The sequence below is a fragment of the Nomascus leucogenys genome, chromosome 4 (genome assembly GCF_006542625.1).
Source record: "Nomascus leucogenys isolate Asia chromosome 4, Asia_NLE_v1, whole genome shotgun sequence".
Taxonomy (NCBI): domain Eukaryota; kingdom Metazoa; phylum Chordata; class Mammalia; order Primates; family Hylobatidae; genus Nomascus; species Nomascus leucogenys.
In genome coordinates, this window is record NC_044384.1 from 76,359,851 (window position 1) to 76,431,939 (window position 72,089).

A 72,089-nucleotide genomic window follows, 5' to 3' on the forward strand; every position below is an offset into this window, starting at 1 on the left:
TCCCAGTGCATATAAAAGTTTACACTATACTGTAGTCTATTAAATGTGCAATAGCATTATGTCTTAAAAAAGTATATGGCTTAATTAAAAAATACTTTATTGCTAAAAATGCTGACACAGCAACACTAAATGGGCTCATGCTGCTGGAAAATGGTGCTAATAGACTTGCTTAATGCAGGATTACCACAACCTTTAATCTATTTAAAAAATACAATATATGTAAAGCAAAATAAAACAAGGTATGCCCATATAATGCAACACCTAGAGAAGCCACTAAAAATGCTATAAAAAGATATCTAATAAAAACAGTATACAAAAAAAATCACTATAGGTGCACCAAAATGGGATTATAAGAAAAAGTTCAAGTGACCCACAGAAATGCAGGAAAAAGAAAAGAGAGAAACAAGAAAGAAAAACAACAGTTAATTTTAAAAATGGCAGACAACGGTATATATATATAAAAATATATATTATATATTTATATAAATATATAATATAAATATATATAATATATAAACACATAAATTGTACATTGTTTTCTTCATTTTTAGAACAATAAAAATGTAAAAGTGAAAGTAAAAGCTCAGAAGTTTATAAGTTTGGAAAATAATGTTCTTTTTCAACTAATCCCACATCCATGAATAACTGTACTTGAATTTGCTGTGCACACTTTCTGGCAATTATCCATGAATAAATAAAGACAATGGAAGCAAAAGACAGTAGGAGTGAGAGTTTGGTTTTTCAAAGAATCCACAAGCTACATATTTTTTGGTGGCGGGGTGGGGGGAGTATTTATTTTCCTTTGAATTGTTATTTTAAGTTCAGGGATATATGTTCACAATGTGCAGGTTTGTTAGACAGTTCCATGTGTGCCATGGTGGTTTCCTACGCAGATCATCCCATCACCTTGGTATTAAGCCCAACATCCATTAGCTAGTCTTCCTGATGCTCTCCCTACACCCACACCCAACGACAGGCCCCAATCTGTGTTGTTCCCTGACATGTGTTTATGTGTTCTCATTATTCAGCTCCCACTTATAACTGAGAACATGTGGTGTTTGGTTTTCTGTTCCTGTGTTAATTTGCTGAGGATAATGGCGTCCAACTCCATCCATGTTTCTGCAAAGGACAAAATCTTGTTCCTTGTCCACTAGTATGTCATGGTGTGAATTACCACATTTTCTTTATCGGGTCTATCATTGATGGGCATTTGGGTTGATCCATGTCTTTGCTATTGTGATTAGTGCTGCAATGAACTTAGGTGTGCAGCTATGTTTATAATAGAATGATTTATATTCCTCTGGGTATATACTCAGTAATGGGATTGCTGGGTCAAATGGTATTTCTGCCTCTAGGTCTTTGAGTGATCATCACACTAACTTCCACAATAGTTAAACTGATTCACACTCCCACCAACAGTATAAAAGCATTCCTTTTTCTCTGCAACCTCACCAACATCTGTTGTTTTTTGACTTTTTAATAATTGCCATTCTGATTGGCATAAAATGCTATCTCAATGTGGTTTTGATTTGCATTTTGTTAGTGATCAGTGATATTGAGCTGTTTTTCATGTTTATTGGCCGCATGTATGTCTTTTTTTGAGAAGTGTCTGTTCATGTCCTTTGCCCACTTTTTAATGGGGTTTTTTTTTTTTTTGCTTGTAAATTTAAGTTCCTTGTAGACTGGATGTTAGATCTTTGTCAGATGTATAGACTGCAAAAATTTTCTCCAATTCTTTCGATTGTCTGTTCACTCTGATGATAGTTTCTTTTGCTGTACAAAAGCTCTTTAGTTTAACTGGATTCCACTTGTCAATTTTTGCTTTTGCTGAAATTGGTTTTGCTTTTGGTGTTTTCTTCATGAAATAGTTGCCCATGCTTATCTCCTGAATGGTACTCTCTAGATTTTCTTCTAGAGTTTTTGGTAGTTTGGGGTTTTACATTTAAGTCTTTAATCCATCTTGAGTTTATTTTTGTATAGGGTGTAAGGAAGGGGTCCAGTTTCAATTTTCTGCATATGGCTATTTATGCTTGTTTTTGTCAGGTTTGTCAAAAATCAGACGGTTGTATAGGTGTGCAGTCTTATTTCTGAGTTCTCTATTTTGTTCCATTGGTCTATGTGCCTGGTTTTTTGTTTGTTTGTTTGTTTGTTTGTTTTTACCAATACCATGATGTTTGGGTTACTAGAGCCTTGTAGTATAGATTAAAGTCAGGTAGGGTGATGCCTCCAGCTTTGTTCTGTTTGCTTAGCATTGTCTTGGCTATTCTGGCTCTTTTTTGGTTCCATATGAATTTTAAAACGGTTTCTTCTAATTCTGTGAAGAGTTTCAATGGTAGTGTAATGGTAATAGCATTGAATATATAAATTGGGCAGTATGACCATTTTCATAATATTGATTCTTCCTACCCATGAGCGTAGAATATTCTTCCATCTGTTTGTATTCTCTTTGATTTCCTTGAGCAGTGGTTCCTAGTTCTCCTTGAAGAGTTCCTTCACTTCCTTTATTACCTGTGTTCCTAGGTATTTTGTTATCTTTGTAGCAATTGTGAATGGGACTTTATTCATGATTTGGCTCTCTGCTTGCCTTTTGTTGGTGTATAGGAATGCTTGTGACTTTTGCACATTGATTTAGTATCCTGAGACTTTGCTGAAGTTGCTTATCAGAATAAGAAACTTCTGGGCTGAGACGATGGGGTTTTTTAGATGTAGAATAATGTCATCTGCAAACAAAGACAATTTGACTTCCTCTCTTCCTATTTGAATACACTTTATTATTTTTTTCTTGACTGATTGCCCTGGCCAGAACTTCCAATACTATATTAAATAGGAGTGGTGAGAGAGGGCATCCTTTTCTTGTGCCAGTTTTCAGGAACATTTCTAGCTTTTGCCCATTCAGTATAATACTGGCTATAGATTTGTTACATATGACTTTATTATTTTGAGGTATGCTCCTTCAATACCTAGTTTATTGAGAGCTTCTAACATGAAGAGATGTTGATTATTGAAGGCCTTTTCTGCATCTATTGAAATAATTATGCAGTTTTTGTCTTTAGTTCTGTTTATGTAATGAATTACATTTATTGATTTGCATACGTTAAACCAACCTTGCATCCCAGGGATGAAGCCTACTTGATTGTGGTGGATAAGGTTTTTGATGTGCTGCTGGATTCAGTTTGCCAGTATTTTATTGAGGATTTTTGCATTAATGTTCATCAGGGCTATTGGCCTGAAGTTTTCTTTTGTTGTTGTATCTCTGCCAGGTTTTGATATCAGGATGATGCTGGCTTTATAAAATGAGTTATGGAGGAATCTCTCTTTTCAATTGTTTGGAATAGTTTCAGTAGAAATGGTACCAGCTCCTCTTTGTACCTCTGGGAGAATTCATCTGTAAATCTGTTTGGTCCTGGGTTTTGTTGTTGCTGTTGTTGTTGGTAGGCTATTTATACTGCCTCAATTTCAGAACTTCTTATTGGTCTATTCAGGGATTCAATTTCTTCCTGGTTCAGTCTCAGGAGGGTGTTACATGTCCAGGAATTTGTCCATTTCTTCTAGATTTTCTAGTTTATGTGCATAGAGGTGTTTATAGTATTCTTTGATGGTTGTTTGTATCCCTGTGGGGTCAGTGGTGATATCCCCTTTATCATTTCTGAGTGTGTCTATTTTATTCTTCATTCTTTTCTTCCTTATTAGTCTAGCTAGTGGTCTACCTATTTTATCAATTTTTTTTCAAAGAACCAGGTCCTGGATTCACTGATTTTTTGAAGGCTTTTTTTAATGTCTCCATCTCCTTCAGTTCTGCTCTGATCTTGGTTATTGCTTGTCTTCTGCTAGCTTTGGGGTTTGTTTCCTTTTAGTTCTCTAGTTTGTTTAATCACGATGTTAGGTTGTACATTTGAGATCTTTCTAGCCTTTTGATATGGTCATTTAGTGCCATAAATTTCCCTTTTAACACCACTTTAGCTGCATCTCAGAGATTCTGGTACATCATCTTTTTGTTCTCATTAGATTCAAAGAACTTCCTGATTTCTGCCTTGATTTCATTACTTACCCAGGAGTCATTCAGGAGCAGGTTGTTCAATTTCCATGTAGTTGTGTGATTTTGAGTGAATTTCTTAGTCCTTGATTCTAATTTGATTGCACTGTCGTCTGAGAGACTGTTATGATTTCAGTTATTTTGCATTTGCTGAGGAGTGTTTTGCTTCTGATTATGTGATCAATTTCAGCATAAGTGCCATGTGGCAATTAGAAGAATGTAGGTCTCTAAGAACTCGCTTTATGAATCTGGATGCCCCTGTGTTGGGTGCATATATATTTAGGATAGTTAGCTCTTTTTCTTTAATTGAACCCTTTACCATTATCTAATGCTGTTCTTTGTCTTTTTTTTTTTCCTGGGTTGGCTTAAAGTCTGTGTTTTCAGAAACTAGGATTGTGGCCCCTGCTTTTTTCTGTTTTACATTTGCTTGGTAAATTTTCCTCCATCCCTTTATTTTGAGCCTATGTGTGTCTTTGCATATGAGATGGGTCTCTGAAAGATAGCATATCGGTGGGCCTTGACCTTATCCAGCTTTCCATTCTGTGTCTTTTAATTGGGACATTTAGCCCATTTACATTTAAGGTTAATATTGTTATGTATGAATTTGATCCTGTCATCATGATGTTAATTGGTCATTTTCCAGATTTGTCTATGTGGTTACTTCATAGTGTCACTGGTTAGTGTACTTCAGTGTGTTTTCATAGTGGCTAGTAACAGTTTTTCCTTTCCATATTTAGTGCTTCCTTCTGGAGCTCTTGTAAGGCAAGCCTGGTGGTGATGAATTCCCTCAGCATTTGCTTGTCTAAAAAGGATCTTTTTAGGCCAGGCATAATGGCTCATGCCTGTAAACCCATCACTTTGGGAGGCCAAGGTGGATAGATCACCTGAGATCAGGAGTTTGAGAACAGCCTGGCCAAAATGGAGAAACCCCGTCTCTACTAAAACTACAAAAATTAGCCGGACATGGTGATGTTTGCCTGCAATCCCAGCTACCCAGGAGGCTGAGACAGGAGAATAGTTGGAACCAGAGAGGCACAGGCTGCAGTGAGCTGAGATTGTACCACTGCACTCCAGCCTGGGTGACACAGCAAGACTGTGTCTCAAAAAAAAACAACAATAACAAAAAAAAACACCTTTTTTTTTTTTACTTTAAGTTCTGGGCCAAAAATCATCTTATTTCTCCTTCACTTATGAAGCTTAGTTTAGCTGGATTTGAAATTCTGGGTTGGAAATTGTTTTCTCTGAGAATGTTGAATATTGGCCACCAATCTCTTCTGGCTTGTAGGGTTTCTGCTGAGAGATCCACTGTTAGTTTGATTGGCTTCCCTTTGTAGGTGACCTTCCTTTCTCTCTGGCTGCCTTGAACATTTTTTCCTTCATTTCATCCTAAGAGAATCTGAAAATTATGTGTCTTGGGATTGGTCTTCTTGTGGAGTATCTCAGTGGCATTCTCTGAATTTCCTGAATTTGAATGTTGGCCTGTCTTGCTAGGTTGGGGAAGTTCTCCTGGATGATATCATGAAGTATGTTTTCCAAATTGGTTTTGTTCTCCTCATCTCTTTCAGGTACCCCAACTAGTCATAGGTTTGGTCTTTTCACATAATCCCATATTTCTTGGAGGTTTCCTTTGCTCCTTTTCCTTCTTGTTTCTCTATTTTTGTCTGTCTGTCTTATTTTAGAAAGATAGTCTTCATACTCTGAGATTCTTTCCTCCAATTAGTCTATTCTACTATTAATACTTGTTATTGCATTATGAAGTTCTCATGTTGTGCTTTTCAGCTCCATCAGGTCAGTTATGTTCCTCTCTAAACTGGCTATTCTGGTTATCACCTCCTGTATTGTTTTATTGAGTTCTTCATTTCTTTGCATTGGGTTACAGCATGCTCCTTTAGCTCAACAAAGTTTGTTATTACTCATCTTCTGAAGCCTACTTCTGTCAGTTCAACCATCTCAGCCTCAGCCCAGTTCTGGGCCCTTGTTGGAGAGGTATTGCAGGCATTGGGAGGAGAAGAGGCACTCTGGTTTTTTTGAATTTTCAGTGTTTTTGAGTTAATTATTTCTCATCTTTGTGGGCTTATTTACTTTCAATGTTTGAGGCTGCTGATCTTTCATTGGGATTTTTTGTGGGGTCTTTTTTGTTGATGTTGATGTTGTTGTTTTCTGTTTGTTTTACCTTTAACAACCAGGCCACTTGTCTGTAAGGCTGCTGCAGTTTGCTGGGGGTATGTTCCAGATCCCAGTTGCCTCCGTTTTTCCCAAACCTGTAGGTATCACCAATGAGGACTGTGAGAAAGCAAAGATGGTAGCCTGCTCCTTCCTCTGGAAGGTCCATCCCAGGGGGGTACTGACCTGTTGTTGGCCCAAGTGCTTTTGTAGGGGGTGTCTGGAGACCCCTGTTGGGAGGTCTCACCCAGTCAGAAGGGACAGGCTCAGGGACCCACATAAAGAAGCAGTCTGACTGTTTTTTGCTAAAGCAGGTGTGTTGTGTTGGGGGGACCCTTCCTTGTCTGGACCACCTGGACTCTCTAAAGCCAGCAGGGTGGGAAGGCTGAGTCGAACAAACTACAGAGATGATGGCCAGCCCTCCACGTGGGTGCTCTATCTCAGGGAGAGATCAGAGTTCTGTTCATGTAACTCCGGCTGGAGTTGCTGAAACTCCCACAGGGAAGCCCTGCCCAGCAAGGAGGGACAGATCAAGGTTCCACTCAAAGAAGCAGTCTGGCCACAATCTGGCAACAGCTCTGCTATGTTATGGGAGACCCCTCCTTGACCAGACCACATGTACTCTCCAGAGCCGACAGGCTGGAACAGCAGAGCTGACCAAACTGCAGAGATGGTGGCTACCCCTCCCTGCCTCCAGGAACTCCATCCTATCTCAGGCAGTCTCCAGCCTGTTTCCTTTGGCTTGCTGGAATTCTAAGCCAGTGGGCCTTAACTTGTGAGGTGCTACAAAATGGCACTGCTTGGCTCCCTAGATTCAGCTGCCTTCTTAAGGGAATGTTCAAACATGTCTTTCATATTGCCAGAATTCCTGGGACCTGAGTATGTAAAATTCCCCGGTCTCTGCATGCGCCTGAGTGGCTGGTCTGCTGTGATGACTCCACACAGCTTTGTGGATTAGACCCAAGACCATGGTGGCATGGGCTCCTGAGGGGATCTCCTGATCTGTGGGATGCAGAGATCCGTGAGAGAAGCATGGTTTTCCAGGTGGGGTTGCAAAATCACTCACCACTTCCCTTAGCTGGAGATGGGGATTCTCTTGGCTCCATGCTGCTCCAGGGTGGGCCATCACCCCACCCCACATTTTTTCATACTCCATGGGTCAGGTTGTTTGCCTAGTCAGCCCCAGTATGAGAACCTGGATATTTCAGTTGAGGGTGTTGAATTCATTTGCCGCTTTCCTTCCTCTCCGTGAGTGCTACAGACCACAGCTCCTTCTAATTGGCCATCTTTTTTTTCCCCACAATCTACATATTTTTCTACAACTTGCTTTTCTTTTCTGACTCCAGAGAGTATATATTTATTTCACTGCTTTAGACTATGTATTAATAAATAATACGAATCTACTAAAATTTATACAATTCTATCTTCCAATTTTGCTATTAGAAAGTTGTTCTTAATTAAAAATACAAGTTACATAACATTATATTGTACATGATATGCATATTATTTATACTATAAACAATCTAATGAACATTAATTAACTTCTAGGTAAGTTCTGTGATCCCCATTGTACAAAGAAAGTAAGTGGGGCTAAAGGGAGTTCTATCCTTTTTTCTATTAATTGGTGAGACAATAATTCAAAACCAGGGCTACTTATTTCCTTTCTACTGCAAAATGTTGCATCTAAATGAAGCCTGAGAAACCCAGCACTACCCACTCGTTAGGCATGTTTGAAATGCTTGAGTAGTTGGCCATTTTCCTTGTAGCATTTATTTGATCAGAAAACACCTTCAACGTAGATGAAACAAAATATTTTATACTAAACCAACCTACCATTAGCTCAACATAAACCCAGAAATGTACAGATTCTGTATGAAGGGGTAGGTGGTGGGGCTTGTATTAGTTTCCTTAGTCCTTGAAAAGAATCCTCATAATTTCATATTATTTTATTTCAATCCAGATAACTAAAGTCAAAAATGATATAATAAATGTCATTACTCTGTCAAAATTCTAGCTTAAATGGACCTCTGGCCTATTCTAGCAAGTGTTTATCACAATGAAAGAAAGACTCCTTGAAAGGGCTGCATTTCTTTCATTTTACAGTAAATTTACCCTAGGAAAAAGCTTATACCAACTTATTATATCTCAGACCTCACTAAATGTTTAATTGAAGAGAATTATTTCTTGTTTCTTGTTCCTCCACTACATAATTTTTGTAATAAGCAATAGAAAATGTAAGGCCATTTCTCAGACATCCATTATATAACAGGGTTATTATACTTGTAAAGAATATCACCTAGATGGAAGTTGCATTCTAAGAATACTAGTAGAAAGACACTTTGAAGCCTTCAAACATATGTGAACATGAACATATTTTGGGAAATTGCTCTCTAATTGATTCTACTAATTTCAAGAACTAGAAAGAGAAATAAAATGATAAGTGGCTGTGAATAATTATGGTTCTAAAAAGGTATAAAATTACATTTTAACGTTATTTAAAATAAATACGAATACCTGTTTAAAATAGTGAAAAAAAATGCTTATCTATGTTTCTAAGAACCACGCACATTAGACGTCAGTCTTCTTCTAAGAAAATCTTCTTCATTTCAAAGATAAATCTGTTTCATCTTTCATCGAGTAACTCTCTCTTTACTTGATGATTATAAATTTTTTTTAATTTGGAAATAACACTATTGTATTATGAAAAGTCAAATTGAAAAAAGAGACTTAAAATATACAGCCATTTTATTGCAAAAAGTCACAAGGATTTTCTTTCTTTTCTGGGTCCTTCTCTTGGTCCTTTCTAGACTTTTGGTAGTCATGGCTCGAGGAAACAGCACTGAAGTGACTGAATTCCATCTTCTGGGATTTGGTGTCCAACACGAATTTCGGCATGTCCTTTTCATTGTACTTCTTCTTATCTATGTGACCTCCCTGATAGGAAATATTGGAATGATCTTACTCATCAAGACCGATTCCAGACTTCAAACACCCATGTACTTTTTTCTACAACATTTGGCTTTTGTTGATATCTGTTATACTTCTGCTATCACTCCCAAGATGCTCCAAAGCTTCACAAAAGAAAATAATTTGATATCATTTCAGGGCTGTGTGATACAATTCTTAGTTTATGCAACATTTGCAACCAGTGACTGTTACCTCCTGGCTATTATGGCAATGGATCGTTATGTTGCCATCTGTAAGCCCCTTCGCTATCCCATGATCATGTCCCAAACAGTCTACATCCAATTGGTAGCTGGTTCATATATTATGGGCTCAATAAATGCCTCTGTACATACAGGTTTTACGTTTTCACTGTCCTTCTGCAAGTCCAATAAAATCAATCACTTTTTCTGTGATGGTCCCCCAATTCTTGCCCTTTCATGCTCCAACATTGACATCAACATCATTCTAGATGTTGTCTTTGTGGGATTTAACTTGATGTTCACTGGGTTGGTCATCATCTTTTCCTACTTCTACATTATGGTTACCATCCTGAAGATGTCTTCTACTGCTGGGAGGAAAAAATCCTTCTCCACATGTGCCTCACACCTGACAGCAGTAACCATTTTCTATGGGACACTCTCTTACATGTACTTACAGCCTCAGTCTAATAATTCTCAGGAGAATATGAAAGTAGCCTCTATATTTTATGGCACTGTTATTCCCATGTTGAATCCTTTAATCTACAGCTTGAGAAATAAGGAAGTAAAAGAAGCTTTAAAAGTGATAGGAAAAAAGTTTTGTTAAATTAGACACAGTTGTTAAAATTCAGCACAGCAAAGCATCCAGCACAGCTAATCTGCCAAAATTTGATATTTCTAAAATAGGGAGCATGTAGGAAAATCTCAAATTAACCATCTAACATCACACCTAGAGCAATTAGAAAAATAAAAACCAACCAATCTCAAGCCTAGCAGAAGGAAAGAAATAACTAAAATCAGAACAAAACTGAACAAAATTGAGACCCAAAAATCCATACGAAGAATCAATGAAACCAAAACTTGTCTTCTATTTTGAAATAATCAATAAGATTGGTAGGCTTCTACCTAGATTCACAAAGAAAAAAAGGAAAGATCCAAATAAGCACAAGCAGAAAGGACAAAGGTGACATTATAACCAATCCCACAGAAATACAAAAGATCCTCAGAGACTATTATGAATACTTCTATGCAAATAAACTAGAAAATCTAGAGGAAATAGATAAATTCCCAGGAACACACAACCTCCCAAGATTTAATCAGGAAGAAATTGAAACCCTGAATGAATCAATATCAAGTTCTGAAGTGGAAGCTAAGTGCCATCCAAAAGGGGGCCCAGGCAAGACAAATTTGCAGTCAAATTCTACTAGATGTAAAAAGAAGAGCTGATACCAATGCTATTGAAACTATTTCAAAATATTGAAGAGGAGGAACTCTTTTGTAACTCATTCTACGAAGCCACAATTACCCTGACACCAAAACTTAGCAAAGACAAAACAAAAACAAAATAAAACTACAGGCAAATATCCCTGATGAACATAGATGCAAAGCCAACAATGAAATACTAGCAAATCGAATTGAACAGCACATCCAAAGTTAATTTACCATGATCAAGTAGGCTTCATTCTTGGGATGCAAGTTTGGCTCAAAATATGCAAATTATTAAATCTAATTCACCACATCAATAGGATTTAAAACAAAAACCATATGATCATCTCAATAGATGCAGGAAAATTCTTCAATAAAATCCTACACCCCTTTATAATAAAAAACCCTCAACAAACTAGGCATCAAAGCAACATATCTCAAAATAAGTGCCATCTATGACAAATTCACAGCCAACATTATAATGAATGAGCAAAAACTGGAAGCATTCCCCCTTGAGAACTAGAACAAGACAGGGATGCTCACTCTCACCATTCCTATTAAGTGTAGCACTGGAAGGTTTAAGTAGAGTAACCAGACAAGAGAAAGAAACAAAAGGCATCCAAATAGAAAAAGAATCAAACTATCTCTCTTTGTGGACAACATGATTCTATATCTAGAAAACTCCAGACTCTGCCAAAAGGCTCCTGAAACTGATAAATGACATTAGTAAAGTTTTAAGTTACAAAATCAATATACAAAAATTAGTAGCATTTTCATACACCAATAAAGTTCAAGCTGAAAGCCAAATTTAAGAACGCAATCCCATTTACAATAGCCACCAAAAAAAAAATAAAATACCTAGGAATACATCTAACCAAGGAGATGAAATATCTCTACAAAGAGAATTACAAAATATTGCCCAAAGAAATCAGAATGGCCCAAAGAAATCAGAATGACCCAAACAAATGAAAAAGCAGTCCATGCTCATGGATAAGAATAATCAATATTATTAAAATGGCCATACTATCCCAAATAATCTACAAATTCAACACTATTTCTCTCAAACTACCAATACCATTTTTTTTTACAGAATTAGAAAAACTATTCTAAAATTTAAGTGAAACCACAAAAGAGCCCAAATAGCCAAAGCAATTCTTAGCAAAAAGAACAAAACTGGAGACATCACATTACCCACTTCAAAACATACTATAAGGCTACAGTAACCAAAACAGCATGATACTAGTACAAAAACAGAAATATAGACCCCGTGGAACAGACTAGAGAACCTAGAAACAAAGCCATCCACATACAGCCATCTGATCTGTGATGAAGTCAACAGAAGTAAGCAATGGAGAAAGGACTTCCTATTTAATAAATTGTGCTGGGATAACTGGCTAGCTAGCCATATGCCAAAAAATGAAACCGGACCCTACCTTTCACCAGACACAAAAGCTAATTCAAGATAGGTTAAAGATTTAAATGTAAGACCTCAAACTATAGAAATCTTAGAAGAAAACCAGGGAAATGTCATTCTGGACATCAGCCTTGGGAAAGAATTTATGACTAAGTCCTCAAAAGCAATTGCAAAAAAAACAAAATTTGACAAGTAGGACCTAATTAAATTAAAGAGCTTCTGCACAGTTTAAAATATATATATATATATATATATATATATATATCAACAGAGTAAGCAGACAACCTACAAAATGGAAGAAAATATTCACAAACTATGCATCTAACGAAAGTCTAATATCCAGAATTTTATAAGGAACTTAAACAACTCAACAAGCAAAAAAAAACCCTATTAAAAAGTGGACAAAGGACACGAACAAACACTTCTCAAAAGATATACAAGCAGCCAACAAACATATGAAAACAATGCTTAACATCACTAATCACCAAAAAAATGCAAATCAAAACCACAATGAGACAGCCACCACACACCAGTCAGAATGGCTATTATTAAAAAAGTCAAGAATAAAACCAATAGATGCTAGTGAGGCTGCAAAGAAAAGATAATACTTATACACTGTTGTTGGGAATCTAAATTAGTTTACTAAATTAGCCACTGTGGAAAGCAATATGTAGATTTCTGAAAGTACTTAAAACTGTCATTCAACCAAGTAATCCCATTACTGGATATATATTGAAAAGAAAATAAATTTTTCTACCAAAAAGACACAGGTGCTGGCATGTTCATCACAGCACTATTCACAATAGCAACAATACAATCAACCTAAGTGCCCATCAGTAGTGGATTGGGTAAAGAAAATGTGGTACATATACACCATGAAATACCACACAGCCATAAAAATGAACAAATTCATATCCTTTGCAGCCACATGAATATAGCTAGAGACCATCATCCTAAGTGAATTAATGCAGGAACAGGAGAGCAAATATCGAATGTGCTTACTTATGAGTGGGAGCTAAACATTGAGTACACAAGGACACAAAAATGGGAACAATAAACACTAGGGATTACTAGGGTGCAAGGAAGCAAGTGGGGCAAGGATTTAAAAACCAACTGTTGGGTACTATACTCACTACCTGGGTGACAGGATTGTCCATATCCCAAACTTCAGCGTCATGCAATATACAAACTTGTGCATGAACTTCTGAATCTAAAATAAAAGTTGAAATTATAAAAAAACAAAATAATGAACATGTCTACATCATAAACCAATGCCCTTCTTTCCATAGATAAGCTCTTACATTTTGGAAAATATAACATAAATATTTCCGGAAGCTGAAAAATGCTTCACAGGAAATATTGACAATACACAGTTTTAAAGTTTCTGACTTCACCAGTACAGCAAAAAGAAACTAAATGAAAACACTCTCTCTGTTAAGATAGTTTAGGGAGATGCCTAATTAAACAGGAAATGTTGTAACATCCTTCTTGCTATCTGATGGTTAATTCTTTTCTTTATTGGCTCTGAAAGATGGTGTGATCCATCCTGCCACGAGGACAGATGAACATTCCCACCAACACAGAACATAAAGGTGAGCAATCCAACTTTCTCAGCATTGGATCCCCAACATCCAGCATATTTAGCACACTGTAGTTGATCAATAAACATTTGTTGGCTGGACATGGTGGCTCACACTTGTAATGCCAGCATTTTGGGAGGTTGAGGTGGGTGAATCGCCTGAGGTCAGGAGTTTGAGACCAGCCTAGCCAATATGGCAAAAACCTGTCTCTACTAAAAATACAAAAATTTAGCCAGGCATGGTGGTGTGTGCCTGTAGTCCCAGCTACTCAGGAGTCTGAGGCAGGAGGATCACTTGAGCCAGGGAGGCAGAGGTTGCAGTGAGCCAAGATTGTCACTGCACTCCAGCCTGGACCACAGAGTGAGACTCTGTCTAAGTGAACTCGGGAGGCAGAGCTTGCAGTGAGCCGAGATCGCGCCACTGCACTCCAACCTGGGTACTCCGTCTCAAAAAAAAAAAAAAGAATAAATAAATAAATTAAATAAATAAAGAAACAAACAAACATATGTTGAAGGAATAAATGGACAAAAGAAAGCAGAAAGGAAAGACCAGAAATCTAGACAGAGCACTCTCAGTGGCGTTGAGAGGAGTCAGCTGCAGTCCAGTGCAGCTGTTTCTGGGTTGAAAAGTGAAGCAGCAACAAGAGCTTTGCCAAGCTTACCGGGTGATGCAACTACTTGTAACAACATCGAAGAATGTTGTTGTAAATAAACACACAGAAAGTACATGTCTGTCATTTTATATGCAGAAGTGTAGAATAAAAGAGCAACAGGATACAGGTGACCAAGTCAATTCCCTCAGTTTCTCAGTGTCTTAGCATTATTGGTTTTTCAATACACAGTTTATGGAATAAAACATGTGAAACCAGCTTGGTAGCTTGAGCAAGCTATCAGGGATCTCCAAGAACTGCTGGGTTTTTATTAATAATGTTTTCTTTTTATTTGTATGTATGTGTCACAGAAGACACAAAGGCAGAATATCTAATGGTACACAGGAATTATAGACACCAAGGAGAATGCGGGCAGAGCTATCACTTAACCCAAAGTAGTAGTGGGCAATTTTGTCAGTAGATGCATGTGTGGTATCTCCATCATTCCCCACCAAGGAAACTACACATATTATGAATTAATCCTTAACATCTGGCGTGATTCTTTGCATAAATAACTTATTAGCACAGTTAAGAAAGAAGTCACACTGCTTTCAAGGATATTGGAGCTGTAATATCCTACTGCCAATATCCTACTGCCAAGGATATTGATGCTCGATCTTCTATGAGGCAGAAGATAATGGTCATCTACCACTACAGTAAAAGGGAAAGTGATTTTGGGGAATAGTAAACATAATAGTAAATCAGAATTATGCCAGGTGGTGTGGAATGGAGTTGAATAGTGCAATTCTCTAAGACTTAAATTTTTGGATGAATTATAAGGTTACTTTACTCCTGTCTAACCTGAAAGGAATGCTTTCCACATTACATTTTTAAGCATGATATTTGCTGTAGTTTTAATTGATGACATTTATTGAGGTTAAATAAATTCCTGTCTATTCTTAGTTTGCTAAGAGCTTTGCATAATAAATTTATGTTGACTTTTAGTAAATCCTTTTCTGTATCTGCTGGAACAAACATATGGTTTTCATCCCTTGATATGGTAATAATTAACCATATGTCAATGTATGTAATTGTTTTTCTGGAATTAAAGCAATCTTATGTTCTCAGAGTAAAAATAAATAAATAAATAAATAAATAAGGTGGCTGTACTCATCATATCCTCATTTAACTCATGAGTCCAGGACATACAAAATCCAAACAGATACTGGCAGAAAATTGACTACCACAATCTTAGCCAAATGGAAGCACCAATCTCAGTCACTTTACCAGATGTGCAATTGCTACTGGAACAAACAGCCTCTAGTACTATGCACTGGCACTAAATTGGAAATGCATTCTTTTCCACATGTATCAGGAAGGAAGTTCAGAAGCAAGATATATTCTCTTAGCATAGTTATCACAAAACATCCCCAATCATTCCCAGGGCTATCTGAACTCTCCTAAGCCACAGTGTAGCCTATTGGACCTTGACCATTAAAAAAACCTGTAGAACATCACTCTGCTTCACTTTAGTGATGACATGATTGGACCTAAGAAAGAGGAAGTAGCAAGTACTCTGTGCTAGTTTGTTACAGAAGCAATAGAAACAGAAAACTAGTGCAAACTTCATGAAAAATAATTGTACCAAGTAACATGTACAATAAAATGTATAGCAATATTGTGTATAGTAGCAAAATCTGGGAACTACCCAAACATCCATTGGTAGAATGTTTTCGTCTAAATCCTCTAAGAAGCAGACACCAAGATGGGATTACACATGCAAACACTTTGTTAAGGGGATGGCTATGTAAAAGGAAATAGGGAGGACAATGGGAAAAGCTAAGAGTGATGCAAGTCTGACTCCAAATCAAGAAGAGAGGGACAGAAGATTGGGCAGAAGCACGTGAGAATGTCATGAAGCAGAAAGATGATTTGGCAAACTTATTGAGAAATCCTTGAGCCAAAATGGGCTGACAAAGGAGTCTCGTGTTTCTCAGGTATGGGTGTACCTTAGAATCCAAACTGAACACAGTCATTTTCACATTCCCTTGAAAAACTACTACAAAGGAATTCAAAGTAAGAAGCTGAGATCCTTGGTGATTTATAACTAGTTGAAAGAGGTATACGAATTTATTAACACAGCTGCTACACTGGTGAAGGGATAAATTTAATTAAATTTTAATCAAATGATGGAATATTACACAGCAGGGAAAATAAATGAGCCACTGCTACTACGACACAACAGATAAGTTTTAGTACTGTTGAGTAAAAACAAACATCACAGAATAAAATAGAAGGAAATTTTTTATTAACTTCGATAACAGGCAAACTAGAAAGCATATGCTTTGCGTGTCTGTGTGTGTGTGTGTGTGTGTGTGTGTGTGTGTGTAAAGCTATAAATCAAAAAATAAAAGAATACAAAGAAACATTTTGTGAATGTTGCCATTTGCAGATAAGGATGAGGCTAAGCAGGTGCACAATACAGGGAAGGAGTACCTTGGTTAGGTATATCTTACAGATAATTTTTGAGTCATTGGACTGGATTATCTACTTAATAAATTATTATGTAATTAATATTAAATAGGGTTGTGCATGGACTAATGGCAACAGTGTGTCATGAAACAGGGTGATGACTAATCGAATTCTCTGCATATTGTTATGGTATGTTTAATTAAAATAAAATTTCAAAATATTCAGAAAGCTGAGTGCTTTCTAAGAAACTGTTCTTTTTGTATAAAACAGGCTGTGACTTTACATTGAACATCCTCAGGGAGACTGTGTACTAACCCAACCACTGCTGTCACCCCCAGAATCAGGTCATTCAGGAGACGATAATATGAAAGAGAACTTCTTTAAGAGACTAGCCCTACTCCAAAGCAAAAGAAATGACAGATTGCCCCTTCAGTGAATTCAATAAAATTCCATTTTCAGTGGTACAGTGTGGATTAGAAAGATTAGCTAGAACAGCTACCACTTATAATTAAATTTCGTAGCTAAATTCCATCAGTCTTAATTTCTGAAATGCTCAGTTAAAAAAAAAAAACCCTCAAGTTTTGTATGTCTTTCTGGGGAAAATTTTGGGCCTGGGGAAGAGGAAGTGGCAATTACCCTGTAGTAGTTTGTTACAGAAATAATAAGAGGAGGAAACTAGTGCAATATTCATGAAAAATAATTGTACCTAGTAACATGTACAATAAAGTTTATAGCAATATTGTGTATAGTAGAAAATAGTGTCTCATTCTTTTTAATGAGGCAAAAAGGGCAGTTCAAAATATCAATTTTAAAACAAAACACTTTTTCAGAGGGCAACATATATAACAGATAATTCACATGAAATGAAAAATTGATTGTGCTGAGAAATATGGAGATACTCAACCCAGCTCATATGAAAAAAGGGCAAACAAAATATATTATTTTTCACCTGTACAAATAGCAAATTTTAGCCGGTCACAGTGGCTCATGCCTGTAACCCCAGCAGTTTGGGAGGCTGAGGCAAGTGGATCGCTTGAGGTTAGGAGTTCAGGACCAGCCTGGCTGGTTGGAACCCAGTCCCTACTAAAAACACAAATATTAGCCAGACACGGAGGCACGTGCCTGTAGTCCCAGCTATTTGGGGGGCTGAGCCAGGAGAATCCCTTGAACCCAGGAGGCAGAGGCTGCTGTGAGCAGAGATTACGCCACTGAACTCAAGCCTGGGCTCAGAGCTAGACTTTGTCTCAAAAAAAAAAGCAAATTTTGATAAGGTTTTGGCACAGTCTGTTAGAATTTAGAGAAATAGTCACTAGATTTGGTAGAAGTGGTATAAATTGGAAGAGCCTCTGGAGGGTAGCTGGGCAATAGGTATCAAAAGTTATCATTATTATACCCTTTACTCAGTATTCTCTCCAAAATACCTATTAATCCTACAGATGTATTCACAATAATATTTACAGTAACATTGTTTATATTAGTAAAAGATTGAAAACAACCTGAATGTCAATCAATGGGTGGAGGAAAGAGTCTGATTAAACAGAATAATGAATGCAACTGTTCAGTAAAATATAATACAACCATTAAAAAGAGTGAGGCTTCTCTTTTTGTACCGATGGAGACAAATCACCCAAAAATATTAGGAAAAATGAAAGCTGAGCAATGTGAATAATACATTGTCTTTTGTTGCAGGGGAAAACAAAGAATATGAATTTAATATGTTTTCAAATGCAATGCAAGGCTTGTATATCTGGAAGAATAATGAGAGCTTGTAACAGTGGTGATCTCCAGGGAAGGAAACTGAAGATTAGAAATTAATAGTCTGGGTGCAGTGGCTCATGCCTGTAATCCCAGCACTTTGGGAGACCGAGGCGGGCAGATCACCTGAAGTCGGGAGTTCGAGACCAGCCTGACCAACATGGAAAAACCCCATCTCTACTAAAAATAAAAAATTAGCCAGGCATGGTGGCACATGCCTGTAATCCAAGCTACTTGGGAGGCTGAGGCAGGAGAACCACTTGAACCCAGAAGGCAGAGGTTGAGGTGAACCAATATCATGCCATTGCACTGCAGCCTGGGCAACAAGAGTGAAACTCCATCTCAAAAAAAAAAAAAAAAAGAGAGAAAGAAAAAAAAGAAATTAATAGATGGATGGGGATGGGGACATGGTTTGTACTCTATACACTTTCATACTTCTGAATTTTTTTACCATATAGATGTTCCGTTATTCATCCCTCACCCCTGAAGAAAAGAGAAAGTGAGTGTAAGAAGAAATAAAAGCAGGAAGAAACAGAAAAAAACGGGAGAAAAGAGGAAGAATAAAAGGGAGAGAGGGAAGAAGTTTAAAAGCAAAGTGTCAATAGCAGGGCAATTCTCAAAAATGAAAGCAAACAGTCCCTGATGGCATTAAAACAAGAATTTTCTTCCCCCTGGAGAGCTTAACTTCGCTTCAGCAGAAAATAACTAGCAAACATTGTTTTTCCCATTACGTCTGAGCCCCTGGAAGCTCAGGTTCTCCAGGGAGTGGGTATTGATCTCTTATGCCCCAGCTATATGCTCGCTGTTGAGGAGGAACTGAAAAGAGAGACCTTGGTCAGCAATCAGTGCCAGTTGCAGAAAGAGAACGTGTAGGCAACCTCAAAGTAAGTAAAACAAAGCAAATAGCATTTTTTCAAAATCTGACATGTACCATGCCAGTACATTCAGGAAATTTTGGAACAAAAGATTAGCCAAAGTCCCAGCACGTTTTCACTCAAAACCAGGAGGAATTACTTCATCCCTGGTAATTTACTGGAAATAAAGGCACGGACTTGATTCAGCCTGAGTATTACCTGGGAAAGAACATGAATGAACAAATGATTGAATGAATGAATCAATTGATTACTCAATTAACCAATTAATATAATATACCTTTAATGTATTATTTGCTTGTTATTAAAGTCATTTGCTGGGCATACTTTCCATGCCTAGCCCTGTGCTGAGAAATTTACATAAATTTGCTCACTTAAATCTCACATCACTGCACAATAGAGTTTATTTTTTCTTCTTCCTTTTTTTAACTTTTTATTTTGAGATACTTATAGATTCACAGGAAATTCCAAAGATAACAAGGAGAGGTCCCATATATCCTTCACCTACTTTTTCCTCAAGGGCACAGTTTTACATAATTATAACATGACATTGAAACAAGATTTTAATACTGGGACAGTTGGGTATAACTTTATGTCATTTCATATGTATGTATACTTGTTTAGCTACCACTGCAGTGAAGACACAGGCTTGCTTGATCACAGATCTCAGATTCTACAGGTCTGCTATGTGCTACCCCTTCTGGACACACCACACCCCTCCCCTTACCACTACAACCTCTGGCAATCACCAATCCATTCTCTATTTCTGCAATTTTATCATATTGATAATGTTTTGTAAATGAAGTAATACAGTATATGATCTTTTGATGTTGGCTTTTTTACACTCACAATAATGCCCTTGAGAGTCATCTAAGTTGTTGCATATATCAACAGCTTATTCCTCTTTATTTTGAGTGATATGTCATAGCATGGATGTACCACAATATTTTAAACCATTCATTTATTGTAGGGCACTTGATTGTTTACAGTTTTTGGCAACTACAAATGACAATGATATGAAAACTGTTGTACAGGTTTTTGTGTGAATATGTTTTATGCAAATATAATTGCCCACAAGTCCAAAGACTGGGTTGTATGGTGAGTGTATGTCTAGCAGCTTTTTACACACTTGCCAAACTATTTTCCACAGTGACTACCATTTTCATCAGCAATGTATGAGTGATCCAGTTACTCTGCGTCTTTCTAGCATTTGTTATTGTCACTGTTTTTTTTTTCATTTTAGCCATTCTGTAGCGATATGTCATTTGTAGTGTAGTAATATCTCATCTCGTTCTTATTTTGCATTTCCCAAATTGTTAATGATGTTGGACATCTTTTCCTGTGCTTATTCACAGCTCATATAGCCTTTTTGGTAAAATGTCTATTCATTTCTTCCACTTGTTTTCTAATTTAATTTTTTTTTAGTTTGAGAGTTCTTATATTTTCTAAATACATGTTCTTTATCAGATGCTGTATTTGAAAATGTTTTCCTCCAGTCTGTAGCATGCTTTTTCGTCCTCTTAACTAGGTCTTTAACAGAGCAAAAGTTTAATTTTAATGAGATCCAATTGTGGAATTTTTTTCTTTTTGGATTGTGCTTTTGATATCATATCTAAGAACTCTTCACAAAACCCATCCTAAAAATTTTGCCCTGAAGATTTTGTCTTAGATTACTCTCTAAAAGTTTTAAGGTTTTCTATTTTACATTTAAAGCTATGATTCATTTTGAGTTAATTTTTACGTAAGGTATAAGGTTTAGGTTGGGGTTCTTATTTTTGCCTATGAATATCTCATTGTTTCAGCACTATTTATTAAAAAAGTTTTTGAACTGCTCAAAAATCAAATGGCTGCACTTGTGTGAATCTGTGAATTCACTATTTTGCTCCATCTTTGTATCTATCATTCCACCAATACCACAGTATTAATTACTGTGCATATATAATAAATCTCGATATTAGGTAAAGTGATTCATCTCATTATTTTTCTTCTTTTTCCGAATTGTATTAGCTATTCTAACTCCTTTGCTCTCCCCTGTAAATTTAGAATATTTTCGTCCACATACCAAAAATATTATGCTGAGATTTTGATTGCAGTTATGTTAAACCTGTACATCAATTTAGGAAAAATTGACACCACTATATTGAGTCTTCTAACTCCTAAACACAATAGATCTATTTATTTAGATCTTCTTTGGTTTCTTTCATCAGCTTATTGTAATTTTCATCATCAAGTCCTATACTGGTTTTGTTAGATTTATACCTAAGTATTTCATTTTTTGAACTTTTATCAATGGTGTTGTATTTATTCCAGCTTCCACATGTTCACTGCTCATATGGTAATAGTGTTGATTTTTTTAGAACTATCTTGTATTCTGCAACTTTTCTGAACTCACTTATTACTTTTAGAAGTTTTTGGTAGGTTCTTGGACTCTTCTACATAAACTATCGTATCATCTACAATGACAGTTTTATTTCTTCCTTTCTGATCTGTATCACTTTTTATGCCTCTACATCTTTTCCTCTGACTAGAACTTCCCAAACGGTGTTGAACAGCACTGAAGAGAATGAGTATCCTTGCCTGTTCCCAATTTTAGAGGCAAGCATTCAGTCTATAACTATTAAGTGGGATCTTAACTATAGATTTTTCTGTAGATGCTCTTCAGCAGGTTGAGGAAATTGCCCTCTTTTCCTAGTTTTCAGGGATTTTTTAAATAAGTAGATGTTAAATTTTGTCAAATTCCTTTTCTTCATTAATTTATATTATCTGGTGATTTTTCTCTTTTAGATCTGTAATATACCCCACTTGGTCATTGTGTATAATTTTATATACATAGCTGAATTCTACTTGCCAATATTTTGTTACAGATTTTGCATTTATATTTATTAAAGATATTAGGCTGTGGTTTTTTGTTTGTTTATTTGCTATTTTGTCTGCCTTTGCTAATAGGGTAATATTGAATTCATAGAGTAAGCTGCGAAATGTTCTTTTACATCTGTTTTCTGAAAGAAATTGTATAGAGTTGAAGTTAATTCTTTTTTATACATTTAGTGAATTTTCCAGTGATATTGTTGACAGAAAGTTTTTACATTATAAATTCAGTTCTTCATGGCTGTAGGGCTATTCAAATTATCAGTTTTTCATATAAGTTAGTTTATACATTTCAATTAATTGATTCATTTCAGTTGTCAAATTAATATGTGTAGAGATGTCTGCAGCGTTGCAGGTCTTTTCCTTAGTTCAGCTAAAGATGGGGTTCTTTGTCTCATGACCACAAAAATTCAGGCTCGCAGACAATTTGAACGGTGAGTGAGACATGGTTTTATTGGGTGAAAAGGAAGAAAAGGGGAAAACAGGGACTCTCGCGAGACCAGAGTCCCTCCTAGAGCACTTCCCGCCTACTGTTCAAATCCCAGCTTCCACACAGGAAGAGGAGGAGCCAGGCTCCTCACTGCTGCAAACATCGTGAACTTCCTGAGGTTCTCCCTCGGTGGGCAGGCTGGCTGGAGTTTCTCTGAGGGCCACCTTCCACCTGGCTGTCTCATTCCCCCCTCTAAAGAAGTACATCTAACTGCCCTTAAATTAAGGATAAGGAAGAAGACCAATCTTAACTGCTTCCTGCTGACAGGGGCCGCTATTTTGGGGAAACAGCAAGAGCTTCCCTATTTAAGGGTTCCTGGCAGAAGGGGCCATGCTCTGAGACTGCAGATGCATGACTGTTTGGAGTTTCATGGCCTGAAGGCAAGAACAGACAAACCGGGTTATTAGAAAACATGTATCAAAGTGAAACAAGGGGAGGGGTAAGGACAGCTCAAAAATTCCAAGACCTTTTACCAGTTTACACAGGGAGAGGAAGGCCAAAAGCCCAACTGCGAGAAAACTTTTCCCTTTTGCAGGCACGCTGGGCGTCTGGGTTCCCTTCCCCTGAGCCCAATCCTAAGACAGCCGAAAATTAACTTTTCAGTTTGGAGGATGCATCTGAGGGGAGTGTCCTATAGTACAGAGACACAATTACCTATTAGTGAAGAGAAAACCAAGGAGAAGAAAGGAAAAATAAGGCATTTTTTAAAGGAGTCCCAAGGATTCAGGATGTATTTGAAAGGGGTACAGACTGAAGATGAATGGTTACCCATCTAGAAAGAGGGGAGCAGGGATCCCTGGTTCCCTTCTCTTTCTAGCAGCCAGAGATTGCTGGTTCAATTGCATTGTGGTCAGGAGCACAAACTGTGTGAATTCAATTCTTCTAAAATTACAGAGATTATATACAATCTGTCTTGATACATGTTCTGGAAGTGCTGGAAAAAATATGTATTGTGTTCATGTGAGTTGGACCTTTCCATAAATATCAATGATATCCTGTTGGCTTATGGTGTTGAGTTCTTCTATATCTTTGCTGATTTTCTGTCTAATGCAGTAAATTTCTGAGAAAGGAGTATTGAATTCCCCAGTTATAATTATAGATGGGTCTTTATCGCAATTCAATTTTTTCAGTTCTTCCTTTATATATGTTATAGTTTACTTGTTTGGTGCCTACACATTTAGGATTGCTATTTCTTCTTGATAGATTAACATTTTTATTATTATGTAATATTCTTCTTTGTCCTTTGTAATTTTCTTTGCTGTGAAATATACTTTAATATTTCTATAGACATACTTTCTTTCTTTTGATTAATGTCTGCATGATATGTTTTTTGCTCCCCTTTATTTCAAACCTATATGTATTACTATATCTTGAAGTGAGTTTCTTGTACACAGGCTATAATTGCATCATTTTTCTATCCACTCTGCCATATTCTTTCTTTTAGTTGTTATTAAATGAAAGAAACATGAAACATCAGAAGGTTAAGAAAGTAGAAAGGGTAAAATACAACAGACTTCCCTTCTCTCTTGAGCTTTGAAAATTACATTTGAGAGTTGAAGCAAAAATTATAATACTGCCTAAGGTGGTTCTCAGTGTACGTAAAGGAAATAGTTACAACAATTATATAAGTGGGAGACAGTAAAGAAACGAAAAAGGATGTAAGGTTGCCACACTTCACTAAAACTGGTAAAATGGACACAAGTTGTGATTATACAGGCATATCTCAGAGAGATTGTGAGTTCAATTCCAGACCACCTCAATTAAGTGACTATCACAACAAAGCATGTCACACAAATATTTTGGTTTCCCAGTGCATACAAAAGTTATGTTTATACTGTGCTGTAGTCTATTAAATGTGCAATATCATTATGTCTAAAAAAGTATATGCCTTTATTTAAAATACTTTATTGCTAAAAAATGTCAACACAAAGACATTAAATGAGCATGTGCTGCTGGAAAATGGTGCTAATAGACTTGTTTAATGCAGGATTACCACAAACCATTAAATTATTTTTTAAAAATGCAATATCTGTGAAGCACAATAAAATAAGGTATGCTCATATAATGTAACACCTAGAGCAGCCACTAAAAAGCTATACAAAGATATCTAATAATAACGCTATACTACAAAATCACTATAGATGCACCATAATGGGATTATTTTTAAAAAGTTCAAGTGACCCACAGAAATGCAGGAAAAAGAAAAGAGAGAAACAAAAAAGAAAATGAACACTTAATTTAAAAAAATGGCAGACAACTTTAACGTATCAATGACCACATAAAACATAAACAATTTTCTAGATTTTTCAAACAATAAAGGTCATGAAGTCCTCTTATAAAAGTGAAAGTTTAGAAGTTTAGAAAATAACGTTCTACAATGAGAACACATGGACACAGGAAGGGGAATATCACACTCCGGGGACTGTTGTGGGGTGGGGGGAGGGGGAAGGGATAGCATTAGGAGATACACCTAATGCTAAATGACGAGTTAATGGGTGCAGCACACCAGCATGGCAAATGGATACATATGTAACAAACCTGCACATTGTGCACATGTACCCTAAAACTTAAAGTACAGTTAAAAAAAATAGAAAATAACGTTCTATTTCACTTAATGCCACACCCATGAATAACTATACTGGAATTGATGTGCACACTTTCTGGCATTTATTCACAAATAAATAAAAAGAATGAAAGCAGCGGGATGCAGTGGCTCAGGCCTCTAATCTCAGCACTTTGGAAGGCCAAGGTGGGCGGACCACCTGAGGTCAGGAGTTCAAGACCAGCCTGGCCAACACGGTGAAGCCCCGTCTCTACTAAAGATACAAAAAATTAGCTAGGCGTGCGGCAGGCACCTGTAATCCCAGCTCGGCAGGCCGGGGCAGGAGAATTGCTTGAACCTGGGAGGCGGAGGTTGCAGTGTGCTGAGATGGCACCACTGCATTCCAGCCTGGGCAACAGGGCAAGATTCCATCTCCAAAAATAAAAAAGAATGAAAGCTAGAGACAGTAGGAGTGACAGAGGGTTTAGTTTTTTCAAGGAGTCCACAATTTACATATTTTTCTACAACATGCTTTTCTCTTTTGACTCCATAAAAGTATGTATTTATCTCACTGCTTTAGACTAGATATTAATAATATGAGTCTACTAAAATTTATACAATTCTATTTCCTAATTTTGCTATTAGAAGGTTTTCATTAACTTATTTTCAATGCAAGTTACATAATATTATATATAATATGCACATTACTGATACTATAAACTAGTGATGAATGAATATAATTAACTTCTAGATGAGTTCTGTGATCCCCATTGTACAGAGGAAGTAACTAGAGCCAAAGGGAGCTATAGGCTTTTTTCTACTAACGGATGAGACAAAAATTCAAAACCAGGGCTACTTATTTCCTTTCCACTGTACAATATTGACTATGAATGAAGCCTGAGAAATCCAGCACTATTCATATATTAAGCATGTTTAAAATGCTTGGGAAAATTCCCATGACGTGAGTTTACCTATGTAACAAACCTTCACATGTACCCCCCAACATAAAATAAAAGTTTTAAAAAATGTTTAGGCAGCTGGCCATTTTCTTTGTAGCACTCATTTGATTAGAAAACACCTTCAACATAGATGAAATAAAATATTTCATATTGAATCAACCAACCACTAACTCAATATAAACATAGAAATGTATAAATTTTGCATGAAATTGGGGGTGGGGGCTTGTACTACTTTTGTTAGCTCCTGAAAAGCATCCCCACAATTTCATATTATTTTATTTCAATCCAGATGATTAAAGTCAAATTGATAGATGAATGTCATTATTCTATCAAAATTCTAGCTTAAGTAGACCTCTGGCTTATTCTACCTTCCTCTAATAAGGATTTATCCCAATAAAAGGAACACTCCTTGAAAGAACTGAATTTCTTTCATTTTACAGAAAATTTACCCTAGGAAGAAACTTATACAAACTTACTATACTTCAGTCCTTGTTAGATGTTAAAATGAAGAGAATTGTTTCTTGTTCCTCAACTACAGAATTGAAAAAAAAATTAATAGAACATGTAAGGCTATTTCTCAGGCATCCATTACATAACGAGGTTATTTTGCTTGTAAAGAATATCACCTAGATGAGAGATGCATTCTAGGGATACTAATACAAAGACATGTTGAAGCCTTCAAACATATGTGAACCATGAACACATTTCAAAAAAATTCTCTCTAATTAATTCTACTAATTTCCAAAGCTGGAACCAAAATTAAAATGGCAAGTGGCTGTGAACAATTATAAGTTTCTAAAAAGGTAAAAAATTACATTTTAGAATTACTTTAAAAATATGGATAGCTGTTTAATATAGTGGAAAATTGTTAATCTATGGTTCTAAGAACTACACACCTTAGGAGTTATGCTACTTCTAAAACAATCTCCTTCAATTGTGAAGATGAATCCATTTCATCTTACATCAAGTAAATCACTCTTTACTTGATGATTATAAATACTTTTTTAAATTTGAAAATGAATAGCACTATTGTGAGTATTTGTTGTAAAAATACAAATTGAAAAAAGTGACTTGAAATACAGAGCCATTTCATTGCAAGAAATCTCAAAGATTTCCCTTCTTTTCTGGGTCCTTCTCTTGGTCATTTCTAGACTTTTAGTAGCCATGACACTAGGAAACAGCACTGAAGTGACTGAATTCTATCTTCTGGGATTTGGTGCCCAGCATGAGTTTTGGTGTATCCTCTTCATTGTATTCCTTCTCATCTATGTGACCTCCATAATGGGTAATACTGGAATAATCTTACTCATCAACACAGATTCCAGATTTCAAACACCCATGTACTTTTTTCTACAACATTTGGCTCTTGTTGATATCTGTTACACTTCTGCTATCACTCCCAAGATGCTCCAAAGCTTCACAAAAGAAAAGAATTTAATATCGTTTCAGGGCTGTGTGATACAATTATTGATTTATGCAACAATGGCAACAAGTGACTGTTATCTCCTGGCTATGATGGCAGTGGATCGTTATGTTGCCATCTGTAAGCCCCTTCACTATACTGTAATCATGTCCCGAACAGTCTGCATCCATTTGGTAGCTGGTTCATACATCATGGGCTCAATAAATGCCTCTATACAAACAGGTTTTACATTTTCACTGTCCTTCTGCCAGTCCAATAGCACCAATCACTTTTTCTGTGATGGTCCCCCTATTCTTGCTCTTTCATGCTCCAATATTGACATCAACATCATGCTATTTGTTGTCTTTGTGGGATTTAACTTGATGTTCACTGGGTTGGTCGTCATCTTTTCCTACATCTACATCATGGCCACCATCATGAAGATGTCTTCTACTGTAGGGAGAAAAAAATCCTTCTCAACATGTGCCTCCCACCTGACAGCAGTCACCATTTTCTATGGGGCCCTCTCTTACATGTATTTGCAGTCTCATTCTAATAATTCCCAGGAAAGTATGAAAGTGGCCTCTATATTTTATGGCACAGTTATTCCCATGTTAAATCCTTTAATCTATAGCTTGAGAAATAAGGAAGTAAAAGAAGCTTTAAAAGTGATAGGGAAAAAGTTCTTTTAAATCAGCCCCAGTTGTTAACATTCAGCTCAACAAATCATCCAATGTAGCTGTTCTGCCAAAATTTAATTTTTCTACAATAAGGAATATGTAGAAAGATGTCAAATTAATAATCTAACATCATCTCTAAAGGAATTTAAAATACAAGAGCCAACCAATCCCAAAGCTAGCAGAAGAAAAAAATAAATAAAATCAGAACAGAACTGAACAAAATTGAGACCCAAATATTTATACGAAAATTTAATGAAACCAAAATTTGGTTTCTTGGAAGAATAAATAAGATTGGTAGGCTGCTAGCCAGATTCACAAAGAGAAAAGAGGAAATATCTAAATAAGCACAGCCAGAAAGAACAAAGGTGACATTACAACCAATCCCACAGAAATACAAAAAAATACGTAGAGACTATTATGAACACTTCCATGCAAATAAACTGGAAAATATAGAGAAAAATGGATGAATTCCTGGGAACATACAGCCTCTCAAGATTTTATCAGAAAGACACTGAAACCCTGAGCCAACCAATACCAAGTTTTGAAATTGAATCTCTACTAAAAAAAACCTACCAACCAAAAAAAAAAAAAGATCCCAGACCAGACGAATTTGCTGTCAAATTCTATCAGATGTAAAAAGAAGAGCTGGGGCCAATTCTAGTGAAACTATTTGAAAAAATTGAGGAGGAGGGACTCTTCTGCAACTCATTCTATGAAACTAGTATCAGCCTGATACAAAAACCTGACAAAGACACAATGAAAAAAGAAAACTGCAAGCCAGTATTCCTGATAAACATAGATGCAAAACCATCAATGAAATACTAGCAAACCAAATTCAACAGCACATCACAAAGTTAATTCACCATGATCAAGTAGGCTTCATTCTTTGGATGCAAGATTGGTTGAAAATGTGCAAACCACAAAATGTTATTCACTACCTAAACAGCATTTAAAACAAAAACGATATGATCTCAATAGATGCAGAAAAAGCCTTCAATAAAATGTTACCTTCTTTTATAGTAAAAATTCTCAACAAAATAGGGATCAAAGCAACATACCTCAAAATAAATGCCAGCTATGCCAAATTCACAGCCCACATCATGAATGGGCAAAAACCGAAAGCATTTCCCTTTGAGAACTGGCACAAGACAAGGATGCCCACTCTCAGCACTGCTCTTCAAGATAGTTCCAGAAGTCCTAAGCAAACCAATGAGGTAAGAGAAAGAACCAAAAGGCACCCACATAGGAAAAGAAGAAGTCAAACTATCTCTTCTTGTGGACTATATGATTCTGTATCTAAATAACTCTAAAAACTCTGCCAAAAGGCTCCTGGAGCAATAAATAAATTTACTAAATTTTTAGGTAACAAAATCAAAGTACAAAAGTTAGTAGCACTTCTAAACAGCAATAATATTAAGCTGGGAGCCAAATCATGAATGCAATCCAATTTACAATAGCTATCAAAAATAATAAAAATATTAGGAAAACATCAGACCAATAAAATAAAGTATCTCTACAAAGAGAGAATTACAAAACACTGTGCAGAGAAACCAGAGAGGACAAAAACAAATGGGAAAACAGTCCATGCTCATAGATTAGAATAAACAATATCATTAAAAATCATAAAACTGCCCCCAAGCAATCTACAAATTCAATGCTGTTCCTATCAACCATCAATGCCATTTTTCACAGAATTAGAAAAACTATTCTAAAATTCATATGAAACTGGAAAAGAGCCCAAATAGTGAAAGCAATCCTTAGCAAAAGAACAAAGCTAGAGGTATCACATTACCCGATGTCAAGACATACTATAGGGCTACAGTGGCAAAAAGAGTCTGGTACTATTACAAAAGCAGTGACATAGACTAGTGGAACAGAATAGAGAACCTAGAAAGAAAGCCACACACACACACACACACACAGACACACACACACAGCTGTCTGATCTTTAACAAAGTCAACAAAATTAAGCAATGCAGAAAGAACTTCTATTCAATAAAGGGTGCTGGGATAATAGGCTACCAATATGCCAAATAAATGAAACTAGAAGCCTACATTTTGCTATGCACAAAAACTAACTCAAGACGGATTAAAGATTTAAATGTGAGACCTCAAACTAAAAGAATCCTAGAAGAAAACTTGGGAAACATCATTCTGAACATCAGCCTTGGGAAATAATTTATAACTAAGTCCTCAAAAGCAATTGTGACAAAAACAAAATTTGACAAGTGTAACCTAATTCAATTAAACAGCTTCTGCATAGCAAAAGAAACTATCAAAAGCATGTATGGGAAACCTACAGAATGGGAGAAAATATTCACAAACTGTGTATCCAACAAATCTAATATCCAGAATGTACAAGTATCTTGAACAACTCAACAAGCAAAAACAAATAACCCCATTAAAAAGTGAGCCAAGGATATCAACAGATGCTTCTCAAAACAAGACATACAAGAAGCCAACAAACATGAAAAAATGCTCAGCACTAATCATCAGAAAAATGCAAATCAAAACCACAGTGAGAAAGCCATCTCACACCAGCAAGAATGTCTATTATTAACAAGTCAAAAATTAATAGATGCTGGCCAGGCTGTGGAGAAAAGGGAATGCTTATACACTGTTGGGGGTGTAAACTCGTTTGGCCACTGTGGAAAGCAATCTGGAGATTTCTGAAAGAACTTAAAACAGAACTATCATTTGACCTAGTAATCCCATAACTGGATAATATTTAAAAGAAAATAAAGTTTTCTACCAAAAAGACATAAGTGCTCATAAGTTCACCACATCATCATTCATAACAGCAACAACATAGAATCAACCTAAGTGCCCATCAGTGGTGGATTGGATAAAGAAAACATGGTTGTATACACCATGGAATACCACACAGTCATAAAAATGAACAAATTCAAGTATTTTGTAGCTACATGGATACAGCTAGATGCCATTACCCTAAGTGAATTAACATGGAAACAGAAAAGCAAATACCACATGTTATCATGTATAAGTAGGAGCTAAACACTAAAAACACAGAGACACAAAGACAAGAACGATAGATACTGGGGACTACTAGGGGGAAGGAGAAATTGGGGTAAGGGTTAGAAACACTAACTGTTGGGTACTATTGTGTATGAGTACATTTTCATGCTGCTGATAAAGAGATACCCAAGACTGGGCAATTTACAAAAGAAATACGTTTATTGGACTTACAGTTTCACATGGCTGGGGAGGCCTCACAATTATGGCAGAAGGTTAAAGGTAGATATCACATGGTGGTAGACAATGGAAGAGAGCTTGTGCAAGGAGACCTCCATTTTTAAAAACATGAAGTCTCATGAGACTCATTCACTATCGCAAGAACTGCATAGGAAAGACTTGCCCCTGTAATTCAACCACCTGCCACCAGGTTTTATACATGACACGTGGGAATAGTAGGAGTTACAATTCAAAATGAGATGTGGGTGAGGGCAGAGCCAAATCTTATCATTCCAAACCTGGCCCCTCCCAAACTTCATTTCCTCACATTTCAAAACCAATTATGCCTTCCCAACAGTTCTCCAAAGTCTTAACTCATTTCAGCATTAACTCAAAAAGTCCACAGTCCAACATCTCATCTGAAACAAGGCAAGTCCCTTCTGACTATGAGCCTTTAAAATCAAAAGCAAATTAGCTACTTCCTAGATAAAATGAGGATACAGGTGTTGGGTAAATTTACAGCCATTCCAAGTGGGAGAAAATGGCCAAAATAAATGGGTTACAAGCCCCATGCAAGTCTGAAATCCCACAGGGCAGTCAAATCTTAAAGCTCCAAAATGATCTCCCTTGACTCCATGTCTCACATCCAGGTCTTGGTGATGCAAGAGATGGGTTCCCATAGTCTTGGGCAGCTCTGCCACTGTGGCTTTGCAGGGTATATTCCCACTCCTGGCTGCTTTCACAAACTGACCTTGAGTGTCTGTGGGTTTTCCAGGTGCACAGTGCAAGCTGTCAGTGGATCTACCTTTCTGGGGTCTGGAGGATGGTGGCCCTCTTCCCACAGCTCCACTAGGTGGTGCTGCAGTAGAAATTCTGTGTGGGGACTCTGACCACACATTACTCTTCTGCAATGCCCTAGCAGAAGTTCTCTATGAGGGCCCCACTGCTGCAGCAAACTTCTGCCTGGGCATCCAGGCATTTCCATACATTCTCTGAAACCTAGGTGGAGGTTCTCAACCCTCAATTCTTGACTTGTGTGCACTCTCAGGCTCAACAGCTTGGAAGTTAAAGCTTCCAAGGCTTGGGGCTTCCACCCAAAAGTCTCTGACATGCCCCGGAGATGTATTCCCCATTGTCTTGGTGAATAACACTCAAATCCTTGTTACTTATTCAAATTTCTGCAACCAAATTTAATTCCTCCTCAAAAAATTGGATTTCCTTTTTTATCACATTGTCAGGCTACATATTTTCCAAACTTTCATGCTTTGTTTCCCTTTTAAAATTGAATTTTTTTAACACCATGCAAGTCACATCTTGAATGCTTTGCTGCTTAGAAATTTCTTCCATTAGATATTCTAAATCATCTCTCTTGAGTTAAAAGTTCCACAAATCTCTAGGGAAGGGGCAAAATGTCACCAGTCTCCTTGCTGCTAAAACATAACAAGAATCACCTTTGCTCCAGTTCCCAACAAGTTAGTCATCTCCAACTGAGACCAACTCAGCCTGAATTCTATTGTCCATATCATTATCAACATTTGGGGCTAAGCCATTCAATAAGTCTCTAGAGAGTTCCAAACTTTCCCACATTTTTCTATCTTCTTCTGGACCCTCCAAACTGTTTCAACCTCTGCCTGTTACCCAGTTCCAAAGTCAGTTCCACATTTTCAGGTATCTTTTCAGCAGCACCCCACTCCTGGTACCAATTTACTCTATTAGTCTGTTTTCATGCTGCTGATAAAAACATACCCGAGACTGGGCAATTTACAAAAGAAAGAGCTTTATTGAACTTACAATTCCTCATGGCATGGGGAGGCCCCACAATCATGGTGGGTGATGAAAGGCACATCTCACATGGTGACAGACAAAAGAAGAGAGCTCCCATTTTTAAAACCATCAGATCTCATGAGACTCATTTGCTATCATGAGAACAGCACAGGAAAACCCCACCCCTGTAATTCAGTCACCTACCACCAGGTTCCTCTCATGACATGTGGGAATAGTGGGAGTTACAATTCAAGATGAGATTTGGGTGGGGACACAACCAAACCATATCATATTAAAATGAGAGACTTCCCTGATCCTCCTCACAGGATGTGTGACAGGGGTGTGGCTTGCCTGTTTGGCTGCCACCAAGCAAGCCACCACTGCTCAAACCCCTGACAGGAGGGGGAGCATGCAGACGAGCAGTTGCAGGAGCCAGAATGAGTGCTTTGGGCTCCAGCCCCATGGTAGTGTCCAGGGGCGGGTGCCTGCGGCCCCAGTGTTACAATGCTCTTTTAGCCTTGCCATCTGCAGATGGCTTAAGTGTTAACCAGCTCAACGAATCCTCTGCCTATCCACAAGGGCAAAGGGCCAGTGTGACAGCTTTCTGCATCCCAAGCTCTTGTCCAGCATCCCAGAAGAATCAGGTCACACATGAGCTTGAAGGGTGAATGTGTGGTTATTGAGGTGGTTCTCAGTGGGATGGATGGAGAACTGGAAGAGGGAAAGAGTAAGAGGATGACCTTCCCCTGGAGTTTTGGCCATACATCGGCCGAACTCCTCTTAGATTGCCCCTAGCTGAACTCCTCTTGGTGTTCAGTCATTCCTTTTCTTCTCTCTCTCTCTGCCACACCACTCTGCCATTTGTTTGCTTGTCTCCTTGTCTTGTCTCATCTGTTTCTGAAGCCTGGTGTTTGGGGTTTATATGGTTTTAGGATAAGGGGGGCATGGTGGGCCAAAAGGCAACTTTTTGGGTGCAAAAACAGAAATGCCTGTTCCTACTTAGGGCCGTGTGTCTCCAGGCTTGATAGTTGGGCCTTTGCCAGGGAACTGCCCTCTTCTACCCAGTATTTCCCTGTCTCCTGTCCATGTCATTTCCCCCTCTGAGTAGGCACATCTAACTGCTGTTAGAATATGGGCAGTGACCCATCTTAGCTACTTCTTGTTGACAGTGGGCATAGTTTTGGGGAAAATGGCAGTCAGATTCCTCCCAGAGGTCTAAGAGTCCCTGGCAAAGGGGAGCCATTGTCTGAGGGTCAGATTGCCTGACTGTTTGGCGTTTGATAGCCTCTATGTGAGAGAGAAAAAAAACAAGTTTCGTAAGGTTAAGTATGCATAGGTTAAATGTGTATTATACAAGGAAAGAATCTAGTGCCAAAGATTACACAAATAAGAAGTGTACAGAAGAAGAATAGTAATTATTCTAAAAACACTATTGTGCCCCATGATATAGAACAGAACAAAGGTAAGAACAGCAAGCATAGGCAACACTATAAGGAGGATATCCATGGAAGGTAAATTATTAACACTTATCTTTCGTGATTTTTCACTTGAGATCCCTGATCTCTTCACATTGGTACTTGGGGTGCTCTTCTGGGTCAACGGCGGTGACTCCATCAGCTTCCCAGGCCTTTATTCAGGTATAATGAATTCAAGAGTTTATTTCTGTGACCTTCACTGCCATAAGAGTAGAAAGAAGTAAAGTGTAAGGTCCCTCTCAACCTAGGCTTATAGAGGAAGAAAAGGAAGGAAATGCCTTTACCAGCACTAGGGCCCCTAAGTTAATAATAGAGGTGGCCCTGGTTCATAGGATTGGGCCTCCAACAATTGTTGCAGTTCCTGTTGGAAATGGGCCAACAAGGTTATGTATTTAATTAAATCAGAGGTTTCTTGGTCTAGAAAGAAATAATTGGTGAGAAATTGCTGTCCATACATCATTTCAAAGAGACTCAAACCCAGCTTTGAAGGAGTGTTTCTAATATGTAGCAGGGATAAGGGGAGAAGGTAGTCCAGCAGAGACGAGCTTCCTGAGGTACCTTTTGATAATATCATTTGCCTTTTCTACCTTTCCTAAGGACTGTGGTCTCCAGGCACAAAAAAGATGGTACTGTATACCTAGTGCCTTTGAGACCCCCTAGGTGACAGCCACCTTGAACAAGGAGCCATTATCACTCGGGAGGCACTTAGGGAGTCCAAAGTGAGGAATCGTCTCATTGATTAGTACTTTTATCACCTCAGAGGCTTTCTCTGTCCAACATGGAAATTCTTCTACCCAGTAATGAAAGCATCTATCCATACTAGGAGATACTGGATGCCTCTTGCTTTTGGCACATGGGTGAAATCCATTTGCCAAAAGGTAGCCTTTGTCCTCTTGGTTCCTGGGGGAAGAAGCCATCAATTAAGAGGATTGTTTTTAAAGCAGGTCTCACAAGCATTATCCACCTGTTTAATTGTTTGTATAAGGTTTTTGCCTGAGAACAATCTCTGAGACAGTTGATAAGGTTTATTCTTACCTAGGTGAAGGCCTGGTGAAGGCTTTTAAGAGTTTACCATTGGTTGGCAGCTGGTATATGAAGCTTGCCATTGTCTGATTGTAGCTATCCTGGGGACTGAAGGATGTTTCCCCAAGAGGTGGCCCATTCTATTTCCACAGGAGAATATTGAGGTTTTATTTCTCTTATGGGTCCCTCCCAGTTCAGTGGGGCGTCAAGTGGGTCAGAGACCTGGGTCCCCCTTACTGATGGATTTAGCTGCTTGGTCTGCCAGCCTATTTCTCTTGGCTATTTCATCCATCCCTCTTTGGTGGCCTCTACAATGTATTACTGCCACTTCCCATGGGAGGAAAGCGAGGCAGATAGTCTGTAAATTTCCTGATGGTATTTAATGGGAGACCCATTAGCTGTAAGGAAGTTCCTCTCTTTCCAGATAGTGGCATGGGCATGCAGGACAAGGAAAGCATACTTAGAATCTGTATAAATGTTAACTGTTTTTCCTTTGCTTGATTCAAGCACCCTCATGAAAGAAATTTGTTCAGCCAGTTCTGCACTTTTGCCAGAGGAGAGATGTGCACTCTCAACAATATCATTCAGAGTAACTATTGCATATCCTACTTTATGGGTTTCTTATTCTACAAAAGAACTCCCATCTGTAAAGAGAATCTAGTCTGAGATCTTGTCTGAGATCCTTGAGGTTCTCTCTGGATGCATAGGTTTGTGCTATTTGTTCACAGTCACGTTCGGGTCCCTCAGCTTCCTCTGGGAGGAAGGTGGCTGGATTTAGGGAGGGGCAGGTTTTTAATTGGACTGCAGATCCTTCTAATAACAGAGCTTGATACCCAAGGAGGCAGTTGTCTGATACCCAGAGACTCCCCTTAAAAGATAGTAGTCCTGCCACATTATGTGATGTATAGACAGTTAAATTATTCTCCATGGTTAACTTAGTAGCCTCTGGTACCAGCAAGGCCACTGCTGTGATTGCCCAGAGACAGGCTGGCCATCCTTTGGCTACCAAATCAAACTCCTTACTCAGGTAGCCTACAGGCTGCTGGGCTAGAACAAAGGCCTGTGTTAGAACTCCCACTGTCATTTCCTTTCTCTCTGACACAAAGATTAATTGCTTTTCCTATGGGGAGACTAAGGGCTGGTGCCTTAAGCAAGACTTGTTTTACTCAGTCAAAGGCCTTTCTAGCCTCTGATTCCTATATTAGAAAGTGAGGTTTAACTTCCTGAGTCTCCTTTCTTAGGTGTTATAAGGGACAAGCTATTTCACCATACCCAGGTATCCAGAGTCTGCAGAATCCTGTAATGCCTAAGAATCCCCTCAGTTGCTTGAGGGTTGCTGGGAGGGAAAACGGAAAATGGGTTTAATTTTCACTTCACCCAACACTCTTCTGCCCTCTGAGAACAGCAGGCTTAGGTACTTCACTGAAGTCTGACAGAGATGAGCTTTAGATTTTGAAATCTTATATCCTCTGTTAGCCAGCAAATTAAGAAAAGCCTTAGCGCCCTCCTGAGAGATTTCCTCAGTTGGAGCACAGAGAAGAAGGTCATTGACAAATTGTAAAACTTTAACCTAAGGATAAAGGACAGAGGATTATTGAGGCCTCTCAATAATCCCTGCCCAAACAAGTGGGGGCTGTCTCAGAAGTTCTAAGGCAACACCGTCCAGGGTGGTTTAGTTAGAGGGATCCTCAAATGCAAACAAATACTGAGAGTCAGAGGGTAATGGTATGCAGAAGAAGGCATCCCTTAGGTCCAGCACTGTGAACCATTTAGTTCCCTCAGATGTTTGAGCTAGCAGGGTATACAAATTGGGAACCACTGGGTGTATTGGAACCACAGCCTCATTAATGATATGAAGGTCCTGAACTAGTCCCCATTCCCCATTGGGTTTTTGTACCCCCCAATATTGGGGTATTGCAAGGGCCATTTCAGGGTTTGAGAAGGGCTTGCCTCTTCAAGTTATCAATGATGGCTTCTAGTCCTTTCCTAACTTCTTTTTTCAGGGGATATTGTTTCTGGTTAGGAAAGGAGGTAAGATCCTTAAGATGGACCTGGACCAGTATGGTGGTTGTGGCTCTGCCAATTTTCCCTAGAGTTGCCCAAACATTTGGTTTAAAATGGTCTCCACTAAGGGCAGACAAAGAGTTTGCCCAAGGGCCATCAGGATGGTGGTTCCCATATGAACCAGAATATCCCCATCCAACAGAGGATTTGGACTTTCCAGCGTAATTAGAAAAGCGTGGGTGAACCAAATGTCTCCCCAGCTACAACTAAGTGGTTGGGAAAAATATCAGGTTAAAGGCCGTCCTGAGATGTTCGTCATGGTCGTGCTAAGAGAGGAGAGAGGGCCCAGATTGGGGAAGAGAACTGAGAGACTAACCCCAGTGTCCAAAAGATGGTCTACTTTTTTTCCCCTTCAATTTCCAGAATTATCTGGGGCTCTCAGATGATAATAATGGTCTGGACCACCGGACTCAAGAAGAAGAGCCCCAGGACCTGTCAATCCTACTGCTGGTCTCCCCAGTGACAGTCTACCCTCCAGGGTTCCCCACGACAGATTGGACCGGTCAAAGTGGCTTCCTTATGCTGCCTGGGCAATCCTTCTTCAAACACCCTGGCTTGGCACATCTGTAGCAGTTAACAAGTGCACCCTGGGAATTCTGGGTTTGTGGGCTTGCCTGGCATCCATTAAAGCCTCTGTCTCTTTTCTGTATTTCCTCTCTCTCACTCTCCTGGGCATCCCTCTCTCTATTGTATAAGACTGACGTGGCTACTTGCAGGAGGTTCTGTAAAGTACTATCTGGCCCCAGGGCCTGTTTTTGCAGCTTCCTCCTGATATTAGGGGCTACATGAGTAATAAATTTATGCTTTAGGGTTAGTTTTCCATTGACTGAATCAAAAGATAGAGAGGTGTGCTTTATCAAGGCCTCTCTTAGCTTTCTCAGGAAGACAGTGGGATTTTCATCAAATCTCTGGTCAATCATGGATAACTTAGAATAATTGAGAGGCTTAGTCTTAGTCCTTTGTAATCCCTCCATTATGCACACCTGAAAGTGTCTCCTCTTCCAGCCTCCCATCTTCTCATTGGGATCTCATTTAGGTCATCCATTGGTACTGCTTCTCTTCCAGTTAGAGGATTTCACCCCCTTCCCTGATGCTGTAGGTGATACAAAGTTCATCCCCAAATCTCTCTGCCATTTGCAGAGTGGCCTGCTTCCCAGTCTCTATCAGGGTCTAATTCAAAAGTAACATAACATCTCTCCAGGAGAGTTCAAATTATTCAGTGAAATTCTGGAAAGCCTCTATATATTGATCAGGGCCATCTGAAAACTTGCTGAGATCCCCCTTAATTTGCTTTAACTCTTAAAAGGAGAAGGGGACTTGGACCTGACTGGGGCAAAATTCACCAGGCATCTGTTTGAGGGGCAAGAGTGAGACTGGGACTTGTCTATGGTGAGGATTTCTAAGCGGGGGCAAGTGTAAGGCTGAATCTGGATAGGGAGGTCAGGGTGGACCTGGAGGAGCAGGGCTGGAAGGAGCTGGCTCCTGTGCTAGGGGTGTTTCTGGAATTGTATTTTTAGTTTCCTTGGCTTGCCCCTTGCAGCCTTTCCTGAGATGGCTAACATGAGGGCTGGATTAATCCTACACTGTCAGCAAAGGCCTGGGTTGTTCTGCAAGTTATAGAAAGCCTACAAATATGGGGCCTCAGACCATCTGTCTGCACATCTACAGAAAAGGTAACACTGCAGGATGGTGTTGAAATAAATTGTTCCTTCCTAAGGCAGACCCAGTCCTTCAAAATTTCACCAAACCTCTGTGCAGAGGGCTATGAGGCATTTTTCTTCCAGATTCTAAGGGTCAAAGCAGTCCCAGTGGTTCAGGATAGACTCCAAAGGAATATAAGCAAAGGGTGGTGAAAAGAGCTGGTTGCCCATTCGGAAAGACAAGGAAATAGAGGTGACTCTCATTTCCCTTCCTTCTTTCAGTGAAAACTCAGAGTGTGAAGAGAGATAAAACAAGTGTCCCCTTTTTCTCTTCCATATTTTGTCCCTGAGTCCTGGAGACCTCGGCAGCTCCCGCCCATGGGTGCCAATGTGACATGTACCCATGATGCAGGGAAGGCCTAGAGAACAGGAATTATTTGCCCTCGCCTATGCCTCCATCCTCCCTACTGCTGGCAACCTTTGAGGTCCCTGGGCCCATTTATGTTATGGAGCATAGCCTCCTTCCATGTGGTGGGGGTTTAGTTAGCAGGAATTGGTCCTGCCCATTCACATTGTGCCTGTTGCATGGCTTTGAATCCCTCAGATCTGGTTTTCCTTTCTAGGGATTCAGCCTGAAGCTTGCAATCAAATTTGAGACAAAAAAAAAAAAAAAAAAAAGGTATTTCAGGGGCTGTCTATATCTGTCTAGATGGTCTCAAATTAGCTATGTTGAATTTGCAGTTATCAGCCAGCAAGGGTCGCTCCTCCATTATTTTTCCTATCATAAGCAGCGTGCTGGGAATAGGAGCCCTCTCATTTAGAAAAGAAAAAAATCATTTAAGAGGCAAAAGTGGGAGGTCCTGGGGGAAAAACACCTTGCTCAGTGCAAATAGGTTCCTTTATCATTGTATCCTTCACCTGGTTCAGACCAGGGTGACCTTCTTGGCCAGGGGAGGAAAAGTTCCATCAGCATGGCAGGCAGGAAGTGCTGGACAGCCGACCACATGAGGCCCCGGCAGCAGTTGCGGTTTTCTTCCACCCCTCGTGGCCACTGGGCATGGCTTATGCATACTGTGGACACGCCCAGGCACCCAAGCCAGGAAGGGAGTGGGCGAGGAGAAGAGGTGTCATGTGCTGCGCGTCTGTGACAGTCAGGTTCAGGAGGGGGATAGTACCTCTAAGAATAAATAGAAACCACATTGTTCTGAATTTCACCTTTGATGGCTGCGCCAAATGCTCATTATATTTAGTATCGTTGTCGCGGTCTGTAGCAAAACCCTTAACATTATAAGGGAAGAGATAAGAGGCATTTCAAACCTCGAGAGAAGTAAAGACACCAGGCAAAGTCTGGGAGTCTTGGCCAATGGAGTTGAGTCTTGGGGCCTTCCAGAAAAAAAAAAAAAATCCCTTCGGTTGCCCTAGAGCTTTACTCCAGTTCTGTAGTGGATAGATGTCTCTGAAGAGAAATATAGTCCATGTTCTTTTTATCTGTAGGAAAGAGAGAGGTGGCAGGGTCTTGGAAAAGACACAGATCCTCATTTTAACTCACCCTTCTTTGTATCCCAGATGGGGCCCCAAATGAAATGGGAGAGTTCCCTGATCCCCTTTGCAGGATATGCAATAAGGGTGTGGCTCACAGGTTTGGTCACCACTACTGGTCAAACCCCTGATAGGAGGGAGACGGGGAGCACGCAGACAGTCAGGTGCAGGAGCTGGGGTTAGTGCTTTGAGCTCTGGCCCCACAGGAGTGTCTAGGGGTGGGTGCCTGCTGCCCCAGTGTAAAAATGCTCTTTTGGCCTTGCCATCTGCAGATGGCTTAAGTGTTAACCAGTTCGATGGACCGTTTGCCTTTTTGCAAGGGCAGAGCGCCAGTGTGGCAGCTTTCTGTATCCCAAGCTCTTGCCCAGCATCCCAGAAGAACTGGGTCACACACAAGCTTGAAAAATGAATGCAGGGCTTTACTGAGTAGTGGAGGTGATTCTCAGCAAGATGGATGGGTAGCCGGAAAGGCAATGGAGTGGGAAGATGATCTTCCCCTGGAGTTTTGGCCATCCAGCGGCCAAACTCCCCTCCAACTGCCCCCAGCCGAATTCCTCTCGGCATTCAGATGTTCCTTCTCTTCTCTCTCTCTCTTGCTGCGCCTTTCTTCCATTTGTCTTCTGTCATCTCCTCATCTCTTTGTCTGCCTCTGGAGTCTGGGGTTCAGAACTTATATGGGTATAGGATAGGGGGGCAAAGCAGGCCAAAGGGCCACTTTTGGAGTACAAAAACAGAAATCCCTGTTTTCACTTATTTCTGGCAGGCCTCCAGCCTTAAAGGTGGGGCCTTTGCCAGTGCACTGCCCTCTTCTACCCAGTATTTCTCTGTCTCCTGTCCAGATCACTATATTCACTACCTGGGTGAAGGAATCATTCACATTCCAAACCTCAACATCTTGCAAGATACCCATATAACAAACCTGTGCATGAAACCTTGAATCTAGAATAAAAATAGAAATTATTAAAAAGTAAAATAAAATAGGGAACAATGCTGCTTTTTTAAATAGATAAGCTCTTTAATATTGGAAAATATAATAGATATATCTCCTGAGGCTAAAAATTGCTTCCCAAGAGATACTGTCACTATATTAGTTTTAAAGTTTCTGACCACCATTCAAGCAGAAAGGAATTAAATGAAAACACTCTCTCTGTAAAGATAGTTAGGGAGATGCCAAATCACAAAGAAAATGTTTAACATTTTTCTAGAAGTTATCTGGTATTATCTAGATGTTATGGATGGTTAATTAATTTCTTTCTTTATTGGCTCTGAATAATGGTGTGACTCATCCTGCCACCAGGAAAGATGAATGTCCTCACTAATATGGAACATAAAGGTGAGGAAAATACTTGCTCAATATGGGATTCCCAACATCCAGCATATTCTCAGCACATTGTAGTATCTGAATAAACATCTGTCGAAGAAATAAATGGACAAATGAAAGTGGAAAGGAAAGACCAGAAATCTAGACAGAGCATTCTCACAGGGATTGAGAGAAGTCAGCTGCAGTCCAGCACAGCTGTTTCTCGGTTGAAAAGTGAGGCAGCAAAAAGAGCTTTGCCAAGCTTACTGGGTGAAGCAACTGCCTATGACAACATTGAACAGTGTTATTGTAAATAAACACACAAAGTACATGTCTGTCATTTTATAGGCAGAAAGGTAGAATAAAAGAGCAACAGGATAAATGTGAGCAGGTTAATTCCCTCAGCTCCTCAATGTCTTAACGTTGTAAGTTTTTCCATACACAGTTTATGGAATAAAATACGTGAAACCAGCTTGGTAGCTTGAGCAAGCTATCAGGAACCTCCAAGGATTGTTGGGTTTTTATTACTAATGTTTTTTTTTTAATTTTGAGGTCAAGTTTGTGGGTGCATATGCGTGTATGTATGTGCCACAGAAGACATATGGGCAGAAGGGTCTAATGCAATACAGGAAGTATAGACACCAAGAAGAGCATGGGCAGAGCTGTCACTTAGCCTAGAGGAGTAGTGGGTAATCTTGGCAGTGGATGCATGTGTGAGGTCTCCATCATTCCTCACCAGAAAAATTACATATTTCATGGATTAATCCTCAACACCTGACACATGATTCTTTGCATAGATAACTTAACAGTACAGTTAAGAAAGAAGTCAGGCTGACGCCAAGGATATTGGTCCTACTGCCAATATCGTACTGCCAAGGATATTGGTGCTCAATCTTCTATGAGGCAGAAGATAATGGTTATTTATCACTACAGTGAATGGGGAAGTGATGTGGGGGGATGGTAAACATAACAGTACATCAGAATTATTCCAGGCGGAGTGGAATGGAGTGGAATAGTGCCACTCTATAAGACTTAGATTAGGTAGTGGTCCTCATCATATTTTTACAGGATCCTTGGGGTGTTGCTTTTCTGGCCTGAAACCTCTGGCTAGTGGCACCTTTGCCTGAGTTTTGCTTGGGCCCACTGGGCTCATTCTACCAACTCGGTCTGGCAGGCTGCACTCAGCTTACACTACCAGCCTGGATCCCACTCCTGCCAAGGGCAAGTCAGGCATGGTGAAGGGTGTGTGAGCAAGTGTAGGGTCCAGCAACTGCACAGTCAGATATGATGGCTGCCAGAGCAGAGCAGGAAGCTCTGGGTGCTGGCACAGGTACTGGCTCTCTGTGAGGCTGTGTCTGGACCAGGCACACTGCAAGCAGCTTTCCTGGCTGGCACCAAGTAACTTACTGGCACCTGGAAGCTTGGAGATGCCAGGCACCACAGGACCCCATAAAGGGAGGCACAGCCCTAGCTCAGGAAGCTCCTAAGTCTGTGCTCCCAAAGAGGCTGAACCTCTTCTTTCCTTCTCTTCACCCACAACATGGCAAGTAAGGGGCATGTTTCAGCTCCATTTGTGTTGTAGCTTCTTTAGCTCCACCATTCAGTGGGTCCTAAGTTCTTGTCCTGTGACCAGGAAGAATGTGGTACACAGAGAAATGGAAGGTGAGCAAGATACAGAGGAGCTTTATTGAGCAATAGAACAGTTCACAGCAGACTTGCATGGGGTAGTACCTTTCTGCAGCCAGGGTGTCCTGATGAGTGTTCAGATCCTAGCAAAGAGGAGACCCTGGAGTGGGAAGTTTCTCTCTGCAGGCAAGTTATCCCGTTATCTTCCCGGCTCTCAGCAGATGGCAGGCCCTTGAATGGGTAGCTTCTCTGTCCTGGTGGTCATCCTGATGTCTCCTGCTATCAGCAGAGAGGGTAGCTGCTCTCTGCACCTGGTCGTCCCATCATCTGCCAAGCTCTGGCTGAGCATGGGGCTTTTATGGGCCTCAGATGGGAGAAAGCCCATGCTGATTGGTCCATGAGCAGCCATGGGTAGGCCCAGAAAATACACGGCAAGATCTCCCTCTAGTCACTGGGAATCACAGCCCAGCCCAAGCCTTCTGGCCCTCCCTGGCCTGAACATGGCGTGCACCCTTCTGCCCAGGAATCTGGCTGCATCCTGCTGCCATTCATAGCCCCTGGACTTGGCACTGACTTTGCTCTGAGATCAGAGTGGGCACCCACAGCAGGGAAAAGCCAGGCAGTGAGAGCAGGCACTTCCAAGCCTATGGGGTCAGTGGGGCCTTCCTGGGACCTCAGGAGTGAAGGGATGCCTGAGTCTGCAGCTGTGGTTTGGGTGGTTGCAGCTGCACAGGGCTGGGGGGAGAAGCCAGGGATCCTGCCCTCTCTGTGGAGCAAGAGGCCCTTTGCAGCCATGGTTTGAGCAGCAGCAATGACACCCAGGGAGCTCCCACCCTAATTCGAAAGGGGCAGGGCTCCCGCTTGTCCCCAGCTTCTGCTGGGCCCACGGAGCATGCAGCCCCAGCCACACCTCCCTGCTGCAGCTGGTGTGATGGAAGCAACTGGCCATCAGGAGTGGCCGCTGCCATCAATATCCCCAATTAATCCACCAGTCCAGGAACTATGAAACCCACACTGATTATGACAGAAAATAGACTATTACAATCTTAGATTACAATCTTAGCCTAATGGAAGCACCAATCTAGCTGCCATCCCAGATGTGCAATTGTTACTGGAACAAACAGCCTCTAGAAGTATTCACTGGCATGAATTTGGAAATGTGTTCTTTTCCACACTTATCAGGAAGCAAGTTCAGAAGCAACCAATTTTCTCCTAGCATAGTTATCACCAAACATTCCCCAAAATTCCCAGGGCTATCTGAACTCTCCTCAGCCACAGTGTAGCCTGTGGGACCTTGATCATCTGGAAAACTGTAGAACATTGCTCTGGTCCACTATAGTGATGACATCATTGGAACTGAGGAAGAGGAAGTAGCAAGTATTCTGTGGAAGCAAGTATTCTGTAGTAGTTTGTTACAGAAGCAACAGGAATAGGAAACTACTGCAATACTCATGAAAACTAATTGTACCAAGTAACATGTACAATAAAGCATATAGTGATATTTTGTACAGTAGAAAAATCTGGAAACTACTCCAACTTCCATTGGCAGAATGTCCTAAGAAGCAGACACCAAGATGGGATTACACATGCAAACATTTTGTTAGGGGGATACCTCTGTAAAAGGAAAATGGGAAGACAATGAGAAAAGCTAAGAAAGATGCAAGTCAGACCCCAGGTCAAGAAGAGAGGAAGACAAGATTGAGCAGAAGCATGTTAGACTGTCATGAAGTAGAAGGACAATTCAGCAAAGTTATTGAGAAATCCTTGAACCAAAATGGACTGACAAAGGAGTCCTGTGTCTCCCAGGTATGGGCCTACCTTAGAATCCATTTTGCACGCAGACATTAGCAAGGAGCAGCCCACGGGAAGTTGGGTGTCAGAAAAACTACTACAAGGAATTTCAAAGTGAGAAGCTGAGATCCTGGGTCATTTACACTCCTGAAGGAGATCTACAAATTCATTCACATGGCTGCTACACAGATGAAGGTATAAATTAATTAGATTTTAATCACATAATGGAATATCCTGCAGCAGTGAAAATGAATGAACCACTGCTACAACAACACAACAGATAAGTTTTAGTACTGTTGATTTTTTTAAAAATCACAGAATAAAATAGAAGAAAATGTTTGATTAACTTCAGTAATAGGCAAACTAGAAAATACATGTTTCAGGGGTATGTGTGTGGGTGTGTGTCTGTGTGTATGTCTGTGTGTGTGTGTGTGTAAAGCTATACATCAAAAAATAAAAGAATACAAAGAAACATTCATAATGTTGCTATTTTCAGGTAGGGATGAGGGTAAGCCGATGCAAAGTACAGGGAAAGAGAACATTGGTAAGTATATATTGTAGATAATTTTTGAGACTTTGGACTGGATTATTCATTTAATAAATTATTATGTAATTAATATTAAGTGGGGCTATGCATGGACCAATGGCAACAGTGTGTCATGAAGCAGGGTGATGACTAATCCAATTCTCTGCACATTGTTATGATGTTTAATTAAAATAAAATTTCAGAAAGTTCAGAAAATTAAGCGCTTTCTAAGAAACTTCTTATTGTACAAAACAGGCTATGACTTTACATTGAACATCCTCAGGGAGACTGTGTACTCACCTAACCACTGCTGTTAGGTCATTCAGGAGTCAGTATATGAAAGGAAAATTCTTTGAGAGACCAGCCCTAATCCAGAGCAAAGCAAATGATAGATTGCCCCTTTAGTTAATTCAATCAAATTCCATTTTCAGTGGTAGAGTGTGGATTAGAGAGATTAGATCTAACAGCTAACACTTATATTTAAATTTTATACCTAAATGCCATCAGTGTTAATTTCTGAAGTGCTCAATAAGAAAAAAAACAAAACTTGAGTTTTGTATGCCCTTCTTTGGAAAATTTTAGGCCTGAGTAAGAGGAAGTGGCAATTGCTCTGCAGTAGTTTGTTCCAGGAGCAATAGGAACAGGAAACTAGTGCAATATACATGAAAAATAATTGTACCAAGTAACACATACAATAAAGTTTATAGAAATGTTGTGTATAGTACAAAATATCGCCTCATTCTTTTTCATGAGGCAAAAAGGGGGCAATTCAAGATATCAATTTAAAAAAAAATACTTTCTCAGAGGGCAACATATATAACTTGATTCACATAAAATAAAAAAAATCATTCTTCATAGAAATATGAAAAGATATCCAACCTGGCTCATGTGAGAAAAGGACAAACAAATTAAATTATTTTTCACCTATAAAAACAACCAATTTTATATAAGTTTTGTAATAATCTGTTAGAATTTGGAGAAATAGTCACTAGATTTGGTAGAAGTATAAACTGGTAGAGCCTCTTGAGATATCTTGATAAGTATCAAAAGTTATCATTATCATACCCTTAACTCAGTTTCCTCTCCAAAATACCTTTTATTCCTACAGATATATTCACAATAATATTTACAGTAACATTGTTTATATTAGTAAAAGATTGAAAACAATCTAAATGTCAAACAATGGGGGAAACAGTATGATTAAACAGATTAATAAATGCAACTGTTCAATAAAATATAACACAAACATTTAAAAGAGTTAGGCTTCTCTTTTCATACGGATGGAGACAAATCACCCAAAAATATTAAGTGAAATGAAGGCTGAACAATGTGAATAATACGTTGTCTTTTGTGGCAGGAGTGAATAAAGAATATGAATATAATATGTTTTCAAATGCAGTGCAGGGCTTGTATATCTGGAAGAATAGCAGGAGCTTGTAACAGTGGTGATCTCCAGGGAAGGAAACTGAAGGCTGGAAATCAAGGGATGAAGGGGGACATGGTTTTTACTCCATACACTTTCATAATTCTGAATTTACCATTTGGTTTGTTATTCATCACCCACCCAAAAAAAGAGAAGGTGGGGGTAAGAAGAAATGAAAGCAGGAAGAAAGGAAATAAAGAGGGGAGAAATGGTGGAAGAATAAAAGACAGGGAGGGAAGAAGGTTAATAGCAAGTTGTCCATAGCAGGGCAAAAACTCCCTGATGGCATTAAAACAAGAATTTTGTTCCCCCTGGAGAGCTTAACTTTGCTTCAGCAGAAAATAACTAGCAAACGTTGTTTTTCCCAATTACATCTGAGCCCCTGGAACCTCAGGTTCTCAAGAGAGTGGGTATTGATCTCTTATGCCCCAGCTATATACTCGCTGATGAGGAAGAACTGAAAAGAGAGACCTTGGTCAGCAATCAGTGCCAGTTGCAGAAAGAGAACGTGTAGGCAACCTCAAAGTAAGTAAAACAAAGCAAATAGCATTTTTTCAAAATCTGACATGTATCATGCCAGTGCATGGTGGAAATTTTGGAGCAAAAGATTAGTCAAAACCCCAGAATGTTTCACCTCAAAACCAGGAGGAATTACTTCATCCTTGGTGATTTACTGAAAATACAGGGATGGGCTTGATTCAGTCTGAGTATCACCTGGGAGAAAACATAAATGAACAAATGATTGAATGAATAAACTGATTGCTCAATTAACCAATCAATATAATATGCCTTTAATGTATTATCTGCATTGTTATTAAAGTCATTTGCTGGGCATATCTTCCATGCCCAGCCCTGTGCTGAGAAATGTACATAAATTTACATAAATTTGCTCACTTGAACCTAACATCACTGCACAATAGACTTTATTTTTTCTTCTTCATTTTTTAACTTTTTATTATGAAATACTTCTAGATTCACAGGAAGTTCCAAAGATAATAGGGAAAGTTCTCAAATATCCTTCACATACTTTTTCCTCAAGGGTTCAATCTTACATAATTACAATATGACATCAAAACAGGATTTTGATACTGGGACAGTTGTGTATATAGCTCTATGTCATTTCATACGTGTGTAGATTTATAGCGCTACCACTGCAGTGAAGATACAGACTTGATCACACATCTCAGGTTCTACATGTCTCCTTTGTACCCCTTCTGATCACACCATGCCCCTCCCCTTACCACCCCAACGTCTGGCAATCACCAACCTGTTCTCTATTTCTATAATTCCGTCATTTTGATAACGCTTTGTAAATGGAATCATATAGTATATGTCCTTTTGATGTTGGCTTTTTTACACTCAGAATAATGCCCTTGAGAGTCATCTGAGCTGCTGCATGTATCAATAGTTTTTCTCTTTATTTTTGATAATATTCCATAGTATGGATATAATAAAATTGCTAAACCACTCATTTATTGTAGGGCATTTGATTGTTTACAGATTTTGGCTACTACAAGTGAAAATGTTATCAAAAAATTTTGTACAGGATTTCGTGTGAATATAAGTTTTATGCAAATATAATTGTCCACAAGTCCAAGGACTGGGTTGTGTGGTAAGTGTATGTCTAGCAGCTTTTTACAAAACTGCCAAACTATTTTCCAGAGTGACTACCATTTTTGCCAGCAATGTATGAGTGATCCAGTTACTCTGAGTCTTTTCCAGCATTTGCTATTGTCACAGTTTTTTTTATTTTAGCCATTCTGCAGTGACATCTCACTTGTAGTGTAGTGATATCACATTTTGTTCTTACTTTGCATTTCCCTAATGGCTAATGATGTTGGACACCTTTTCATGTGTTTCTTTACCATCCATATAGCCCTTTTTGGTAAAAAGTCTGTTCATGTCGCTCAGGCATTTTCCAGTTTGATTTTTTTTTTTTTTTTTTTTTTAGTTTGGGAGTTCTTTATATTCTCTAAACACATGTCCTTTATCACATATGTTGTTTGAAAATATTTTCTTCCAGTGTAGCGTGCTTTTTCATCCTCTTCACTGGGTCTTTAACAGAGCAAAAGTTTTAATTTTAATGAGATCCAATTATTGAATTTTTGAGGAGGGGATTGTGCTTTTGATGTCATGTCTAAGAACTCCTCACAACACCTATCCTAAAGTTTTGCCCTAAATATTTTGTCTTAGATTACTCTCTAAAGGTTTTATGGTTTTATATTTTACATTTAAAGCTAAGATTCATGTTAATTTTTATATAATGTATGAGGTTTAGGTCTGGGTTCATTTTTTTGCCTATGAATATCCAATTGTCTCAGCACTATTTTCTAAAAAGCCTTCCTCCATTGAATTGAACCTGCTCAAAAATCAAATGACTGCACTTGTGTGGATCTATTTGTGGATTCACTATTTTGCTCCATCTTTGAATCTATCTTTCCACCAATTCCACAGTGTTAATTATTGTAGATATATAAAAAGTCCCGGTGTTAGGTAAAGTGATTCATCTCATTTTTTTCTTTGTTTTAGGAATTGTATTAGCTATTCTAACTTCTTTGCTCTTCCCTATACATTTAGAATATTGTTGTTTACATGCTAAAAATACTACGCTGAGATTTTGATTGCATTTGTGTTAAACCTGTACATCAATTTGGGGAGAACTGACACCACTATGTGGAGTCTTGCATCTCCTAAACACAATATACCTATTTATGTAGATCTTCTTTGATTTCTTTTATCAGCATATTATACTTTTCATCATCAAGTCCTATAATAGTTTTGTTATATCTCTACCCAAGTATTTCATTTTTTGAACTATTATGAATGGTGTTTTGTTTATTCCAGCTTCCACAAGTTCATTGTTATGAAAATAGTATGGACTTTTTAGAACTATCGTGTATTCTGCATCTTTTCTGGACTCACTTATTACTTCTAGAAGTTTTTGGTAGATTCTTGGAATCTTCTACGTAAACCATCGTATCATCTACAAATGACAGTCAGTTTTACTTCTTTTCTGATCTGTATCACTTTTATGCCTATATATCCTTTCCTTTGACTAGAACTTCCAAAACTGTGTTGAAATAGCACTGAAGAGAATGAGTGTCCTCACCTGTTCCCAATTTTAGGGGCAAGCATTTAGTCTGTAACTATTAAGTAGGATGTTAGCTATAGGTTTTTCTGTAGATGTTCTTCATTAGTTGTGGAAATTGCCCTCTTTTCCTAGTTTTCAGAGATTTTTAAGACATTAAGTAGATATTGAATTTTGTCAAATTCTTTCTGTTCATCAATTTATATGATCCTGTGATTTTTCTCTTTTAGACCTGAATATACCCACCTTGGCCATTGTGTATAATTTTATATGCATAGCTGAATTCTATTTGCTAAATTTTTAAAAGATGTTTGCATCTATATTCATTAAAGATACAGAACTATGGTTTTCTTTTTTGTGTGCTATATTGTCTGCTTTTGCTAGCAAGGTAATACGGGATTCATAAAATAAGCTGGAAAATGTTCTTTTCACATCTGTTTTCTGAAAGAAATTGTATATAATTAATTCTTTTTCATACATTTAGTGAGTTTTCCAGTGATATTTTAAAAGGAAGTTTTTAAATTATAAATTCAATTCTCTTCATGGCTGTAGGGCTATTCAAATAATCAGTTTTATATGGGTTAGTTTATACTTCTCAATTAATGGCTTCATTTGTCAAATTAGTATGTGTAGAGATATTTGTAGTATTCTCTTATTATCATTTTTTTCTGTCTGCAGAGTCTGTAGTGATACCCCTGCTTTTCCTGACTTAGTAATTTGCATCTTCTCTCTTTTATCTTTGCCAGACCTTCTGGAGGTTTGTCAGTTTTACTGATTTTCTTCAAAACCCACTTCTTGTTTCATAGTATTTTAAATTGTTTTTCTTTTTCCAATTCATTGAATTCTGTTCTTAGATTTATTATGCTACATATTTTAAACTTATTTTGTTCTTCATTTTCAATATTTTTCAAGTAGAAGATTACATTAATTATTTGAGGCTTTTTCTCTTTTTTAATGTAAGCATTTAGTGCTATGGGATGCCCATTAAACACTACTTTAGCTGCACCCCATAAATTTTAAGTATTGTATTTTCATTCAGTTCAGTATTTTGTATTTCCCTTGTGACTACCTCTTTGACCCAAGGATTGTTTATAAATGCATTGTTTTGTTTCCAACTGTCTGGAGAGTTTCCTGTTAACGTGTCTGTTGTTTATATCTTGTTCAATTTCATTGTGGTCAGGAACACACATTGTGTGAATTCCATTCTTCTAAAATTATATAGATTGTGTATAATCTATCTTGATATATATTCTACAAGTGCTGGAAAAAATATGTATTCTAGTCATGTGAGATGGACTGTTCCATAACTATCACTGATATCATGTTGGCTGATGATGTTGAGTTCTTCTATATCCTTGCTGATTTTCCATATAGTCCTACAAATTTTTGAGAAAGGAATATTAAAATCCCCAACTTTAATTATAGATTGGCCTTTACCTCAATTCAATTTTTTTTTCAGTTTTTCCTTTATATATGTTGTAGTTTACTTGTTTGGTGCCTACACATTTAGTATTGCTATTTCTTCTTGATAGATTAGCACTTTTATTATTATGTAATGTTATTCTTTGTCCTTGGTAATATTCTTTGCTGCAAAATATACTTTATCTAATATTTACATAGCCATACTTTCATTCTTTTGACTAATGTTTGCATGATATATGTTTTCTTCCTTTTATTTCAAACCTACACGTATTATTATATCTGAAGTGAGTTTCTTGTACACAGAATATGATTGTGTCATTTTTCTATCCACTCTTCCATATTCTTTCTTTTAGTTGTTATTAAATGAAGGAAACATGAAACATCAGAAGGTTAAGAAAGTGGAAAGAGGCCAGGCGCAGTGGCTTATGCCTATAATCTCTGCACTTTGGGAGGCCGAGGCGGGTGGATCACTTGAGATCAGGAGTTCGAGATCAGCCTGGCCTACATAGTGAAACCCAGTCTCTACTAAAAATAGAAAAAGTAGCCGGGCGTGGTGATGGGCACCTGTAATACCAGCTACTCGGGAGGCTGAGGCAGGAGAATCACTCGAACCTGAGAGGCGGAAGTTGCAGTGAGCCGAGATCACACCACTGCATCCAGCCTGGACGACAGAGTGAGACTCTATCTCAAAAAAATAAAAAGAAAGAAAAGAAAGTAGAAAGAGTGAAATACGATAGACTTTTCTTCTATCTTGAGTTTTTAAAATGATGATTGAGGTTTGAAGCAAAAATCATAACACGGCCTAAGGCAGTTCTCAGTGCATGTGGAGGAAATGGTTAAGACAATTGTAAGTGAGAGACAGTAAAGAAATGAAAAGGGAAGTAACCTTTCCACACTTCACTAAAATTGGTAAAATGGACACAAGTTATGATTATACAAACATATCTCAGAGACATTGTGGGTTTATTTCCAGACCACCTTAATTAAGTGACTCTCAAAGCAAGTCACACAAATATTTTGGTTTCTCAGTGCATACAAAAGTTATGTTTATACTGCACGGCAGTCTATTAAATGTGCAATAGCATTATGTCTAAAAAGGTATATGCCTTTATATAAAAAAACTTTATTGCTAAAAATGCTGACACAAGGATATCAAATGACCACGTGCTGCTGGAAAATGGTGCTAACAGACTTGCTTAATGCAGGATTGCCACAAACCTTTAATTTTATTTTTTAAAAATGCAACATCTGTGAAGCAGAATAAAACAAGCCATGCCCATATAATGCAACACCTAGAGCAGCCACTAAAAAAGCTATAGAAAGATACCTAGTAAAAACACTATACAAAAAAAAAATCACTATGGCTGCACCAAAATGGGATTATAAGAAAAAGTTCAAGAAAAAGCCCACAGAAATGCGGGAAAAAGAAAAGAGAGAAACAAAAAGAACAGTTAAAATAATGAAATGGCAGACAACTTTAGGGCATCAACGACCACATAAAACATAGTTTTCTTCATTTTTAAAACAATAAAGGGCATGAATTCCCATTATAAAAGTGAAAGTTCAGAAGTTTATAAGTTTAGAAAATAATGTTCTTTTTCACCTAATGCCACACCCATGAATAACTATACTTGAATTCGGTGTGCACATTTTCTGGCATTTATCCACAAATAAAGAGAATGAAAATAAGAGACAGTAAGAGTGACAGAGAGTTTAGTTTTTCAAATGGTCCAAATCTACATATTTTTCTACAACATGCTTTTCTCTTTTGACTCCATAAAAGTACATATTTATCTCTCTGCCTTAGGCTAGGTTTTAATGAATAATATAAATCTACTGAAATGTATACAATTCTGTTTCCTGATTTTGCTATTAAAACGTTTTGTTAACTTATTTTCAATGCAAGTTACATAATATTATATTTTATATAATATGCATGTTATTGATACTATAAACAAGTGAATGAACATAATTAACATCTAGATGAGTTCTGTGATCCCCATTGTACAGGGGAAGTAACTAGGGCCAAAGGGAATTATATGCCTTTTTCTATTAACTGGTGAGACAAAAATTCAAAACCAGGGTTACATATTTCCTTTCCACTGCACAAGGTTGACTATAAATGAAGCCTAAAAACCCAGCACTACCCATATATTAAGCATGTTTAAAATGCTAGGGTAAACCCCCATGGCATGAGTTTACCTATGTAACAAACCTTCACATGTACCACCAAACATTAATGTTAAAAAAAATGCTTAGATAGTTGGCCATTTTCTTTGTAGTATCCATTTGACTAGAAAACACCTTCAACACAGATGAAACAAAATATTTCATATTGAACCAGCCAACAATTAGCTCAATATTAAACATAGAAATGTACAGATTCTGTGCGAGATTGGATGGGGGGGTTACACTAGTTTCCTTAGCTCTTGAAAAGCATCCTCATATTTTCATATTATTTTATTTAAATCCAGATTACTAAAGTCAAGTTGATATGATAAATGTCATTACTCTATTGAAATTCTAGCTTAACTAGACTTCTGGCCTATTCAAGCTTCCTCTAGTAAGTGTTTATCCAAATGAAAGAAACACTTTTTGAAAGGACTGCATTTCTTTCATTTTACAGTAAATTTACCCTATGAAGAAACTTATGCTAACTTAATATACCTCAGTATTCACTAAATGTTAAATTGAAGAGAATTGTTTCTGCTTTCTTGTTCCTCCACTACAGAACAGGAAAAAAAAAGCAATAGAAAATGTAAGGCTATTTCTCAGACATCAATTATATAACAGGTGTATTTTGCTTGTAAAGAGTATCACCTAGATGGGAGTTGCATTCTAAGGATATGAATACAAAGATACTTTGAAGCCTTCAAACATATGTAAAGCATGAACATATTTAGGGAAATTTATCTCTAATTTATTGTACTAATTTCAAGAGCTTTATCCAAAATTAAAATGGTGGGTGGCTGTGAATAATTACAGGTTTCTAAAGGGGTACAAAATTATGTTTTAATATTACTTTAGGTATGGATGCCTGTTTAGTATAGTGAAATATTGTTCATCTATATTTCTAAGAACTACACACATTAGAAGTCAGTCTTCTTCTAAGACAACCTTTTTCATTTTGAAAATAAATTCATTTCTTCTTTCATTTATTTAAAAAATAAATAAATTTTTTAAATTTGAAAATGAGTAACACTATTGTATTTGTCATGAAAATCCAAATAGAAAAAAGTGACGTGAAATACAGAGCCATTTCATTGCAAGAAGTCACAAGGATTTCCCTTCTTTTCTGGGTCCTTCTCTCGGTCATTTCTAGAGTTTTGGTAGCCATGGCATGAGGAAACAGCACTGAAGTGACTGAATTCTGTCTTCTGGGATTTGGTGCCCAGCAAGAATTTTGGTGTATCCTCTTCATTGTATTCCTTCTCATCTATGTGACCTCCGTAATGGGTAATACTGGAGTAATCTTACTCATCAACACAGATTCCAGATTTCAAACACCCATGTACTTTTTTCTACAACATTTGGCTTTTGTTGATATCTGTTACACTTCTGCTATCACTCCCAAGATGCTCCAAAACTTCACAGAAGAAAATAATTTGATATCATTTCGGGGCTGTGTGATACAATTATTGGTTTATGCAACATTTGCAACCAGTGACTGTTATCTCCTGGCTATGATGGCAGTGGACCATTATGTTGCAATCTGTAAGCCCCTTCACTATACCGTAATCATGTCCTGAACAGTCTGCATCCATTTGGTAGCTGGTTCATACACCATAGGCTCAATAAATGCCTCTGTACAAACAGGTTTTACATTTTCACTGTCCTTCTGCCAGTCCAATAACATCAACCACTTTTTCTGTAATGGTCCCCCAATTCTTGCCCTTTCACATTCCAATATTGACATCAACATCATGTTACTTGTTGTATTTGTGGGATTTAACTTGATGTCCACTGGGTTGGTCGTCATCTTTTCCTACATCTACTTCATGGCCACCATCCTGAAAATGTCTTCTAGTGCAGGAAGGAAAAAATCCTTCTCAGCATGTGCCTCCCACCTGACCGCAGTTGCCATTTTCTATGGGACACTCTCTTACATGTACTTACAGTCTCATTCTAATAATTCCCAGGAGAATATGAAAGTGGCCTCTATATTTTATGGCACTGTTATTTCCATGTTGAATCCTTTAATCTACAGCTTGAGAAATAAGGAAGTAAAAGAAGCTTTAAAATTGACAGGGAAAAAGTTCTTTTAAATTAGCCCTAGTTGTTAACATTCAGCACAACAAATCATCCCACAAATTTTCTACCAAAATGTAATGTTTCTACAATAGGAAACACATAGAAAGATGTCAAACTAATAATCTAACATCACATCTAGAGGAATTAGAAAAACAAGAGCAAATCAACCACAAAGTTGGCAAAAGAAAAGAAATAACTAAAATCAGAACAGAACTGAACAAAACTGAGACCCAAAAATTTATACAAAAAATTAATGAAACTAAAATTTGGTTTATTGAAAGGATAAATAAGATTGATAGGCTGCTAGCTAGATTCACAAAGAAAAAAAAAGGAAAAATCCCAATAAGCACAACCAGAAAAGACAAAGGTGACATTACAACCAATCCCACAGAAGTACAAAAGATACTCAGAGAATATTATGAACACTTTTATGCAAATGGACTAGAAAATATAGAGGAAATGGATAAAATCCTAGGAACCCACAAACTCCCAAGATTTAATAAGGAAGAAATTGAAACCCTGAGCAGACTAGTATCAAGTTCTGAAGTGAAAACTACTAAAAATCTACCAACCAAAAACAAAGCACAGACCAGATGAATTTGCAGTCAAATTCTATCAGATGTAAAAAGAAGAGCTGGTGCCAATTCTACTGAAACTATTTCAAAAAATTGAGCAGGAGGGACTCCTTTGCAACTCATTCTATGAAACCAGCATCAGGTGTCTGATACTAAAACCTGGCAAAGACACAATGAGAAAAGAAAACTGCAGGCCAATATTCCTCATGAACATAGATGCAAAACCATTAATGAAATACTAGCAAGCCAAATTCAACAGCACATCAAAAGTTAGTTCACCATGATCAAGTAGGCTTCATTCTTTGGACGCAAGGTTGGTTCGATATATGCAAATCATGAAATGTCATTCACCACATAAACAGCATTTAAAACAAAAACGATATGATCTCAACAGATGCAGAAAAAGCCTTCAACAAAATGCAACATCCCTTCATTATAAAAATTCTCTATAAACTAAGCATCAAAGCAATGTACCTCAAAATAAGTGCAATCTATGACAAATTCACAGCCAGTATCATACTGAATGGGCAAAATCTGAAGGCATTCCCCCTTGAAAACTGGAACAACACAAGGGTGCCCACTCTCACCACAGTTCAACATAGTTCTAGAAGTCCTAAGCAGAGCAATCAGGCAAGAGAAAGAAACAAAAGCCACCCAAATAGGAAAAGAAGAAGTCAAACTATCTCTCTTTGCGGACTATATGATTCCATATCTAGATAACTCTACAGACTCTGTCAAAAGGCTCCTGGAGCTGATAAATGAATTCACTAAATTTTTAGGTTACAAAATCAATGCACAAAAATCAGTAGCACTTCTAAACATCAATAATGTTAAACTGAGAGCCAAATCAAGAATGCAATTCAATTAATAATAGCTGCCAAAAAAAGATAAAATATCTAAGAATACATCTAACCAAGTAAATGAAATATCTCTACTAGCAGAGAATTACAAAACACTACTCAAAGAAATCAGAGAGGACACAAACAAATGGAAAAACAGTCCATGCTCATGGATTAGCATAATCGATATCATTAAAATGGCCAAACTACCCCAAGCAATCTATAGATTCAATGCTATTCCATCAAGCCACAGTGCCGTTTTTCACAGAATTAGAAAAACTATTCTAAAATTCATATGAAAATGGAAAACAGCCCAAATAGCCAAAGCAATCCTTAGCAAAAGGAACTAAGCTGGAGGCACCACATTATCCAATTTCAAAACATACTATAGGGCTCCAGTAGCCAAAACAGCATGATACTAGTACAAAAACAGTAACATAGACCAGTGCAACAGACTAGAGAACCTAGAAAGAAAGTCACACATGCACACACGGCTATCTGATCTTTAACAAAGTCAACAAAAGTAAGCAATGGAGAAAGGATTTCTTATTCAATAAATGGTGCTGGGATAATAGGCTAGCGATATATCAGAAAAAAAAACTGGACACCTATCTTTTAACATATACAAAAATTAACTCAAGATGTATTAAAGAGATAAATGTGAGATCTCAAACTATAAGAATCCTAGACGAAAACCTTGGAAACACCATTCTAAACATCAGCCTTGGGAAATAATTTATGACTAAGTCCTCAAAAGCTGTAGCAACAAAAAATTTGACAACTGTGACCTAATTAAATTAAAGACCTTCTGCATAGCAAAAGAGACTATCAACAGAGTATACAGGCAACCTACAGAATGGGAGAAAACTCTCAGAAACTATGCATCCAATAAATCTAATTTCCGTAAGGTATAAGGAGCTTAAACCACTCAACAAGCAAAAAACAAATAACCCCATTAAAAAGTGGGCAAAGAATATGACTAGATACTTCTCAAAAGAAGACATACAAGAAGACAACAACCATATGCAAAAATCCTCAACAAGACTAATCATCAGAAAAACGCAAATCAAAATCACAATGAGATAACCATCTCATATCAGTTAGAATGTCTATTATTAACAAGTCAAAAAGCAACAGATGCTGGCCAGACCATGGAGAAAGGGGAATGCTTATACACTGCTGGGAATGTAAGTTAGTTCAGCCACTGTGGAAAGAAGTCTGGAGATTTCTGAAAGAACTTAAAACAAACTATCATTTGACTGAGTAATCCCATTACTGGATAATAGCTAAAAGAAAATAAATTTTTCTACAAAAAAGACACATGTGCTTGTATGTTCATCACAGCACCATTCACAATAGCAACAATATAGAATCAGCCTAAGTGCCCATCAGCAGTGGATTGGATAAAGAAAATACGGTGTACATACATCATGGAATACCACACAGCCATAAAAATGTACGAACTGAGGTCCTTTGCAGCCACATGGCTAAAGCTAGAGGCCACTATCCTATGCGAATTAACACCGGAACAGAAAAGCAATTACCACATGTTCTCATATATAAGTGCAAGCTAAATATTGAGTACACACAGACACAAAGATGGGAAAAAAGACACTGGGAAATACTAGTGGGGAAGGGAACAAGTGGGGCAAGGGTTTAAAAAACTAACTGTTGGGTGCTATTGAAACAGAAGAGTTCTCTAATCCCCTGAGCGACAGGGGTGTGGCTCACCTTTTCTGTCACCATTGCTGCTCAAACCCCTGATGGACAGGGGAGCACACAGACGGTCAGGTGCAGGAACTGGGGCAGTGCTTTGAGCTCCGGCCACATGGTAGTGCCTAGGGGTGGGTGCCTGTGGCCCCAGTATTACAACGCTTTTTTAGCCCTGCCATTCGCAGACAGCTTAAATGTTAACCAGCTCAATGGACCCTCTGTCTTTTTGCAAGGGCAGAGGGCCAGTGTGACAGCTTTCTGTATCCCAAGCTCCTGCCCAGCATCCCAGAAAAACTGAGTCACACACAGGCTTGAAGGATGAATGGAGGATTTTACTGAATGGTGGAGGTGGTTCTCAGTGGGATGCATGGAGAGCTGAAAGGGGGATGGAGTGGGAAGATGATCTTCCCCTGGAGTTTTGCCCAATCCAGCAGCAAAACATCCCTCTGACTGCCCCAGCCTAACTCCTCTCAGCATTCAGACGTTCCTTCTCCTCTCTTTATCTGCCACACCATTCCGCTGTTCATCTGCTTGTCTCCTGTCTCATCTCCTCATCTGTTTCTGGGGCCTGGGGTTCGGGGTTTACATGAGTACAGGATAGGGGGACGTAGTGGGACAAAAGGCAACTTTTTGGATGCACGAACAGAAATGCCTGTTCCCACTTAGGGCTGTGGGTCTCCAGGCTTGAGGGTGGGGCCTTTGCAGGGGAACCACCCCCTTCTACCCAGTATTTTCCTGTCTCCTTTCCGTATCACTGTATTCACTACCTAGGTAATGGGATCATTCACATCCCAAACCTCAGCATCATGCAATATACCCATATAACCTGTGCATGAACCCCCACATCTAGAATAAAAGTTGAAAGTATCAAAAAACAAAATAGGGAACTTATTCGCATCATAAACCAATGCTACTTTTTTCAATAGATAAGCACTTTAATTTTGGAAAATATAATAGAAACATCTCCTGGGGCTAAAAAATGCTTCCCAGGAGATACTGACACTACACTAGTTTTAAAGTTTCTGACTTCACCATTCAAACAAAAAGGGATTAAAGGAAAACACTCTCTCTGGGAAGATGGCTAGGGAGATACCAAATTACACAGGAAATGCTGTAGCATCTTTCTATCCATTTGATGATTAATTTCCTGCTTTACTGGCTCTGACTGATCATGTGATTCATCCTGCCACCAGAAAAGATGAATGTGCCCACCGATACGGAACATAAAGTTGAGGAAAATACTTGCTCAACATTGGATTCCCAACATCCAGCATATTCTTACCACATTGTAGTTGCTCAATAAACATTTGTTCAAAAAATGAATGGACAAATGAAAGCAGAAAGGAAAGACCAGAAATCTAGACAGAGCACCCTCAGTGGAGTTGAGAGGAGTCAGCTGCAGTCCAGTGCAGCTGTTTCTGGATTCTGAAGCAGCAACCAGAGCTTTGCCAAGCTTACTGGGTGAAGCAACTGCCTGTTACAACATTGAACAGTGTTGTCATAAATAAACACACAGAAAGTACATGTCTGTCATGTTATATGCAGAAGTGGAGAATAAAAGAGCAACAGGATAATGTGAGCAGGTCAATTCCCTCAGCTCCTCAGTGTCTTAATGTTATGTTTTTCAATACACAGTTTATGGAATAAAATATGTGAAACCAGCTTGGTAGTTTGAGCAAGCTATCAGGAATCTCCAAGAATTGTTTGGTTATTATTACTGATGTTTTCTTTTGATTTTAGAGGTCAAGTTTGTGTGTGTGTATGTGTATGTGTGTGTGTGTGTGTGTGTGTGTATATATATATATATAATGTGTGTGTGTATGCATGTGTTACAGAAGACAAAAGGGCAGAAGGATCTAATAGCGTACAGGAATTATAGACACGGAGGAGAGCATGAACAAAACTATCACTTAACCCAGAGGAGTAGTGAGCAATTTTGGAAGTGGATGCATGTGTGGTGTCTCCATCATTCCCCACCAGAAAAATTACACATTTCAGGAATTAATCCTCAACACCTGAAATGATCCTTTGCATAGATAACTTACTACTACAGTTAAAAAAGAAACTACTGCCAAGGATATTGTTGCTGTGATATCCTACTGCCGAAGATATTGGTGATCGATCTTCTGTGAGGCAGAAGATAATGGTCATCTACCATTATAGTGAAAGGGGAAGTGATTTGGGGGATAGTAAACATAACAGTACATCAGAGTTATTCCAGGTGGCGTGCAATAGTGCCATTGTCTAAGACTTAGATGAGGTGGTGGTCCCCATTACATCGCCATTTAATTCACCAGTCCAGGACCTATAAAACCCAAACAGATTATGGCAGAAAATTGACTACCACAATCTTAGCCAAATGGAAGCACCAATCTCAGCCACTGTCTCAGATGTGCAATTGTTACTGGAGCAAACAGCCTCTAGTACTATGCACTGGCAGTAATTTGGAAATGCATTATTTTCCACACGTATCAGGAAGCATGTTAGAAGGAAGTTACGTTCTCTTAGCATAGATATCATGAAACATTCCTAGTCGTTCCCAGGGCTATCTGAACTCTCCTTAGCCACTGTAGCTTAGGGGACCTTGAGCATCTGGAAACCTGTAGAACACCACTCTGGTCCACTATAGTAATGACATCACTGGACCTGAAGAAGAGGAAGTAGAAGTACTCTGTGGTAGTTTGTTACAGAAGCAATAAGAAAGGAAACTAGTGCAATACTCATGAAAAATAATGCCAAGTAACAGGTAACACAAAGTGTATAGCAATATTGTGTATAGTAGAAAAATCTGGAAACTACTCCAACATCCATTGGCAGAATCTGTTAGCCTAAATCCTCTAAGAAGCAGACACCAAGATGCGATTACACATGCAAATATTTTTAGGGGGATTCCCATGTAAAATGAAATAGGACAATGGGAAAAACTAGGAAAGATGCAAGTCTGACCCCAAGTCAAGAAGAGAGGAAGAGAGCATTGGGCGGAAGCATGTGAGACTGTCACAAAGTAGAAGGATGATTTGGCAAAGTTATTGAGAAATCCTTGAACCAAAATGGGCTGACAAATGAGTCCTGTGTCTCCCAGGTATGAGTCTGCCTTAGAATCCGTTCTGCACAAAGTCATTGGCGGAGAGCAGCCCATGGGAAGTGGGGTCTCAGAAAAACTACTACAAAGGATTTCAAAGTGAGAAGCTCAGATCCTGGGTCACTTACACTCCTTGAAGGAGGCCTACAAATTCATTCGCATGGCTGCTACACAGGTGAAGGGATAAATTAATTAGATTTTAATCACATAATGGAATATTATGCAGCAGTGAAAATGAAGGAACTGCTACTATGACACAACAGAAAAGTTTTAACACTATTAAGTAAAAATAAACATCCATGAATAAAATAGAAAAAAAAATTTCATTAAGTTCAGTAACAGGCAAACTAGAAAACATATGGTTCAGGGGTGCGTGTGTGTCTGTGTGTGTGTGTGTGTGTGTGTGTGTGTGTGTGTGTGTGTTAAAGCTATAAATCAAAAAATAAAAAGATACAAAGAAACATTCGTAATGTTGCTGTTTCCAGATAAGGATGAGGCTAAGCAGGTGCATAGTACAGGGAAGGAGTACATTGGTAGGTATATATTGTAGATAATTTTCGAGACCTTGGACTGGATTATTCACTTAACAAATTATTATGTAATTAATATCAAGTGGGGCTGTGCATGGACCAATGGCAACAGTGTGTCATGAAGCAGGGTGATGACTAATCCAATTCTCTGCACATTGTTATGATATGTTTAACTAAAATAAAATTTCAAAAAGTTCAGAAAGCTGAGTGCTTTCTAAGAAACTGTTCTTTTTCTACAAAACAGACTATGATCTTGCATTGAACATTCTCAGGGAGACTGTGTACTCACCCAACCACTGCTGTCACCCCCATAATCAGGTCATTCAAGAGTCAATACATAAAAGGGAAATTCTTCAAGAGACTAGCCCTACTCCAAAGCAAAAAAAAAAAAAAGATAGACTGTCTCTTTAGCTATTTCAAATTTCATTTTCAGTGGTAGAATGTGGATTAGAAAGATTAGACCTAACAGCTAACTCATAAATTTTATACCTAAACGCCATTAATCTGAATTTCTGAAGTGCTCAAGTGGCAATTAATCTGTAGTAGTTTGTTACAGAAGCAATAGGAACAGGAAACTAGTGGATTTATTCATGAAAAATAATTGTACCAAGTAACATGTACAATAAAGTTTATAGCAATATTGTATATAGTAGATAATATTGCTTCATTCTTTTTAATGAGGCAAAAAGGGGGCAATTCAAGACTGACCTCTCACTAGCCAATTATAAGCACGATAATTTTATTTTATTTTATTTTATTTTATTTTATTATTATACTTTAGGTTTTAGGGTACATGTGCACAATGTGCAGGTTTGTTACATATGTATCCATGTGCCGTGTTGGTTTGCTGCACCCATTAACTCGTCATTTAACATTAGGTATATCTCCTAATGCTGTCCCTCCCCGCTCCCCCCAACCTTCAACAGTCCCCAGAGTGTGATGGTCCCCTTCCTGTGTCCATGAGTTCTCATTGTTCAATTCTCACCTATGAGTGAGAACATGCGGTGTTTGGTTTTTTGTCCTTGCGATAGTTTACTGAGAATGATGTTTTCCAGTTTCATCCATGTCCCTACAAAGGACATAAACTCATCATTTTTTTATGGCTGCATAGTATTCCATGGTGTATATGTGCCACATTTTCTTAATCCAGTCTATTGTTGTTGGACATTTGGGTTGGTTCCAAGTCTTTGCTATTGTGAATAGTGCCACAATAAACATACGTGTGCATGTGTCTTTACAGCAGCATGATTTATAGTCCTTTGGGTATATACCCAGTAATGGGATGGCTGGGTCAAATGGTATTTCTAGTTCTAGATCCCTGAGGAATCGCCACACTGACTTCCACAATGGTTGAACTAGTTGACAGTCCCATCAACAGTGTAAAAGTGTTCCTATTTCTCCACATCCTCTCCAGCACCTGTTGTTTCCTGACTTTTTAATGATGGCCATTCTAACTGGTGTGAGATGGTATCTCATTGTGGTTTTGATTTGCATTTCTCTGATGACCAGTGATGATGAGCATTTTTGCATGTGTTTTTTGGCTGCATAAATGTCTTCTTTTGAGAAGTGTCTGTTCTTGTCCTTTGCCCACTTTTTGATGGGGTTGTTTGTTTTTTTCTTGTAAATTTGTTTGAGTTCATTGTAGATTCTGGATATTAGCCCTTTGTCAGATGAGTAGGTTGCAAAAATTTTCTCCCATTCTGTAGGTTGCCTGTTCACTCTGATGGTAGTTTCTTTTGCTGAAGCACGATATTTTTAAATGAGAGACAAAACATCAAGCATTTTACAGCAATATTGTAGGTGCTCAGAACAGACTGTCTGTTGGACTATCTCCTGCCCTGGGGGCAGAGCTAAGAGTTCTATCATGGAGAATGACTTAGCAGGTGAGTTACATATGTTTATATAATGCAGCTCTCTGGAGGCAGTCCAGATCAATCACATGTGTGTTAGCTTCCCACTGTTAAGGAGCACTGCAGGCATGAATAAAGCTGAGCCCAGGATATTGACTGATTCCTCAGCAAAGCTGGGGCAGCATTTCAGTGTCTAGAGAACTTCCGTGTCATGCAGCAGTGCCCTCGAGATGTCTGCAGGTGACAAGGACATATCCAAGAAGAATCACTCAGGTTACAATGAACCTCCATAGCACTTTATTTATAATCTTTCATATATGTATATACATATATAAATATATATATTTCTTTATATATGTATATACATATGTATTTTATATAAATATTATATATTATATATAATAAAATATATATTTTATATAAATATTATATATTATATATATTTTATATAAATACATATTTACATATGTATATACATATATACGTGTGTGTGTGTGTGCATATATATATATATATATATATATATTCTGGCTGCCATCCTGAGGTTGCCTTCTGATAGAAAGAAAAAGGCCTTCTCATGAGTGTCTTCTACCTGAAAGTTGTCACCATTTTCTCTCTGCTGTCTCTGACACGTACTTACATTCTGTTTCTAGAAAGTCCCAAGGACAGAAGAAAGTCATCTCTGGATTTTGCAGCACTGTGAGACCCAGGTTAAATCCTCTTCTTGATCACAAGTCATAGAGTATTTTCACATACATTTTCTATTTCCATTCTCCTTATGGCCTGCAGAATCTAGAATTAGCCCCATTTATCATGAGAAAACTAGGTTTCCTGCATCAAACCCAGGTTTTTGATTTCACAACTAATTATTCAGAAAAGGATACAAACTAAACCCATAGACAGAACAACACAGGATGAACAATCCTTACATTTTAGTCACTTACAACAGTTTTTAAATGATCTCTTCTGAAAATATTAGCTCTTAATCTGACAGTGATGTGCCAATGAATGTTGTCTGTTTTTAGCTCATTTCAGTCCTCAGACACTGAGATCCTTACAGGACAAAAGTCCCATCCCCACAGGCCTCAGAAACAAAATGCCCCATTTGAAGCAATCAGAAAACCTTACCCTAGGAAGCAACCAGCCTTGCACCAGATGTGAAAAAGAAAGTTCCAAGATGAATCTAATAAAAAGCCTATGTTTTCATAATTAGTCATGCATTTTCCAATATCTGGAGAAAGCAGATGAATAATAAAGAGAAATATACAGAAACTTTGCCCCATGTCTGGGAAGCACATCGTATGTCCGGAAACACACTAATTCCAAAAAAGCAAATTCTGGAAAACTTTGTTAATAACTGGATTTTCAAAGCTTTAATTTTTAGATTTTGCACTGTATAATAAACAGTATTATAGTTCCAAATTTTAACAAAAGACAAGAAATCCACATAAATATATGCCATCCAGGCTTTCATATTTGCTAAGTAGTACATACTGAACCCCGTCATAGCCTCAAAAATCACAGAAATTAAAACACTTACCCAGAAAACAGGCCCAGGAGTTTGAATGGGTCATAGATCACAAAAAGCATAAATTCCAAGGGTCTCTGCTATTCTGTTCCAAGATCAATATTGGGAATAGTGCTTAAGAACACAGACATTAGGTTCAAAAAGTCTAAAGCACTATGGTACGTATTAAAATAAGTATGTGTCGGCTACATACATAAAGAATGCTGAAATGGCTGAGAAGTAGAAAAACATGAAAACACATGATCAAGTCAAAATAAGCAATTACAGGGTATTAATTACACGATTTACTATGTGGTTTTTCTTCTAGCTGGACAATAACAATAAAAAAATGGAAGAGGAAATTCAAATGGGACATGTTCATCAAAATGTCAAACTATATGAGCAATGTAAAGACCTAGAGTAAAGCAACAGCTAAATGGGAGATTCTTTCAAGATATGTTTATAAAAAATAAAGAAAAAAACTGCAAAGTCCCCACAAATAAGGAACATTAACTAACATACCAGGAAAAATGGCTACAAACTTTAAGAGATGAGACCATGGAAAGTTGAAGAGTGATGACATCAACTTCAAATTAGTGAAAGCCGTTTTTTAAAATGAGTTTAGACACATTACTTTATGCCACCATTCTCGGGTATTTTAATACACTGTTCCATTTCAAAGAAAAATTTAACAGATTAAGAACACAATGAAATATCACTAAATAACTATAATGGATACAATTGTATTTAATTATGAAAACACTAAATACTATTGAGGACACAGAAAAAAATCTATTTTTTCTCATGTATTAGTTGATGGGATTGTAAAATAATACAGCCACTCAGGAAAACAGTTTGGCAGTTTCTTAAAAACTCGCTTGCAACTACCATATGGCCCAGCACACCCAGCCATTTATTCCAGTGAAATGAAGGCTCCTGTTTATATAAAAACCTGTACATGAATGTTCACAGCTGCTTTATTTGTAAGAGACAGTCACTAGAATCAGCCCAGATATCCTTCAACATGTTAATGGTTAAATAATCTGTGGTACATACATATCATAACAACTTGGATTAACCACTTGGGAATCATGCCAAGAAAAAAGCTAACCCCGAAAGGTTATACCCGGTGTGTATCCATTTATATAGAATACTTTAAATGACAAAGTTTTAGAAATGGAGGAGAGATTAGCGGTTGCCTGGAATTAGGGATGGAATGAGAAAGGCATGTGGACAGGATGGGATGGCTGAAGTTATAAAAGAGCAGCACAAGGAATCTTGGTGGTTTGGGAAATATGTGGCGTCTTGACTGTGGTGGTGAATACAGGAACCCACACAGGTGATAAAGTTTCATAGAACTTAATACAAACACACTCACACAAGTAAAGACTGGGAAAATTTGAACAAGATCAGTGTCGTGTCAACGTCAATGTCCTCCTTGTGACGTTACACTATACGCTCACAATATGTCACCAATAGGGTGTATCTGTTTTCTTTTTTTTTTTTTTTTTTGAGACGGAGTCTCGCTCTGTCACCCAGGTGGAGTGCAGTGGCGCAACCTCGGCTCACTGCAAGCTCCGCCTCCCGGGTTCACGCCATTCTCCTGCCTCAGCCTCTCCAAGTAGCTGGGACTACAGGCACCCGCCACCACGCCCGGCTAATTTTTTGTATTTTTAGTAGAGACGGGGTTTCACCGTGGTCTCGATCTCCTGACCTTGTGATCTGCCCACCTCGGCCTCCCAAAGTGCTGGGATTACAAGCGTGAGCCACCGCACCCAGCCAGGTGTATCTGTTTTCTATTGCTGCTATAACAAATCACAACAAAAATAAGTGGCTTAAAACAACACAAATTTAACATATTATAGTTCTGGAAGTCAGATGTCCAAAATAGGTCTCGAATCAAGTTACCAGCAGAGCTGTGTTCCTTTCTGGAGGCTCTAGGAAATGATCCATTTTCTTCCCCTGTTTCGGTTTGTAGGAGTCAGTGGCGTTCCTTGGCTGTAGCCCCTTTCCTATCTTCAAAGCCAGCATCACAGCATCTTCAAGACTCTCACTCCACTCTTCTGCCTCTTCTGTTTATAAGGGCCCCTGTGGTTATACTGGCCCTAACTGGATAATCCAGAATAACCTCCCCTCTCAAGGTGTGCCAATTAGCAATCTTAATTTCATCTGCGAACTTAGTTCTCCTTTACCACATAACCTAATACATTCACAGATACTAGGGATTAGGATGCAGACATCTTTGGGGAATCATTACTCTTCCTGTCACAGGAGAAAATTAGGCAAAGCGTGCAAGGGAGGCCGAAGTGGCTCACACCTGTAATCCCAGCACTTTGGGACGCCCAGACAGGCGGATCACCTGAGGTCGTGAGTTCAAGACCAGCCTGACCAACATGGAGAAACCCCATCTCTACTAAAGATACAAAATTAGCCAGGCATGGTTGCATATGCCTGTAATCGCAGCTACTTGGGAAGCTAAGGGAGGAGAATCACTTGAACCTGGGAGGCGGAGGTTGTGGTGAGCCAAGATTGCTCCATTGCACTCCAGTCTGGGCAATAAAAGTGAAACTCCACCTCATTAAAAAAACAAACAAACAGGCCGGGCGCGGTGGCTCACGCTTGTAATCCCAGCACTTTGGGAGGCCGAGGCGGGCGGATCACGAGGTCAGGAGATCGAGACCACGGTGAAACCCCGTCTCTACTAAAAATACAAAAAACTAGCCGGGCGTGGTGGCGGGCGCCTGTAGTCCCAGCTACTCGGAGAGGCTGAGGCAGGAGAATGGCGTGAACCCGGGAGGCGGAGCTTGCAGTGAGCCGAGATTGCGCCACTGCACTCCAGCCTGGGTGACAGAGCGAGACTCCGTCTCAAAAAAGAAAAAAAAAAAACAAACAAACAAACAAAAAGCGTGCAAGGGAGCTCTCTGTATTATTTCTTACAATGGCATGCAAATCTACAATGATGTCAATAAAAATTCAATTAAAAATACATGTAGTAAAAATAGTTGCTAATCTATGCTGGAGTTTACTTGAATGTCACTATGCTGCTCGTCACCTTCAAGTACACACATATCTTCCATCATCCTGAGCTTGCCCTCTGCTATGGGTCTTTTTCCACAGTTGTCTTCCACCTGACAGCTGTCACCGTTTTCTTTGGAGCTCTCTCTTACATGGACTTACAACCTGAATCTACCGTGTTTCAAGAGCAAGAAAAGCCAGCATCCACATTTTGTGGCATTACGACTCTCGTGTTAAACTTTCTTATCCACTGCCTGTGAAATTAGGAAGTAAAAGAAGCTCTACAGTCAACAAGGAAAAAGTATTAATACATGTAGACTGAGGGTAAATTACTGAGTGTCAGAAGTATCCTGTGGTGAGCACCCTTCCATATTTGCTGATAGCATATTGGTCAAAGCAAGTTGCAAGGCCAACCCGAACCTGGATTCAAGGTGTTGGAGTAACAGGCTGTCCTGTCTGATGGAAATATCTGCACCACTGCATCACAATGATGTGAATGTAACAAAGGAAAAACTTGGGGACCATTTTTATAACCTACCACAACATGTTCTTACTAGAATAAATTGTTTTTTAGCTGACACCCTAATCAGAATACGAATCATCCTGCCACAAATGTAGATATGAGAAACAAACTGAATCTCTATAAAGGCACAATAATTTATATTTGCTCATTATTTTATCCCCAGTATCTACCAATTGTCAGGAATATATAAAGTGCTCACTACATAGTTGTTGAATTAATGAACAAAGAATTCAACAAATGAATTAATGAACAAATTCAACCTCTTTGTTTGCCAGGAGGCTTTGGTCACTGGAAAGTCCAACAATGTAGTTTATGATGGGGCCTTTGGGACATGCCATATCAGATCTGATTTCCAGAGAACGGGGGATAAAAGTCATTACGCTGATCCTCCAGAAAGGCTGGGAACTAAACATCAATTACACGAGCAGTATGCAATCAAGCCCTGATAAAAACCCTGAGCACCACAGGCTCAGGTGAACTTCCTGGGTTGACCTGAAGCCAATATGTATGACAACTCCATGCATCAATTGCCATACATTGATATGGCAAAAGTATGATGGAAATTTTATGTTTGCACTCCTCTCAGACCTGGCCTTATGTTTCTCTTTGTTTGTTGGCTTAATTTGTATTCTTTGGCTATAAAAAATTTATAATTGTATGTATAGTCTTAAACAATTTCCTAATGTCTTAATTCACATTCTATGCTAAACAACCATAGACTAAGTGACTTATAATTAAAGTAGGCCAGGCACGGTGGCTCACGCCTGTAATCCCAGCACTTTGGGAGGCCGAGGTGGGTGGATCATGAGGTCAGGAGATCGAGACCATCCTGCCTAACATGGTGAAACCCCATCTCTACTAAAAATACAAAAAATTACCCGGCGTGGTGGCATATGCCTGTAGTCCCAGCTACTCAGGAGGCTGAGGCAGGAGAATGGCGTGAACCCAGGAGGCAGAGCTTGCAGTGAGCAGAGATCACGTGACTGCACTCCAGCCTGGGCGACAGAGTGAGACTCTGTCTCAAAAAATAATAATGGTAAGTAAAAGAAATTTATTCCTCACAGTTCTGGAGACCAGAACAATTCCACCCCTAACCCCCAGAATTAATGTCCTGCTGACATGCAAAATACATTCATTCCTGTCCAACAGCCCCCAAAGCCTTAATTCATTCTAAAGACTAAAATGTCAACTAAATATTATCTAAATTAGACATGAATGAGACTCAAAATGCAATTTATCCTGAGGCAAAATCTTTCTTCAGTTGTGAACCTGTAAAGCCAAACAAATTATGTGCTTCCAAAGTGCAATGGTGGCATAGACATTTCCTTTCCAAAAGCAAACCCACTGGAGCAGAGGACACCCTTCCAGACCCACTGAGGTGGCAAAACTACCCCCACAGCTTGGGGAGCCACTGCCCATGCTTTGGCACTCTTCCCTGGCCCCTCATGCTTCAGTTCTATTGGGATGGAGATTGTACCACCACCAGGGTTTGGCAAGGCACCCCAACCCGACTTTCTAGGCATTGGTCCTATACTTTGGCAATCCCACCTCCTGGGCTCATGAATTCTAGGAATGGTGACCCTGATTATTTCTTAATTGCCTTCCAGGTTCTTCTTTCCTTGTCTTGAAAAATGCTACATGTATACACCCAGGTAGTTCTACAGTTCAGTACTGTAGGGTCTAAAAAGTCTTATAGGCTGTTTTCATTTTGTCCTATCTTCTCTGTTTCCTTTAGTCCTATCTGGCAGTACTCCCACTGGCATAATCCCATCTCTATTCTTGTCTTTTGTTGAGATGACTGATTAAGCCTGTGATTCACATTCATACTAATCTTATCAAATGGACACTTGGCCACAGCCTTCGTGTTCTCTTCCAAATACACTTTCTCATTTTTGCAATACGAATAGGCTAAGAATTTGATTTTCTAAATCTTTAAGTTCTGGTTTGTTTTTTGTTTAAAGAACCATCTTGAAACCATTTCTCTCTTTTTACATTTTACTATAAGCAGTCAGGAGAAACTAAGCTGTTCCTTCAATACTTTGTTTAGCAATCTTCTGCTCTCAACCTCTACCTTCCACAAAACTCTAGAACATAAACACAAGTCAGCCAAGTTCTTTTCTACCTTATAACAAGGATCTCCTTTTCTCCATTTTCCAATAACAT

General features: G+C 38.5%; 2 protein-coding genes and 1 pseudogene across 2 annotated transcripts; all 3 read left to right on the top strand.

The window, feature by feature from the left end:
• The first annotated feature begins 9,016 nt into the window (after positions 1–9,016).
• LOC100581313 (putative olfactory receptor 5AK3) lies at positions 9,017–9,946 on the top strand. The gene has a single exon (XM_003275256.3). The coding sequence runs from the start codon at positions 9,017–9,019 to the stop codon at positions 9,944–9,946; it is 930 nt and encodes a 309-aa protein (XP_003275304.3).
• Positions 9,947–27,214: 17,268 nt separating this feature from the next.
• Positions 27,215–28,198, top strand: LOC100606374 (olfactory receptor 5AK2). Its single transcript, XM_003275297.2, has one exon. The coding sequence runs from the start codon at positions 27,251–27,253 to the stop codon at positions 28,178–28,180; it is 930 nt and encodes a 309-aa protein (XP_003275345.1). The 5' UTR covers positions 27,215–27,250; the 3' UTR covers positions 28,181–28,198.
• Positions 28,199–55,376: 27,178 nt separating this feature from the next.
• On the top strand, positions 55,377–56,306 carry LOC100581651 (annotated as a pseudogene).
• Positions 56,307–72,089: the final 15,783 nt, after the last annotated feature.

Excerpts from the sequence above, each read along its gene's own strand:
- LOC100581313 (XM_003275256.3), top strand. The coding sequence starts at position 9,017 with ATGGCTCGAGGAAACAGCACTGAAGTGACTGAATTCCATCTTCTGGGA.
- LOC100606374 (XM_003275297.2), top strand. The coding sequence starts at position 27,251 with ATGACACTAGGAAACAGCACTGAAGTGACTGAATTCTATCTTCTGGGA.